At 51.8% G+C, this 70,856-nt stretch overlaps 1 long non-coding RNA gene across 1 annotated transcript; it reads left to right on the forward strand.

The window, feature by feature from the left end:
* The first annotated feature begins 24,679 nt into the window (after nt 1-24,679).
* On the forward strand, nt 24,680-34,163 carry LOC118640499. Its single transcript, XR_004961397.1, has 3 exons — nt 24,680-24,744; nt 33,820-33,910; nt 34,090-34,163. It is a non-coding gene; the product is annotated as an uncharacterized LOC118640499 (long non-coding RNA).
* The last annotated feature ends 36,693 nt before the right edge of the window (nt 34,164-70,856 follow it).

Here is a 70,856-nt window from a genome sequence, read left to right on the forward strand (position 1 = left end):
GTATTTTTATTTTTTTAAATCCTCCCCGGAGGAGAGCTTTCCATTTATCTTCAGATAGAGTGGGAGGGAGGGAGGGAGAGACATCGACGTGAGAGAGACACATCAGCCTGCCTCCTGCACAACTGCAACCCAGGTACGTGCCCTTGACGGGAATTGAACCAGGGATTCTTGGGTCTCATGACTCTTGGGTCCGTGGGCCGATGCTCTAACACCGAGTCAAAGCAGCCAGGACAATTTGTGCCTTTTAAATCGTAGCAACAGTAGTATGTTGTTGTTATTAGTAATATTACTTTACTATTTCTCTGTACTGGCCTTCTAGAAGAGTGGAATTCTGCAGCCCCGGGAAGCATTTGGCAATGTCTGGTGCTGTATGATTATTTTAACGGGGGTGAGGGTGCACTGGCATGCAGTGGGTAGAGGCCAGGGATGCTATGCAACATTCACAAGGCACAGGATAGAGCCCTGCCCCAAACAAAGGGCGATCCAACCCAGTGGTGCCCGGGTTGAGAAGCCTGCCCCAGCTATCTGAAAGGGATGGGGGCTTGAAGGCCAGAGCTGGTGAGTGGTGACAGGGTGATGGTTTTGGTTCCTGCACTGGAGGGGGCCCGGGGGCAGCACACGGCCCCATCTCGGGTCTCAGCCGCCAGAGAGGAAGGACTTTGCACCTCTTTGCATAGGGGTCCCTGTGCTAACCTGCGGGTGGTGGCAACGCTGGGCTTTGTCCTCAGGGGTGCTGTGAGGATGAAAGGCTAAAGAAAGCCAAGACGATTGCATCAGGCCCCGCGGGAGGGCTGTCTTTCTCCACGGTTGTGCTGTGGGCACCTGGGAGCCGCTTTCTCTGCTCATGAGCTCACCCTTTATAAATGACAGCCGCCAACGTCGGGAAGTGTGACACCGACTTGGCAAGCGGATCACTTACTCGGCTTTCCTCCTGGAGCCTCGTGTCTTAACTGATTTATCTTAAAAATAAAAGAAACCTAACACGGCTAGGCCAGCTCTGTTGTGTGAGAAAAGAAGAAGGCGTGTCCGAACTCGTCTGGCACAGCACTTGCTTGGTCAAGGTTACCGCGGTGGTTTACTTTGGCTGCAGTTGAGCGAGTGGACACTAGGTGGTGCCACGTTCTCACACGAGGGGAAGCTCTGCCCTCCGCGGAAGTTATGAATGTCAGTCTTGGAGAACATGCACCCCAGAGTGAAAAACAAAGTAACAGGAAAGATTTAGTTCTTAAAATAAGGCGGCAGCCCAGTGAAGCAAATACTGCCCTGGCAGGTACATTTTCTCGCTCGGACGGATGGAAAAGGGCATTTACTGCCTGCAGGCATCTGGCTACAGATGTCAAATGATAAAAATACACAATGAAATGAAACCACGCAGCAGGCCTGGCCTGGGAAGAGAATGAGAGCCAGCCGGGCTCGGCCACAGGTCTGGGATCTGGCACTGACGGTCCTCTGTAATGTCTGTTGCACAAATGGGCAGTGGTCATGCGGAGACCCTTTTCATTGTCTGGTTGGCTTTCCCTGAACTCGGAGAGGCCCCGCTCCACACCTAGGTGGTGTCACCCCCTTTCCGAGCCTCAGTTTCTCACCACTTTGGACAGAGATCACTGTCGTTACCCACCTTAGAAGGTAAGGAGAGTGTGGATCCAAGGAGGCAGTTATGGGGGTAGGAGGGAGGTGAGTGTTGTCATGGTGAGGAGCTGTCTCCATGGGGACTCTTAACCCAATGGTAAAGGGGATTCACTGGCCCCATGCAAGTTCCCAATCATCTTGCCACTTGTTCCCAGACTCTGTGGACACCACTGTCAGGCCCGGGGGGTCAGTGCTGTGCAAAGGAGGGAGGTAGAGGGGGAGGGGTGGCTTTGACTGGATAGTTCTGCATCCCAGTCCTGCCACCAGCTAGCTCTCTGACCTTGGGAATGTCCTTTCACGTAGGCCTCAGCGCTGTCATCTGTAAAATACTGGTAAAACGGGCAGGGAGGTCACAGGAGGCCCAGACTGCTCCAAACGAGTCCACATCAACGGGAAACTGAGGTTTGCCGACGGAGTGGATGGACAGACCCACGTGAAGGCAGAGGAGGTGTGCAACCCAGAACAGGGGCCCGGAATGGAGGTGGGCAGGTGCCATTCCCACCGTTTTAGTCTCTTTTTCATTTTGCTTGTGGTTGTCTGGACTTGGTCCCTACCCACATGTAACAAATCGTGACACTTTGTTCTCCTGTTTATTGACTTGTAATAATGTTATGATAACTATCGTGGATGAAACAGCAGGGACTAGCATTTTAGGAACATTCATGTCCCCAGTTTTATTTATTTATTTTTTTATCCTCACCTGAGGACATTTTTCCATTTTGTTGTTCAGATAGAATGGAAGGGGGAGAGAGAGAGAGAGAAACATCGATGTGAAAGGGACACATTGAGTGGCTGCCTCCTGCACGACCCAACCAGGGCCGGGGCAAACTGCAACTGAGGTACGTGCCCTTAGCGGGAACCGAACCCGGGTTTCTCGGGACCGCAGGCCGACGCTCTAACCGCTGAGCCAACCCGGCCAGGGCAATGTCCCCAGTTTTATGCTCACAAGCATCCGCCAGGTAAGTTCTATGAGGAAGTGAAAGGGAATCACTGCCAGAAGTCATCGGGCAGGTGGGCGGTGGAGTGAGGAGGCTACAGGTGGGCAGGAGACTCTACTGCCCCCCGTGAGAAGCAGAGGTGTTGCCTTCCCCCTCAGATAAAGTGTCTAGAGGCTGCTCTGGAAACAATGAGTTCCTGTCCAATCACTGATACGTCAGAGGACAACAGACACACACATACACTTCTCCACGTAGGCACAGAGCTTTATTTATTTTTTTTCCTTTTTTTTTAATCCTCACCCGAGGACACCTTTGCATGTGTCTTCAGAAAGAGTGGGAGGAAGAGGGGGAGAAACATCAATGTGAGAGAGACACATCGAGTGGTCGCCACCCACACGACCCCAACTAGGCTGGGGACAAACCACAACCAAGGTACGCGCCCTTAGCGGTAACCGAACCTGGGACTCTCCGGTCCATGGGCCGATACTCTAACCGCTGAGCCAAACTGGCCAGGGCCAGAGCTTTATTTTTATCTCGAGTTGCACACATTCATCATCTATAAATAGCCATCGACTCAACTGGGTGTCCCACAGGGTGGCTCTCCTAACGGCCAGTTAAGGAATTTGTCAACATGTATGGGGCACATGAGCCTACTGATCAAGGCCCGACTGAGTGAGACCTCATCTCCCCCCATTTGGTTTAGAACAGGCCAGACCCCAACTACTGGGCTATTAAACCAGGATCAGAGACTCTTTAGGGTTGAACACTCACCTCTCAGCAGTGACACAGTGGTGGACAGTCTCCAACACCCCCACCGGTCAGACCTCTGGGTTGAAAAGGGTTCTTTAGTTAACTCCGAGCTCCATCTTGCTGGTATCTCACCTCCATCCAAACCTCTTCAGGTTGCCTTATGTAGAGTCAAAGATCACCTTGTCGTTCGCACCTTGTCAAGAGCGGGGCTTCCTGGACCAGGGTCTTGGTGCTTTGGAATGTAAACTACACTTGTCAACTTGCCTCCCAACAGGTCATTCTCTTGTCATCAGTTTCAGGCGGGGTATCTGGGGAAAGTAACCAATAGTTGTTGAGGGCACACTACGTTTTGGTTACAATTACGTTCTCTCTGTACATTTATCTCACTTACTACTCACAGCCACCTTGCCACGTAGCTGTCATTAGCCCTGATTTAGACTTGTCTTCCAGGATGACCTTGCTTCTAGCTCTGCATCTCAAGATGTCTGTGGGTTTCAAGCGCAGATCTGAGCTCTTCCTAGTGCCTGGTACTATTGACGCGTATGCCTTAATCAACACACATTGATTTATCTTTTCTGCAAAAAGTGCTGTCCTTTTGGTACCTAGAGCGATGCCAGGAATTATAGGCCAGGGTTCTCGCCCCCAGGGAATTACAGTACAATTATAGGAGGAAGAGCTGACACAGATGGGAACTGATGAACAACCTGAAGAGGTGAGATGCGTTTGAAGGAGAGGTGCCGGGTGGTCAGTGAGGTTCCTGGAGCAGGTGGGAAATGAGTTAGATTTGGGTGAGGCCAGGAACACCCCGAGCATGGCCACGCGCTCTGGGGGCAGCCGTTGTTCCCCCAGGGAAATGGGGGTGGGAGAGGAAGAAAGTGGGCTGGAGGGCCATTGCTAGGAGCCACAGCCCTTGGGTCCAGGCTGTTTCTGCTGACCGAGCACGTCAGAAGGGACATCTGTGGCCTTGGGACCTGTGGCTGGGTATGGAGAGAGCTGGCCACAGCAGCAGTGGCTCCTGGAAGCTCTTCTTAGCTCCGCCTACATTCTCTGGGACCCACTAGGGCCCCTCGGCCTCTGCCTTGAGGCAGCGAAGGGACAGGTTCAGCACAGACCGGCATGTGGGGGTGAGCGCTTGTGAGAAGAGGCCCCAGGAATTCACCTTCTTCCTGGGCGATGTGTGCACCCCCAGGCTGTGCTTGGCGGTGTTGGGAAAGGGGATGATGGGAAAAGATCGATTATCCTGCTCATCTGAGCATGTGGGGTTCTCAGCGTGATTGTGGTTTGAATGTTAAAGCAAACATATTTTATCCTAATTTATAGGTGAGAAGACTCATAATAATTTAGTTGTGGGTGACTGCAGTCAGAATGAAAAGGAGGCTATAAATGTGATCAATAGTATGAGGTGAATAAATCACACTGAGTGATTGATTGAGGATGGAAGATGTCAGGAGTATAGGTTAGGAATGAGACTGGGGATTTAAAGGAGAAGGAGTCAGCACGGACAGTCTTTGCTCCTCCCTGAAGCTGACTCTCTCCATAGGTGGTCTGGTTCCTAAACCCTGTCACCCGTCAAGGGCTTCGCTTCTGAAGGTACCTAGGCCTCACCCCAAACCAGTTAAACCAGACGTCCATTCCGGTGAGTGCCACTCATGGTAAGTGCCCTATGACGGTACCAGTTTTAATCTTTTATGTATATTTATACTGGACTTTTTCTATGTTTAGATACACAAATACCACTGTGTTACACTTGCCTATAGTATTCAGTACAGTAACATGCTGCTCAGGCTTGTAGCCCAGGAGCAGTAGGCCGGACAGGTAGCCTCGGGGTGCAATATGCCGGACACGTAGCCTGGGTGTGCAGTAGGCCGGACACGTAGCCTGGGTGTGCAGTAGGCCGGACACGTAGCCAGGGGTGCAGTAGGCCGGACAGGTTGCCAGGGGTGCAGTAGGCCGGACACGTAGCCGGGGTGCAGTAGGCCGGACCGTCTCGGTGGTGTGAGTGCACACTATGATGTTCGCACGACGACAGGATCGCTTAGTGCCGCGTTTCCAGAACGCATCCCCGTTGTTAAGCTTTCCTTGGCCTCCTGATCACTGGGGAGATTGTCTCGAACTGAGTCTCCAAAGTGTTTCCCTAAATGACCCGTCCCGCAGGTCGAGCAACGAGGACTCTAGAGGGGGAGTGAGGATGAGGAGGGACAAGAGACATGAGAAATGGAGACAAGACAGGGTTCTGACCAAGTCTCGTTTATTCAGGGCGAGTTCACACAATATATAGGGCAAAAAGCAGGTGAAACAGTTAATGAGTATCCCACCTGAAGCAAGTTCCAGTAAATACCCCAGGTGGAACAAATGATAAGCAAAGAATGGAGTAAACAATTATCTAGAGGAATGCAGAGACTGTACGCAGAGAGACCCCGCCCTGGGCCGGAGACGGCAGAGCAGATTGTAACAGAATGGATGCCGTGCAAACACCTAAACTTCCTCCTGGGGGTTAAGGTCTTGGTCAGGAAGAGGTTCTCCTTGTACAGCTTCTGGCATTTTGTGTCAAGTGGACACCCTTTCATTTCTTTTTCTTTTTTATGAGTTCTGAAGGCTATTTGGAAAGATGACGTAACCTCTTGCCTATAAAATGGGTCCAAAAGAATACATGATTTCTCACCAAAAAATGGGAACATAAAAGAAAAATGTGGGGTTAATTAATGTAAGAAGTTAAAATTTTATTAAGTACTTATTAAGTATTGCACTCTGTATTGTGCGAAGGGTGTGTGTGTGTGTGTGTGTGTGTGTGAGATGAATAAAAGGTGAATAAAATTTGGTCACTACATTCAAGGTGCTCCCAAGGTCGGGGGGGAAAGTGTTCGCTCTGCTGTGAGAATATAAACAGACGGTGGTAAAAACCAGGGCTGAGAGTTTGTGTGGACTTTAGAGTCTTGTCTGGATTTGAATTCCGGCTCTTGAACTTTAGAAAAGGCATTTGGTCTTTATGTACCTTGGTTTTCTCCTCTGTAGAAGGGGAATAAGACTCATGTCTAATTCACGGGGTTGTTGTGAGGGTTAGATGAATGATGTTGAATAATCCCTGGCAAATAGGAAGCAGCTGCTGAATGAGAAATTATTGTTGCCAGACTACAATCGAAGCATGACTACATTTTTCATTTCCGGTGACATTCAGATTTTCTGGACTGGCCACCCAACAATGATGGAGGTAGATACCCCCTGCTTCAGGCGTGGGGAGGTTGGCTGTCCGTTTCCCCAGTCATTTCTAGCCCCGCCGGTCACATGGGCATGACAGCATCCTTGGCTATGTTTTTGCCCTGTCTGAGCCTTGATTTTATCGTTTGTTAAATGGGAAGACTATTGGCTGGTGTGAGGTTAAGATCCCCACACAGGACTTCTCAGTATAAGCGCCTGAGAGATGGTTCTTCATTCTGCAAAAGTGACTGTTCTGCTCGAGCATTGCCCAGAGTAGAGGAACGAAGTGGGGGGCGGGAGGGGAGACGTGGAGAGTAAGGAGAGGGGGATTTTGAGGTCGAACCTCGGTAACGTTAACCCTTATTTTCAAGGCTCTTTCCCCAATCCCTCCAGCTCTCCAAGTCAATCCGACTGTGTTCAGCGTCGGACTCAGTGGCGGGATTAAGTGTGCCTGCCACAGGGTGCAGGGACAACGGTGAAGGTGAGCCGCCTGACCTTCTCATCTGCATGGAGGGATCAACTGTCCTTAAGTCTTATTCACAGACGGAAGTGTAAAGCCGTCAGGCAGGTCTCTGGGCAGGGCTTTATGTGGGCAAAGTGTCCAGAGTGGCTCTTCACCCCTGATAGATGGTTCTGGACAGAGTGAGTGTGCATATTAATTTCCTTCCTCTGCAAAATGAGATCTACCTGCAGGCAGATTGGCTCATGTCACAACAAGCCAGGGTCCATGGCTGATGAGTGGAAGTGAGGATGACAGAAGGATACATTTGGGGGTGGGGCTGCAGCCTCCGGGAGGCCATATACTTTCCCCACGCGGTTGGCCCTCTGGCCGAACTCCTCCGATGCTAAGTGCCGGCCAGGCATGGTGTCCTCAGCCGGCTTCCTTGCAAGGTGTGAGGAGTCAATGAGACGGCTGGAAATTCCTCCGCAGCTACACGCTGGCTCAGAACTCCCTGCTTAGAGTCCATTTGTATGTGAGGCAGCACATCAGACAAAACCCTAAAGGATGCTTCTCCCTTCACGTCTCTGCTTGAACGTCCAGTCCCATTTCCCCGCAGAGGAGCAGGTGCTGGGAACTCAGCAGTGAGGGCGGGGCCGTGGGTGCCGCTGGGTGGTCCCCACTAGGGAGCATTAGGGTTGGGACAAGCAGTCAGTCCGGCAGTGGTTTGGGGAAAGAAAGCTGAGTTTGGCTTCTCTTTTTTGGTGATGGTTTCCCTAAATGGAAACAGTGGCCATTTACAGATTCCAGAACAAGGAGGGCACCGTAGTGTGACATTGAATCGCTACATTTTCTTTAATCGAAAGCGTTGTTTCCTAGGTGATAAGCATGACAAGGTGCGCAGGGAGGAAGGAGTTTTCCTGCACACGCTGCTCCTGGCTAGTGTGTCATCAAACGACGTGACACAGGTTAACAAGAGGAAATAATCAGATTTCATTACATACGTGTGTCTGGGAACTCCACACACTTGGTTTTGTGTGGAGGCGCAGGATTTAGCATCTCATCCACAGTCTCTCTTGCCAGAGTGACCGTCGGGGGAGGGTGAGGAGGTCTCTGTCCAGCCTTCCTCAGAGCCAGGTGCTGGCATCTGAATCTGAATGGGGTATGAGCGTCACCGTCCAGACCAGGCAGCGTGGGGGTGACGGCAGGATCTCCCCTGTTCCTGAGCCCTTTGCGGGGCTGCGGCCTTCCTGCTGGGGCCCAAGGCCCAGGCTGCGGGCTGCGATGATGCCCCGTTGTGTGGACAAAGGCTCTCTGCAGGGCTGCGGGCCTGACCACGTGCAGCGAGCCAGGCTGGAGGATGCCCAGGTGCTATCAAAAGCAAAACAAGGCAGGTCTCCCCGTCTGGCGAAATGTCCCGGCTCGTGGATTTGAAGCTGGGCAAAGTGACTTGCTGACCTCTACACTGCACCAGGGGCACGTCTGTCTGCCTTCCGTAGCCGTCCAGTCTCACCGACACTGCAGCTGGGCTGCTCTGCTGGCGAACCCGGGCCGTGCGTGGGGCTCGCTGGAGGCTCCTCCTGCCGCCCCAGGGCACACATCCCCGGGCAGCGCGCGGAGCACCGTGTGGGCTTCTTCCGCTTGTCCTAATCACCCCATGACCGTCATCAGGGTTTCTGAGGAATGTGAACAGTAGGAAAATGTTATGGAAGAGAACAGGGGACGATGGCGACAAATACCCGCCCCCAGTGGGTTTGGCTTGTGCTTTGCATGGAGGCCGTCGCTCAAGGGTTCTGCAGAAGGGCCGGGCCAGGCGGTGTTCCCGACGGCTGGGACTGCAGAGAGGCACAGACTGAGAGGCGGTCCCCGTGAGCAGGGCCATGAGCACATGAGCCTAAGAGCAAAAGGGGGCGCAGGGGAAAGTCCTGGGCTCCAAGGGCCTTGGAGAGGGGGGCAGGCGAGGCCCAGGGCCCAATGTACAACCCAGCTGGGCCCAGGGACCGGGCACATGGGCACTGGGTGTGAAGAGAGGAATTCAGAGAGCCAAGCGCGGACACAAAGGTACACTTTTCCTTCTAGCACTTTCTCAAAGCCTTAGAAGAAGTCAGGCTATGGTGGAGGAGGGTGGTCTTGAAGTTGGGAGGAGACCTGTTTGGAGCTCGACCTGAAGCAGCAGCGTTTTATCAACCGACCTCCCCCTCCCCCTCCCTCTCCCCCTCCCTGCCCCTTCCCCCTCCTCCCCCTCCCTCCTCTCCTCCTCCCCCTCCCTCCTCCCCCTCCCTCCTCCTCCTCCCTCTCCCTCCTCCCCCTCCCCCTCCCTCCCTTTCCTCTCCCCTTCCTTTCCCAGGCTGCCCCACCCTTTCTGGCCCTCTGGCATAACCCAGGGAAAAATCTGTATTTCGTTCCCACCCGTAAGCCGGCAGTTTCACGAGTTCAGAGGCCGATGTTCTCAGGGGGGCTGGGGGGCGGCGCCCCGTCCCGTTAGGAGAGGAGGTCGGGAGGACCAGAGCGCCCCAGTGAGCTGCCGTCTCTCCCAAGCTGTCGGGTTCTATTTCGGAGGACGGGGTGAGTCCAGGAGCTGGGGGGCAGCGACGGCCCTCAGGGAGGGGGTGAATGTCACAGGTGGGTTGGGAGAGCGCACCTGTGTGCACGGGTGAGACCTGCGTTCGAGATCCCGTCCAGCTTTCGTCCCGCTCCCTGGGGGAGGGTGAGAAGTTGGATTTAACAGCAGAATTCCAGGTCACAGAGGGCGCTGGGTTTGGGGCCAGCTGTCCCTGCGTGAAGGGATGGCCGTGGTGGAGGCCACCTGGCTGTCTGAACGGCAGGAATGGGCCCAGGTGTCCTTAGTGGCTTAGTCCCTATAATGGTTTGGCGAAGGAACGTTCCATGGCCCTTGATTAGAATAATTGAATTCTCTCTCTTGGCAGGATTGAATCTCCAGGCCAGGTGATTATCCAGGGGGCAGGTGGGAGGGGGGCTGATCATTCACATGAATCTTTTTTCTACCTCCCATTGCCTGCTTTTTCAAACACACACTCAGATTAACTGGGAAGTTGGGAAAACAGACAAAAGACAAGCAAGAAAGGAAACAGCCTGGAAGCGAACCCTCAAGAATTGAATCGTGTCCTTCATACGGTCCCCGTGTTAACGGCCATTCTCTCCTCCACCTGCAAATCATAACGAAGGGAATTATGCTCAAGGCTGGGACCTGCGTTGTGCAAAGCCGAGTCCCCTTTGGGAAGGCGTCCTGAGTCAGGAATAGGGTGTGTGCAGGGGGGACCAGCTTGGGGCGGTGGAGAGATCCTCAGCGCCCCCGGAAGTGGGGACAGGAGCCAGGGGTGCATGGGTGGGAGTGGGGGAGAGGACAGAGGCAGCAGCTCTAAGCCCAGAGTGGGGCCCTTGAGCACGTGGGGCTCCTTGCCCTTGGCTCTCTGCTTCCATTCATTTCTGCCATTTTGTAAAAATGCTTTTAAAAGCACAATTTCTAATTTTGAAGTCCTTTATGTTTTTTAGGGCTGGGTAGACCCTGGTGGTCTTGTCCTTGTGATATTTCTGGATGCAGGAATAAAGGATCTATGCAAGGGAGCTTATTTTATTTAAAATAACAACTGGGAAATATTCAAGGAACAGCCTGGCCAGTGTGGCTCAGAGCGTTGACCCATGCTCCAAGAGGTCACCGGTTCGATTCCCGGTCAGGGCACATGCCCAGGTTGTGGGCCTGATCCCCAGTGCGGGGCGTGCAGGAGGCGGCTGGTTGATGTTCTCTCATTGATGTTTCTCTCTCTCTCTCTCTCTCTCTCTCTTCCCTTCTCCCTTCTTCTCTCTCAAATAAATAAAGAAAAATTTTTAAAAATTCAAGGAACATTTTATATTAATATCAAATCTTTTGCCTATGTCTCTGTTTCCTAAAATGTCCGTGATGCCACCATAAAGTACTAGGCATCACCACCTTTGTCCATCAGTCGACAAGCGACTTAAGTGGTTTTGATGCTTGTAGATCCAGTCTCTCCCCTAGGACATGGCATACTCTTGGGGGCGGGAGGACCTTATCGTTGTTCGTTCCTGCTACGCCTGGGTGCTTCGTATTTGTTATTTCATGGAGTCCCTCCACCCGCGACACAGGTAGGTGTCTCTCCCTGTTATGCAGGTGAAGCTCAGAGTCTGGGCGACCCGTCCAGTTTAATCAGAGTTAGCGGCAGGACTTAAGGGTCAAGGCCGGGACTTGAGCCTAGGCCAGACGGCCTTGGAAGGCTTTCTTCTGTCCATTATGCCTTGCCATCTTTCTGTGGCTTTGGTTCCTATTTTAAAGGTCACAAGCACAAAATATTCCATCTTTGCAGGTCAGGTGTGCCAAAATTCCGGGTTTGGCATTGGCCCCTTGGACTCTGAAAGCCTTCAAGGTGAAGCCTATGATTTGCATTGATTCCCCCTTACCTCCCACAGCTGTGGGCTAAGTCGGGTTGGTGGGGCAGGTGGTACATCAGGTAGCTAATTGATTTTCTTCTTATGAATATTCATTTGAGGTTACTTCTCCATCTGCTCTCCTTCTGCGATTTCAACATGGCCACTGAGCGCCGACCAGGAGCATGCCTGTCCCTCGCCTTCTAGGTCACACCTGTCACCACTGGAGGAGCAGGACTGAGCCAGTTCCCGCGGGAAGGCCTGAGCCGAGCACGGGGTACACCGTCGGGACTGGGGGCTTTCCGGACCGCATATCCTGCTTGCATTGAGCCCTTTGGAGCCGCCTGGAGAACTGACTCTCAGCACGGCCATCTGCACCGAAACGCGGGGCTGGGAGGCGGTCATGCCCCAGCTATGGGGACTGAGCCCCGGGCAGCTCCTAAGACAGCTCGCAGGTCACCGATGACAGTCTGTGGTGGAGGAAGAAGCATCAAGTGCACAGGGCACATTCGTTTTGCTGGATCTGGCCCAAATAATATAACATTTTAGTCCCTCGTATAAAACCCAGGCTAAGCACCGAAGAGAAATGTCTCTTGGGGCCCAGAGTAACTGCCTTTTGGGGGGAGGGAAAATTTGGTGGCTCTTTTCCTGTGGTCCCAGGGCTCAAAGGCGACTGAGTCTGTTGAAGTTATCTCTTTGCTGCAGAAGAGGCAGCTAATCTGATCTCCTTCAAAAATAACTGACTATCACGTGACTCTTCCCCTGTCAGTGAAATGTGGCCATTGATTTGCCTGATGATGGCGCCCACAGATGGAGATACCTTAAATATGCCCCCTGTGTCATTAACGATGGACAAGTTGTGTTCAGTGGAGTTTTAATGTAAATACATTTTATCGGTTCAATTCTGGGACCAATGACAATGTGTGTGTGTCCCGGCACCCCCCCCCCCGCCCCCGCCCCCGCCCCCGCCCCCGCCCCCGCCCCTGCCAAGCAATTCTTGGATACCAGGTGGGTGTCCTACATTCCAACTCAGTTCTTGTGGGAGACCATTTGCATGGCATCCATCTTGTTAGAGTCTGCTCTGCTGTCTCCGGCCCCAGGGCGGGGTCTCTCTGCATACAGTGCCTGCATTCCTCTAGATAACTGTTTACTCCATTCTTTGCTTATTTGTTCCACTTGGGGTATTTACTGGAATTTGCTTCAGGTGGGATACTCATTAACTGTTTCACCTGTTTTTCCCCTATATCGTATGTGAATGCCCCCTGAATAAACGAGACTTGATCAGAATCCTGTCTTGTCTCCATTTCTCGTGTCTCTTGTCCCTCCTCATCCTCACTCCCCCTCTAGAGTCCTTGTTGATCGACCTGAGGGCCGGGTCAAATTCTGACGACCTGGAGGTGGTGTCAGGTCCCACAGGCTAAGGACTCAGCCCCCAAACACTGCCCCCCACTTCAGTAGCCAATCACATGCAAGCCCAGGTTATTACCTGTACTTCTGACCAACTGGGTATAAATCAGAGGTTCCCACGACCCCCTCCTCGGGGAGTTCCAGAAGTTACCTCATTAACATAAACTTGCTATGTGATTGGCCAGACATCCACTTCACCTTTATGGCTCTACAGCAATTTCAGGAACCGAGGACAGGAGACCAAATACTAGAACCAAAGACACTCCCATAGCTCTTAAGCACTCAGGAAATTCCAAGGGGTTTGGGAACTGTGAGCCAGGAACAGTGGACACAGCTCAGAGTATGTATTTATTATAAATCATAGTATCACAATAGGGTACAGAGTCTTTGAAAATTGCTAGTCTTTGTGAGACAGCATAGTGACCTGGGCTCAGGACCCCAAGGACACCAGATGGCCAGAGCCACACTGGACTGAAAAAAAAAAAATGTCACCACCCCGCCACTTCCTACTCAAAAACTCAGAGGTAGCTGATTTTATCTCCTTTCTAACTGCCTGCTTAACCTGTTGATCCACATGCACAATTGATCAAGGTCTGACTGCTATGTGGCCTTCCTGGGGTGGCCATGATGGGCAATCTTGCCCCTACATTGCAGCTGGAACATAGTTACCAGGCAACACAGCTGGAAAAGGAAGTCACCTGACCCTGAAGTGAAAAATTCTGAAAGGCAGCCTTTCCAAAAAGCCCACCTGCTTTGTCCGCAGCTTATACGGGCAGCCGAGCAGAGCCGCCCGGAGCCGGTTCACAGGACCTTCCTTCCCTCTGCTGCCTCCCTGTGCGCAAGCATGAGCTCAGTAAAATCTGTCTGGCTGCCCGGCTGGTGTGGCTCAGCGGGCTGAGCGTCATTCCATGGACTGAGAGGTCCCTGTTTGATCCCGGTCAGGGCACATGCCTCGGTTGTGGGCTCCATCCCCAGTAGGGGGCGTGCAGGAGGCAGCCAGTGGATGTTTCTTTTCTTGAAACATTTTTTCTGTATTGATTTTAGAGAGAAAGGAAGGGAGAGGGAGAGAGAGATAGAAACATCGATGAGAGAGAACATTGATTGGCTCCCTCTTGCATGCCCCCCACTGGGGATTTGGTCCACAACCTGGGCATGTGCCCTGACTGGGAATCAAACTGGTGACCTCTAGGTGCATGGGTCGACGCTCAACCGCTGAGCCACACTGGCTGGGCAAGATGTTTCTATTTCTTTCTCCCTTCCTCTCTCTAGAAATTAATAAACATATTTAAAAAAAAATCTGTCTGGAAATTTCTCTGGGGCTTCCTCTCGATTTCTTTCTTGGGGAACCCAAGACCCCCATTGCATGTATAGGAATACTCTCAGTATTGAGATAATTAGTAAAATTCTGACCACGATGAATAACGTGTAGCTTATTTTAGGTTCCTCAATCAACATTCATTTATTCCTCATTTACATTTCACCCTTTTATTTAAAAAAGATTAAAAAAAAATCCTAACCTGATGATATGTTTATTGATTTTTAGAGAGAGAGAGAAACATCCATGTGAGAGAAACATCAATTGGTTGCCTCCTGTATGGACCCCTACGGGGGAATCACACTCTCAACCTAGGTATGTTCCCTGAATGGGAATTGAACCCACAACCTTTTTGGTGTATGGGATGATGCTCCAATCACCCGAGCCACCTGGCTGGGGCACCCTTTTTTAACCCAGTGAGTGCCCGGCACAGGGTAAACAATCACTTAGATTTTAGAACTATCTAAAAGAGAGCATTGAGTGTGAGTTGTAGACACTGTGACGGGCACAGCACACAGGTGCTGGAGTGGGGTGCACCTTAGTGAGGGGACAGGCAAGGACGCAGAGCAGTGGATACTTCTGAGAGGGGACACAGGGACGGCACCTCTCCCAGACCCGCGTGCTCAGAGAATCTGAAGGAGAAATGGATGTTTCTGCAAAGGGGAGGGTGGCGGAGGGAGCAGCATGGGCCTGAAGGTGAGAAGGGGGCGGTGCATCCCAGAGGGCTCCTGCTGCCCTGCAGAGACCTCTGCCCTGTTTTAACGGGACTGCTGGGTAGCCCCCGCCCTTTCATTTATAGGCGCCATTTGTGTGAAGTTTGGGTCTACAACAGCGGTTCCCAGCTGGATGTTGCCACTCCCGCGTCCCCTCATCCCCAGGGCAATGTCCTGGAGACTTTTTGGGCATCACACCTGTAGGGAGGGCGGTCCCTGCAGGCATCTAGTGAGTCGAGGCCAGGGATGCTGCTAAACATCTGAATGCACAGGATAGCCTCCCCAACAGAGAACTGTCCAGCCTGAACTGTCGATAATGCTGCTGCTGAGAAACGCTGGTCTCACTAAATCTCTGCTGACGTCTGGAGACCCATGATGAAGCACTTTCCGTGGGCAGCGGAGGTGCGCCCCCTGGCGGACGGGAGCGGGATATTGAGGCACCAACCAGGAGCCTTTCTCAGGCTCACCCCAGCAGATGCTGGAGGAAGGATTTCCTTTTGGCCCATTGAATTCCCAGGGACTAATGTAGAGCCATTGGCTGATAACTTGGAAATGGATCGAAGTAGAAGCTGTTACCTTGCAATGCATCTTAACCAATAATCAGCCAGAAGAGTTGGTGTAAAGTGGAGATGTTATCACTCTGGGTGGTGGTGACAAAGGAGGGAACACGTGTAGAGTGTTGAGCACGGAACACCCCCAAGTGCACCTTCTTACTGTTCTTATCACTGTGTGGCAGCTTCTCTAACGTGTCAGCTTGGCTGAGCCTACAGCCCCCAGTTTGAACAAAATCAGACTCTAAGCGAGGCCTTGCAGTGAGGGTATTTTGTTACTGCCCCTAATCAGGTGACTTGAAGTAAGGAAATTGTGCTGGGTCATGTGGGCGGGCCTGCCTGAATCAGGTGAAAGCATTAAAGGCAGGGGAAGGAAGGCTTTCTGCCCTGGGTTCCCGCCTGGCAAAGGTGTGTCCTCTCTGCCCTCCGCCTGCGGACAATGGGTGTGCTCAGCCAGCCCCCAGGACTGCACAGGTAATTTCTTTAGTAAATCTCTTCACACAGCTGCTCCCTCCTGGTTCTGTCTCCCTGGCTGCACCTTGACGGACACAGTTAGTATTCACAGTATTTTATGTCCTCAAGGTAGGAGGTATTTTAAGGTGCTTGGAACATATTTAAGAACAGTTTCTGCTTAAAGCCCTGTGCTTTCTGACCTGTGAGTGTAGAGTGATCGTCACAGACTCTCCGAATAAAATGAGAGGCGTTTTATCTGTCTTGCAGGAGCTGAGATAGATTGGATATGGAATTGGTCTGGCCAGTGAAGTGGACATGACCTCTACCTTCTGTACACCTGCAATCTAAAAATATGTTTCAGAGAAAACATTTTTTATGTGTAGTTCAGCTTCTAAGGAGGGTGGGTCTCAAGGTGAAGCACTTATTTGTTGGGCTGAGAGATGACGTGGCAGGTGCAAGTTAGATGAGCCTTCTGAACACCTGGAGATGGAGAACACCTGGGGATGGAGAACACCTGGGGATAGAGACCCCTGAGGAAGGGTTGGGGGAGGGAGGGAGCTGAGTCCAGGGCTGTGCTGGGAGAACCTCACGGGAAAGAACAGAAAAGTACTCAAGGGCTTTTATTTTTTTCTTTATTAATTTTAGCGAGGAAGAGAGAGATAGAAACATCGATGAGAGAGAACATCCATCGGCCGCCTCCTGCATGCTCCACACATACCTTATTCCTTGATCTAAAGCAGGGACTTAATATGAAGCTAAGGATCTTCAAGTGTTTTCGAGTAGAGAACCATCCACTGTGAAAAACTTTGAGGAAGAAACAGTAAGAACAATCCAGTCTGTCTGGCTTCCTGTACATCTAGGTTGAAGGCGATGCCCTAAATTAAGAAAAACTCCTAAGGAAATAAACCCAGCACAACCATGAACTTGATAGCAAATCTCACTCTAACAGAAGTTATTTATTTTTAATATGTTTTAATTGATTTTTTTTTTTTTTTTTTTTTTTTTTTGCGGGGGAGAGAGAAACATTGATGTGAGAGAGAAACATAGATCAGCTGCCTCCTGCACGCCCCCTACTGGGGACCGAGCCCAAAACCTGGGCATGTGCCTTCACCGGGAATCGAATCGGGTCCTCTCAGTCCATGGGACCACACTCAATCCACTGAGCCACAGAATTTAGAGGCAACCCTTAGAGCCTGAAATAGAGAGGTTAAGGACAAATACAGGGCAAGTCTTCATAGAGTCTTATTTTATGGAAGTTTTATTCTCTAAAGTGTAGCATAGGCTGAGATCATAAAAAAGTTCAAGACCTTGGATGAGTGAATGCGCGATGGATTCATAATGGGCTATTAAGGGAATCAAGGGCTATTTGCGATAAATCACATTATCATCAAGTTTTGACATCATGGAAGATTCAAAATGCCTCAATGACACTACAAAAGGGGGGCACTGGAAGAGATGGATCATGGGACCCCAGATGACAATGGTGTAATGCTCTTTCCCTTAGTGGCTGTCCTAAACAGCACGTGTTATATATCTCATATGTTTTTATTTGTACAAACACCCCCCTCCCCCCTTCTCTCTTTATTCTCCCCATTCCCACCCTGGAAGAAAGGGTTATAAGCAGCAGAGAGCTATGACTAACCACAAACAGCAAACAGCGGATCTGTTACATGTCTCACAAGCCTTCTCCAACCATCATACTTCACCCAGATGTCCTCTGTCTGTCTGCCCTCCTTGCTCCCTTTCCTTAGACCTTGATTCCATGCAGCTGACTTTTTTTTTTTTTTTTTTAAATCACCAGTGTTTGCTGATTTATTCCTTTTGGAACTCTGGAACTGAGTCCTGAGCTCGTCATGGTGGGAGTTTCTGTCACATATGTAAGCATGAGAGTCAGCCAGAGTGAAAGACATTAGCTCATCATTGGATATGGCCCTTGGGTGAATTGATTTATGAGTGGAAGTCTCTCAGGCTGAGTACAGCAGAGCGTGGAGAAGAGTCCTCTAGAAAAGGACTATAGAAAGTCCAGCTGAGTGGGCAAAGGGCTGTCATGGTTTTTTTAAAATCAAGGTTTTCCTTTCACAGAGAAATGTAAGGTTCGCATGCTTTTGTTTGTAAGTGGTCTGCTTCCCCGTCCTAAGCGGAATGGAAAACCAGTCATTTAGCTAGCTCCTCTTTCCAGTTCGCTCCCCTGAACCACCCAGGTGATCACGTGTGTGCCTCAGGAGATACTTTTTAAAAAAAAAATCCTCACCTGAAACATTTTCCCATTCATTTTCAGACAGAGTGGGAGGGAGAGATGCAGAGAGAAACATTGGTGTGAGAGAGACACATCGATTGGTTGCCTCCCGCATGACCCCGACCAGGGCCCGGGGCCCAACTACAACCGAGAACATGAGCCCTTGACCAGGTCGAACCGGAGACTCTTTGGTCCTCGGGCCGATGCTCCAACTGCTGAGCCAAACGGGCCAGGGCCCTTAGGCTATACTTCTGTCAGTATTTTAAGGATTATTGACATGGTTTTCCATGTCACTTGGCTCTGATCAAGGGTTATGTTCTTATAGGGACAGGCCACAGGACTGTCAAGGGGTGAGTGTGAAGGTGATCTTGAGGAGGTACCCCGAGACCTCCTTGGATTCTTCTCTAGCCTGTTCCTGGTCCCTCTCTGCCTGGAGGGTTTGGGTGTGGTGATCCTCACCAGCCTTCAGAAATACATGTATCAACACCCAACACCCTACTGAACACTACCTGTTGTCAGAGTAGCCTGTGGCCTTGGTCGGATTGGGGGTGTCTTATTACTTCTGCCCTGTTATTAATGGACTCATTAAATTCTGATGCCTTCGTTTCAAGTGTGGAATGGAACTTGGGACCTGTGGGCATTGGCTGTATCTAGTAATAAGATACCAGGTGTCTGCCTTTCCAGGCCACGTGGAAGAGTCCTTTGATGGGGAGGAGGAGGGGTGACTTCTGACTCTCTAATATTATTTGATTCTAAGAGTCAAATGACAACTTATGATTTTTATGTGTGATCTCTAGCAGAGTTGTTGTTGTCATCGTGTGTTGAGTAACATAGAAAATGTCTTTAATTTCCCTTCTTCCTGCAGTCTTGTGCCCAGCTGATTGCTATACCAACTAACATTCTCCTCTTCTTAAATGATGCCCTCCCCTCAACTCGTGTCATTTTATTCATAGAATTGAAGAAAAATTACAAAATGAATACAGGCTCACTGTACTGTGTGAGACAATGCAATGATGTACATCTATAAAACGTTAGCAATTCCTACTACTCAGCCCCTCAGATGCTAGCCTCATGAGATGGCCAGTATTAAAACCTGGTGTACATACTCTCTGCCATTTTTTTTTAATGCTCATATAAGCCCACACAAATATACCTGATGTGTACAGGTTCTTTTTTCTCCTAAACAGGAGCTCTGCTTATCTAATATCCTCTACCTTGTATACCCCACCCCCGCCATCTCTAACCCCCTCCCCCCCCAATAATGCACCACGAGCATCCTTCTGAATGAGGAGATGTCTCTAACCTTGCTCTGCTCAGTACAGTAGCCACCAGCCACACGTGGCTACTGAGCACTTGAAATGTGGCTAATTCAGATTTGTAGGGCTCAGTATGAACATGAAAAAGAGGGAAAAAATATCTCATTAAAGAGGTTATGCTGGTTACATACTGAAATGACAATATTTTGGGTATATTGAGTTAACCTATATTATTAAAATCGATTTCACCCATTTTCTTTGACTTTGAAAACTCGTGGCTACCAGAAGACTTAAAATTGCTTGCATTATGTATGTAGTGGACCACACTGCCCTAACCCATTCTTTTTAAGAGGTCTTTATATTTCAAAGAACTTCATGTAAACTTCAGGAAGTTGGTGACCTAGTTCTGTGCAAAAGTATTTTGTTTGAAGTTCTTTCCATGGAGAACTCTTTATCTAACCATTACTGTTTAGAAATGTGACCATTTTTCTTGAAGATGACACAAAAGCAGTCATAACTAAGGCAAAATACACATTTCTAATAGAATACTGAGCTACCAGCAAAATCACTGAACTACGCCTGTTGTCCCAGCAACACCCCCCCCCCCCCCCACACACACACATCCCAGTCCTACTCTTTTTGAAGAGCCATCATATAGGCAAATACATGTATAGTTACATCTACTCAGTGGTGTAGCTGGAGGCACTGGTGGCAATGGGTAGAGCTTGGAGGGCTTCAGGGAGGCGTTCATTTGATGTAGAGTTTGCTCAATGAGAGGCAGGTGATCTTGTAATTTGGAGGCGTATTCTAGGAGGGACGAAACATTTTGGAATCAGAAGATCTGTGTTGCAATGTGGACTGAGCCTCTTAAGAGCTGTGAGACCTTGGATAAGTCACTTAACTTCCCTGGGCCTTGGATTTCTCATTGGTGAAATGAGGTGAAATGACTCCCTGTATAGTACTCTTCCTTCCATGCCATGATTTTCCTCCAAGTTCGTGGGAGGAGCTGATGATTGAAGTGAATAAATCATCATTAAATTATTTAGTGCCTCCTATTAAAAATTAAGTCCAGACTGGACTGGTTTGGGCAGCAGTTAGAGAGTTGGTTTGCAGACCAAAGTCTCAGGTTCGATTCCGATCAAGGGCATGTACCTCGGTTACGGTTCTTCCCTGGGCCTGGTCGGGGTCGTGCAGGAGGCAACCAGTAAATGTGTCCCTCTCTCCCTCTCTCCCACACTATGGAAAAATATCCTTGGGTGAGGATTTAAAAAATAACAAATAAATAAAAAGTCCATTTTATAAATATGCAACAGTAATGAAATCATAAATATACCCATTATCTTTACTTCTAGTTACCTGCACTGTGTTCCCAGTTCTCTAGTTTTTCTTTATTTTGTGGTTATGATACAGAGGACTCTGATTTGCATTGCTGTACCCTTGGTGGTGGAGACAGGTCCAGGTTTTCAGTTCTACCCTTAATTTGATTCCGTTCTTTAAAATACACCACCACTCTGTTTTCCAACACTGTCAAGCTTCCTCGTGCATTTCAGTGAATACATCCTCTCAAGAAGAAAACTGCTGTAGGAGTGAAAAATCTGGGGGCTGTGTATCTCGAACATAAAGTTTGGCTGTATTATAAGGAAATAGTTATAAGCAGAAACTTTAAAACACGGCTTTACTCTACTAATGACTATTACAGAAGGTCTCACATTTATTGGCAGAATCTTCTCAGGAGAACTTCTGGCTGCCCCTGAGCAGTGGTCCTGGCTCCTGGGCCCAGGGCTTAGCCGTGGCTCTGATGCTGTGGTGGAGATGCCCCTGAGCAGTGGTCCTGGCTCCTGGGCCCAGGGCTTAGCCGTGGCTCTGATGCTGTGGTGGAGATGCCCCTGAGCAGTGGTCCCGGCTCCTGGGCCCAGGGCTTAGCCGTGGCTCTGATGCTGTGGTGGAGATGCCCCTGAGCAGTGGTCCCGGCTCCTGGGCCCAGGGCTTAGCCGTGGCTCTGATGCTGTGGTGGAGATGCCCCTGAGCAGTGGTCCCGGCTCCTGGGCCCAGGGCTTAGCCGTGGCTCTGATGCTGTGGTGGAGATGCCCCTGAGCAGTGGTCCCGGCTCCTGGGCCCAGGGCTTAGCCGTGGCTCTGATGCTGTGGTGGAGATGCCCCTGAGCAGTGGTCCCGGCTCCTGGGCCCAGGGCTTAGCCGTGGCTCTGATGCTGTGGTGGAGATGCCCCTGAGCAGTGGTCCCGGCTCCTGGGCCCAGGGCTTAGCCGTGGCTCTGATGCTGTGGTGGAGATGCCCCTGTGCAGTGGTCCCGGCTCCTGGGCCCAGGGCTTAGCCGTGGCTCTGATGCTGTGGTGGAGATGCCCCTGTGCAGTGGTCCCGACTCCTGGGCCCAGGGCTTAGCCGTGGCTCTGATGCTGTGGTGGAGATGACCCTGTGCAGTGGTCCTGACTCCTGGGCCCAGGGCTTAGCCGTGGCTCTGATGCTGTGGTGGAGATGCCCCTGTGCAGTGGTCCCGGCTCCTGGGCCCAGGGCTTAGCCGTGCCTCTGATGCTGTGGTGGAGATGCCCCTGAGCAGTGGTCCCGGCTCCTGGGCCCAGGGCTTAGCCGTGGCTCTGATGCTGTGGTGGAGATGCCCCTGAGCAGTGGTCCTGGCTCCTGGGCCCAGGGCTTAGCCGTGGCTCTGATGCTGTGGTGGAGATGCCCCTGTGCAGTGGTCCCGGCTCCTGGGCCCAGGGCTTAGCCGTGGCTCTGATGCTGTGGTGGAGATGCCCCTGAGCAGTGGTCCCGGCTCCTGGGCCCAGGGCTTAGCCGTGGCTCTGATGCTGTGGTGGAGATGCCCCTGAGCAGTGGTCCCGGCTCCTGGGCCCAGGGCTTAGCCGTGGCTCTGATGCTGTGGTGGAGATGCCCCTGAGCAGTGGTCCCGGCTCCTGGGCCCAGGGCTTAGCCGTGGCTCTGATGCTGTGGTGGAGATGCCTCTGAGCAGTGGTCCCGGCTCCTGGGCCCAGGGCTTAGCCGTGGCTCTGATGCTGTGGTGGAGATGCCCCTGAGCAGTGGTCCCGCCTCCTGGGCCCAGGGCTTAGCCGTGGCTCTGATGCTGTGGTGGAGATGCCCCTGAGCAGTGGTCCTGCCTCCTGGGCCCAGGGCTTAGCCGTGGCTCTGATGCTGTGGTGGAGATGCCCCTGAGCAGTGGTCCTGCCTCCTGGGCCCAGGGCTTAGCCGTGGCTCTGATGCTGTGGTGGAGATGACCCTGAGCAGTGGTCCTGCCTCCTGGGCCCAGGGCTTAGCCGTGGCTCTGATGCTGTGGTGGAGATGCCCCTGAGCAGTGGTCCCGGCTCCTGGGCCCAGGGCTTAGCCGTGGCTCTGATGCTGTGGTGGAGATGCCCCTGTGCAGTGGTCCCGGCTCCTGGGCCCAGGGCTTAGCCGTGGCTCTGATGCTGTGGTGGAGATGCCCCTGAGCAGTGGTCCTGGCTCCTGGGCCCAGGGCTTAGCCGTGGCTCTGATGCTGTGGTGGAGATGCCCCTGAGCAGTGGTCCCGGCTCCTGGGCCCAGGGCTTAGCCGTGGCTCTGATGCTGTGGTGGAGATGCCCCTGAGCAGTGGTCCCGGCTCCTGGGCCCAGGGCTTAGCCGTGGCTCTGATGCTGTGGTGGAGATGCCCCTGTACAGTGGTCCCGGCTCCTGGGCCCAGGGCTTAGCCGTGGCTCTGATGCTGTGGTGGAGATGCCCCTGAGCAGTGGTCCCGGCTCCTGGGCCCAGGGCTTAGCCGTGGCTCTGATGCTGGGGTGGAGATGCCCCTGAGCAGTGGTCCCGGCTCCTGGGCCCAGGGCTTAGCCGTGGCTCTGATGCTGTGGTGGAGATGCCCCTGAGCAGTGGTCCCGGCTCCTGGGCCCAGGGCTTAGCCGTGGCTCTGATGCTGTGGTGGAGATGCCCCTGAGCAGTGGTCCCGGCTCCTGGGCCCAGGGCTTAGCCGTGGCTCTGATGCTGTGGTGGAGATGCCCCTGAGCAGTGGTCCCGGCTCCTGGGCCCAGGGCTTAGCCGTGGCTCTGATGCTGTGGTGGAGATGCCCCTGAGCAGTGGTCCCGGCTCCTGGGCCCAGGGCTTAGCCGTGCTCTGATGCTGTGGTGGAGATGCCCCTGAGCAGTGGTCCCGGCTCCTGGGCCCAGGGCTTAGCCGTGGCTCTGATGCTGTGGTGGAGATGCCCCTGAGCAGTGGTCCCGGCTCCTGGGCCCAGGCTTAGCCGTGGCTCTGATGCTGTGGTGGAGATGCCCCTGTGCAGTGGTCCCGGCTCCTGGGCCCAGGGCTTAGCCGTGGCTCTGATGCTGTGGTGGAGATGCCCCCTGAGCAGTGGTCCCGGCTCCTGGGCCCAGGGCTTAGCCGTGGCTCTGATGCTGTGGTGGAGATGCCCCTGAGCAGTGGTCCTGGCTCCTGGGCCCAGGGCTTAGCCGTGCCTCTGATGCTGTGGTGGAGATGCCCCTGAGCAGTGGTCCTGGCTCCTGGGCCCAGGGCTTAGCCGTGGCTCTGATGCTGTGATGGAGATGCCCCTGTGCAGTGGTCCTGGCTCCTGGGCCCAGGGCTTAGCCGTGGCTCTGATGCTGTGGTGGAGATGCCCCTGTGCAGTGGTCCTGGCTCCTGGGCCCAGGGCTTAGCCGTGGCTCTGATGCTGTGGTGGAGATGCCCCTGAGCAGTGGTCCCGGCTCCTGGGCCCAGGGCTTAGCCGTGGCTCTGTGATGCTGTGGTGGAGATGCCCCTGAGCAGTGGTCCTGGCTCCTGGGCCCAGGGCTTAGCCGTGGCTCTGATGCTGTGGTGGAGATGCCCCTGAGCAGTGGTCCTGGCTCCTGGGCCCAGAGCTGAGCTGCGGATCTTTGTGATAATGTGACAGGGATACTCCATCGCCAACAAACAATATCAGCCTAGTCATTCCTGCATTGGGTTTGGCTGACTGTCCAGGGTTAGTGACCTTGTTGCAAAATCTCCGTCAGTCCCTGGACAGGGTTGGATGACTTCTACCAAGCAAGCTGGGCAGATTTTAAGCTTCAGATTAAGATTCTCAAGAGAAATGAAAAAGGAGGAGGGTGGGACATCAGAAATTCTGGATGGGGCAGTAAGCATGTGTGTGTGTCTCCAGAAATGCTCGGTTACCCTCGGCTGCCAGGGAAAGGTCACCCTACTCTTTAAGGTCATCCCCCAAAGACCTCAAGTCCTCCGGGAGGAAATCGATCTCTTGTAACTCCGATCGTCCTGGTGCTGACTGTACTTTTCCAGAGTTTCACATTATTCATTTCCAGAAAATAATTTTAGTTGATTGCCGCGTGATCTTTTTGAACGAGGCATTTTAAGAAGTAGGAGAAAATGGGTTGGCTCACCATCAAAATATATCCCTTTCAGATGCTCCTGAGGACAGCGCAACTGCCAATTTGGGACGGAAACTTGTTGGAATTTCTGCCTCTGGTGGATTTTAATGGTAGGTGAGACAGCTATCTTTCCTGGTTCATTTAGTTGGATGCCTGCCTGGAACAGGGGTATCAGTTGACCTTCCTTCCAGTTGGGCCTTTTATGATTAGGTGATAGATTCATGAGACTACGCTAGGCTGAGGATTTTATCCATCTGCTTTATTATTTGACCCAATGTCTCTTAATCTTGTCTCAGCAGATTTTAAATTTTTTGAAGGCTGGGGTGCTACCTTGTTTGTGTGTGTGTGTGTGTTCTCCATGGAAGAGTACGAGGGTGGGGGTGACTTGTGGAGAAGGTTCTGGAGAAGACAGCGTACAGGGAGACAGGAGCAAGGTCCTAGGTGGGAGGCTGACCATTAATGAGGAGAAGGGTACCACATCGTCTGAGGTTGAAGGGAAGGCATCCACACTGACATGCATGTGAATAAATTAATAGATAGCACGAGAAAAGATGAGGGGATCACATCTCATAACCTCCGTCTCATTAATAAAGAATGAGGCGAGATCAACCATTGAAAGAAAGGGATCTAAGGGATAGAAACGAATGGTAAACATTTGGAACGGTCATTGTGGAGAATGGAAGTGGGTTCCGACCGAGGACAGGTCAAAGGCCATGGGTATGGAGTGGGGCCAACCCTGAGGGCTGCCTGGTTTTTGTCCCCAGTGTGTAGCCGGTGGGTGTAGCGCTGGAGAAAGGATTGGAGCACACACTCAGAGATTCTCCTCAGCAATGTGGTGGAAAGAGAGTCCAAGTTGGCACACAGAACTGTTCAGACAGGCCACTCGGAGATGTAGTCTTGGTAGGGAAGGGCGTGTATTGCTGGTGGCGAGGGGAGAGGAAACCACAGGACTGGAGTGCTCTGAGGCCAGGGAGCTAGTGTAGTTGGAGTAGGAAGAGAGCTTAGAGGACAGGAGGATATGGCCAGAGCAGAATATTGGAGTTCAAGTCTCTTGGAGGGATGACAAAGCCAAGGAGGTAGCCATGAGAATGGGTGGTCCAAATGCAGGGGAGTAACTGAGGAGAGTTAGGGAGATCCGTGAGCTCCAAGAGGACATGGTTGGATGGATCAGCACATGGGTGGTCTACGTTCATGGTCAGCCAGGGGAAGGAGTAGAGCAGGGAAGAGGGTGGGCTTTTTCCCGGTAGAGGGAAGTAGTATGTTAAATAGATCCTTTCTATAAGGTGCCTATTCTCATAAAGTGAATGATAATCTGGAGATGCAGAGCTGCTTGAACAACATGGTCTATAGCTTGATAATCTTGACCACTTACAGTAGCCCCTATTTTATTTTTAATGGATATTTTTGTTCACTCAGACTTCTGAGGCTATGATTCACATCCTCGCATTTAAAACATCTTGTGAAACCATTTAATATAAGGAAAGAGATGAAATGTTCCCCGGGACCTGTCCTCACGTCCTGTCTGACTTACCCCTGTTTCCAGATTAATTTTTAGTTATGGGACTTGTTCATTATTTATTCCACGTGGCTAACGTGGGGGAAAAAGAAAGACACGGAACTGGCAAAGCAGAGGAGAATGAACACTGGGAGATAAATAATATACACAAGAGACTTGTGCCTTGGTAAGATGCCGATGAACCTGGCCTGGTGGCTCAGCTGATGGAGTGTCGTCCCATGTACCAAAGGTTGTAGGTTCGGTCCTTGGTCCAGGCACTATGGGAGGCAACCGATCAGTGTTACTCTCTTTCTCTTTCTTCCTCTCTCTCTAAAATCAATAAAAACATATCCTTGGGGGAGGATAAAAGAAAAGGTGCAGCCCCGGCTCGTTTGGCTCAGCGATTAGAGCGTCGGCCCAAGGACCAAAGAGTCGTGGGTTCGATTCCGGTCAAGGCCACGTACCTCGGTTGTGGTTTGGTCCCCGGCCCTGGTTGGGTTGTGCGGGAGGCAGCCAATCTATGTGGCTCTCTGACATTGATGCTTCTCTCCTCTCCCCCCTCTATCTGAAGATAAATGGAAAAATATCCTCAGGTGAGGATTAAAAAAAATAAAAGAAAATGGCAAATGGGAGGGCATCACAAATATGGACAAATGTTCACCTGTTAATGGAGCTTAAGAAAAGAGAAAGGTACTCAAAAGACAACCAAAATGTCCACAAGGAAAAAATGTGTAAAGGAAGCCAGCTCGATTTCCACTAAGCCCCTCGGGTCGTACATCGATCCAAGGAGATTCAGCTGACACTCTGGACTTGGAACCCACATCCCTTCTCCACCTCGAGTTCGCTGTGAGTGGGGTTGGATGTGGTGCAGCATCAAGAGCCCAGGCTTTGGACCAGAAACGCGCTGGACCCGTGTCCTGGCTCTGTCACACTGCGGGTGAGCAGCGTGACCTGGAGCGTGTGTCCGAGCTTCTCCGAGTCTCCGTTTCAGCCTCCGGAGGAGAAGCAGCTAAAACTCAAGCCAAAGGGTGGCTGCGAGGATGGGAGAGGGTGTGTGGGGTACTCAGAGTGATATCTAATACACGGGGGCGGCCGGGAGATGGTAGCTGTTAGCTAGTACTATTAGTACTATTACTGCCACTCCTACGCTGTTACTAAGGCTCCCGGCACTCTAGTCAGTAAATGAACCTGTACAGTGGAGGGGAGGCCTCCGGCGGGTGTTTGGGGGGCGTATGCTGCACTCCCAATACATTCCTGCCTCATAAAATAATGCAGAAGGCAAAGGTTACCTCTGCGGTGCTGCGGGCAGGGTCATACTTCCTCCCGGAGGACCACAGACACTTGTCAGTGACGTGTGTGTGTGTGTGTGTGTGTGTGTGGGGGGGGGGGGGGTCTGGGAGACTGGCAGCTGATGACGAGGCCGGAAGCAGACCCTTCTAAATGCACCCTCCAGAAGTCTAGCATCTTAAGTTAACTTCGAGAATAACCCAACCCCAGTAGCAATGCATTAATACTCCTGGGACCCAGCCCCCCACCCCAAGGGAAGATAGTGACTCTTTGGGCAGTACCCCAGCTCCTTTGAGCCAGCGCTTGGAAAAGGAGTGTTGTCGGAATGGTTGGCGTGAGGACCCCACCCGGGGAAGGGAGATTAGTGCCGAGCCTCCTTGTAGGAGCCCGTGTGTCCTACCCACTCCAGGAGGGGCCAGGTTGCGATGTGGAGCGCGCGGATGGGGCCGCGTGGACAAGATGATAAACATCTCTGGCTACTTGGGCACACGTAGAAAATATTTGGAAGAGGACATGAGCTGGTGTTTCATAGTATTTTAGGAAACATTTTCATATAAATTTATCCTTTGTAGGTCCCAGATTGTTATTCCTTTCTGCCTTTTATTAAAAAAATTTTTTTTCTTTATTGACTTTAGAGAGAGAGGAAGGGAGAGGGAGAGAGAGGTAGAAGCATCGATGAGAGAGAACATGGATTGGCTGCCTCCTGCATGCCCCTCATTGGGGGTCGGGCCCACAACCTCGGCATGTGCCCTGACCGGAATCGAACCAGCACCCTCTTGAATGGATCCATGCTCAACCACTGAGCCACACCGGCTGGGCCCTTTCTGCCTTGTAGACAGCAGGAAGTGGGCTAATGCTCAGGTCAGGTCACGGCGAAGGCAGAGTTGCAGTGACCTCTGCAGAATGTTCTCCCTGCAGGGAAGGTCCAGGTTTGGTTTGGGGATTTCCTGCAGTTGAAGTATTCCGTGTCTTAGCCAACTGCTGGCGTGTTTTATTTCTGTGTTCTCTGTTGTACTGCAGCACTGGAAAGGTTTAGCTTCGACTTTTTTGGGGAGGGGCAGCTTCCTGATCGGGTCTGCACCCTCACTGGGCAGAAACGCAGACCCCAGATACTTCTGGCATCGCATCGTTAAACTGCCAGGGCACAGATGAAGGCTGTCGCAGGGCCAATGGAGCGAACCTCTGATTCTCCTGTGCCCTTGGGCAGGAGATGAGGAGCCCATGGAGTTGGTTTATGGTACCCAGACCTTGGGGTTTGCCCTCCTCTCTCACTGTAATATTGTTTTATTAAGGAATAATTTGGAACCAATTTAAATGTCCATCAAATGGAGATGGGTTAAATACACTGTGATAGATCATTAAAGATAATAAGGTAAAACTATATTGCTGATATGGAGAAATATACAATTAATAGCTAATTGGAAAAGGGATATATATTTTACTATGGTTTCACTTTTATGAAGAAAAGATCTATTTATTCATCCATACATCATCTATCTTAATAGTCTTACAGATGAGTAAAATGCTCTGGAATGATATTCTTAAAATAAGGATTCACAAGAAAATTTTAACAGTGGTTAAGCCTAGTGAATAGTGTGAGGATTGGAGGGGGAGGGGGACTTTAACTTATCATTTTACATTTTTCCATATTTTTTTGAAATTTTAACCATAATTCTTATTCTCTTTGTGCCTTGGCTTCATCAGTTACAAAATGGGGATAATAATAAGTGGGTGGAGTCTTGGTTCATGACACCCAGACTTTGGGGTTTACCCTGGTCTCTCATTGTAATATTGTTTTTGTTAAGAAATTCATTGGAGCCCTTGGTCAGTGTAGCTCAGTGGTTAGAGCATCTGTCCATGAACTAGAGGGTCTCAGATTTGATTCCTGGTCAAAGGCACGTGTACCTGGGCTGCAGGTTCGATCCTCAGCCCTGGTTGGGCTCATGAGGGAGGCAACCAATCAATGTTTCTCTCTCTTCCCCCCCCTTTGTTCCCTCCCACTCTCTCTAAAAATCAATGAAAAAAATATCCTCAGGTGAGGATTAAAACAAGAAAGAAAAAGCCACCTAAACATCCGTCGAGAGTGGATGGGTTAATGATGGGTTGATATCGCACAGCATTGTCGAGGGGCCTGGGTGATGAAATGCATCTGAGGTGCTTAGGATGAAAGGTAGCACATACAAATGCCCAGTAGATGTTAGCTGGTTAAATTAGTTTCAGCATTATCAGTAAAGAGGCATTACTGCGTACATCTGGGTTCTGCCGGAACTCTACGCCCATAAATAGAGCAAACTCAGGGCTTCAGGTGTCGTTCTGTCCTTACTGGAGGAAAGGAACTGGCTCAGTGGTTCTGCCCCTCCCCCCTCACCACTGCAGGTGCCACCTGCTCTGTGTCTTCACGAGGCTGGAGATATTGTGAAGGTCAAGTGACATGTTCACATGAGGTGGAGGAGTAGCTGGGTGTGGCATAGTAAAGAATATGTCTGAGCCCGACCAGGGTGGCTCCGTGGTTGAGCATCCACCCATGCACCAAGAAGTCGCTGGTTCGATTCCCAGTTAGGACACATGCCCATGTTGTGGGCCCGATCCCCAGTGGGGAGCATGCAGGAGGCGGCCAATCCGTGTTCTCTCTCATCAATGTTTCTATCTCTCCCTTCTGCTCCCTCTAAAGAAAAAATATTTAAAAAATTATGCCTGGTATTTGTCCCTGGTTTCCTCAAAACCCTTGGAATTTCTTGAGTGACAGCGGTGTCTTTGTTATGCTAATGAGACGAGTCCTCGTAGGCCCTTAGGTGGTTTCAAGATGCGGGCTGGTCACCAGAAAGACCAAATGTGTGATTAGGAGGTTGGAACTCCGGACCCACTCGCCCTCAGAGGAGGGAGTGGACTGGAGATCGAGTTCAGTCCTGTGGCCAGTGATTTAATCAGTCACCCCTAAGTAATGAGATGCCACAGAAACTCTGCCCTGAAGCTGGGTGGAGCCTCCTGGTTGGTGGGCATGTTGATGCGTTGGGAGGATGATGTCCTGACCCCACCGGGGAAGGACACGGAAGTTTTGTGCTCCTCCAGTCCCACGTGGATCCTTGGTAACGAACTGTAATTGTAAGTTAGCTCTGTCTCGAGTTCTGGGAGTTGTTCTAGCGAATTACTGAGCCCAGGGAGTCATGGGAACCCTGAAATTTGTAACCAGCTTGTCAGATGTGTGGGTGGCCTGGGAACCCCGAAACAAAGCTAGAGCAGGGACAGTCTTGTAGGGTTTGGGGCTGAGCCCTTATACCCGTGGGGTCTGGTTAGTGTCAGGATCGACTGATGACAGTGTACCCTGGTGGGGTGGAAACAGCACAGAGCCACCTGGTTTAACTAATCCTCGCCAAGATCCCCTCAACCAGAGCTCCGCATCGCACTGTAGTTGTCATGGGCAGAGTAACCCAAACCAGAGGCTGGAATGATCTGGGGTCACCATGTGCCCCTTTCCCCCCACTGTTCCCATCCCCTGCCCTTTGATCCTCATGAAAAGTCATCAGTAAAAATGACGGTGAAACCACTAAGCGCCACTTTTCATTGGCACCCAGGACTTTTTCTACTTGTAGATCGAATGCACTCCTCCTTGGTGTAAAATTGCAGTCCCTGGTTTTCTTTTTCCCCCCGACTTGCCTCCAACAGAGACCCCCAAGCGCACATTTGCCGAGTAGCTGTGTTATGTACAAGCCCTCCCCAGTCTGTGAGACATTGAGCTCACACAAGAGCGGCCGCTCAGCGTTTAAATGGGCCTCACGCATTGTAGAACACGTTCCTCTTCCTCACTGCTCAGATTTTTAAGGAATACAAATAGCCTTTCATTTCAAAGCTGGGAAAAACAACCACCAAGGTGCCAATAGTCTTGCCTGCTATTAGGTGGTTGGTAGAGCCAGACATCGAGCTCTGTAACCACGGATGGAACAGCACCTGCCAGAGCCCTTGCTCACCTGGGTCCTGATGGGGCGACTTTTGTTTATTGACTTGACCTGTTTGTTTCTGTTTGAACTTGATTCCCCGTCTGCCCACCAGCCACCATTTCCCATTCGCAGCAGCATAGTTCAGTATTTCCTCTGTCAAAACAGACTGTGCGGACCTGGGAAGTGCAGACCCGCCTCCTGTCAGCATAATGAAACCAAGTAGGAAAAGCAACTATGTTCGCCAGTGTCTATAACATGCAGGCACCTGAGGTCAAGTAGGTGCAGGCATCCAGATGCCCCTGTGTCTGCATGACTCCCCGGGGACCAGGATGGGGACAATGGCAAAGCACACCTGTGAAGACCACACAGAAGCAAAAGAATCTTAGTGGGGGAAAGGTCTCATGAACCCCCTCTACAATCTCCCTTATAAAAAGTCACCCAGTCTGTGGGCACAGTCGATAGGGTGAAGCGCCCTGGCTGGTGTGGTTCAGCGCTTAGAGCGTCAGCCTGCGGACCAGAGAGTCCCAGGTTCGGTTCCCACTAAGGGCACGTACCTCGGTTGCAGTTTGTCCCTGGCCCCTTTGGGGTCATGTGGGTGGCAACCAGCAATGTGTCTCTCTCCCTCCCACTCGATCTGAAGATAAATGGAAAAAAAAAAAAAAAAGTCCTCGGGTGAGGATTAAAAAAAAAAAAAGATACGGTGAAGCGTCCCATGGACTTGGGGGGCCCTCCCTCAGTTAGATGAGCCGCTCGAATTGTCACGTGGCTCTTTGTACGCGGAGCTGTGTCTTGCAGCCGGCGTCCCGTTTCTGCGCTGGCCCACGCAGGGGTGGTGTGTAGCAGCCCTTCTCCGGGAAGGGAGGGGGAGCGACAGGTTTTCCGTGGCGCCCGCTGCCCTAGTCTCCTAAGGTTGTCGTGATGCCATGAGCTGGGTGGTTCAAAACGAGAGATGTCTTCTTAGGAAGTTCTGCAGTTTCAAAATTATATTCAAGTCCCTGGAAGTCAGTGTGTCAGCAGCCTGGGCTGCTTCTGAGGGGCAGTCCGCTCCCTGTGTGTCTCCAGCTGCTGGTGCTGGCGGGGGGGGGGGGGGGGGGGGTTCCGTGGGCTCCTGGCTTGTAGCTGCGTCTCTCTCTCCCGTCTTCGCTTTCATCTCCACGTGGCCTCCTCCCTGCGTCCCTGTCTTCCCACGGCCATCCTTCCATCCTTCCCTCTGTGTCTCTCCTCTTCTTAAAAGGACACCAGTCATATTGGATTCGGCCCCCCTGCTCCAGTACTACCCGCCGTAATCAGTCTACCAGCACAAGCTCTGTTTCAGATCGGGTCCCACTGCAGTATCGGAGATGAGGACTCCAGGGTGTCTCCTGAGACACAGGTCAGCCTGTAACAGTACTGAGTCCCTTGCACTGTTCTCGGTAGAACAACGTTCCAGGCCCCTGGCCACACTGTTCACCTCCAGCCACAGGGTCCAGGTGGTTCATCCCTTCACAGCTGTGGTTTGAGTGAGATCAGAGTGCAGAGCAGGGAATTATGTTTCATTCTCTCTTTTTTGAGTCTCGGATGAAAACATTTCTAGTAGGAGGCATCCGTTTCAAAATTGTATCTTCAGGCAAAGGAAATGTTTTAAAGTCCCGTTTTTCTGTTCCTAGGAAAGTGCTTACATTTCCCAGGTAACTGAAACCTCCCCCTGTCAAAGGCTGATCCCTCCCCTGCCCCGCCCCTGGCTTGCTCAGGACCCCAGGGCAGGGACCACCACTCTCCTGTTTGCAAAATGGTTATTCCAGAGAAGACAGAAAACCGAACCATCCTCAGGGGGCAAAAGGAGCCACAGAGGGCAATCTGTTGGAGGTGATGTCTGAATGGGAGGGCGTGAAACCCCAGAGTCTTTGTGTTGGCGGGGTGGGCTGTTTAGCATTGATTTGTGGCCAAGAGGATTGATTCGTTGAATCCTTCTTACAGAGGGATCATCCCCGTACTGGGTTGTGAGACCCCCAAAGCAGGAGCTCAAGGGAGTGGGGCTGCTGTCCTGTAGCTGTTCTGGGCTGTCCGCACCCGTGACCCTTCCCGCAGAGGTGTGCAACCCTTCGGAAGCCTTCCCTGTTTTTATCCTATTTGGGGACCCTGACCAGGTCGTTGGTCTCTCTGTCATGTCCTAAGCCTCCGTCTGTAGGAAAGGGGTCTTCTGCTGAGGATTGGTGGTGGAGGCCTGGGAAGAGGGCTACAGAGAGCAGGTCAAGACCACCCGGGGGTCACTCCCATGCTTGGGCAGCGGAGCTCGGTGTCCGGGGTCAGTGTTCCCAACGTTGCAACCCCGCGCCGGAACCCTCAAATCCTCAAATGTGTTTGTGTAGCTTTTCAGAAGCATTCCAATTCTTGCCGGATATTTTTTCCTGGTTTGTGGTGGGAAGGAGAGTGATTCTGGACTGGGCCTTCGTTAGATGTCAATAACGCTCTGGTTTCTCCGCCTTTTCCCAGGTTACCGTCGGTGATAGCTGGCGAGTCTAAGCCGATCCGGGGGATGCCACTGTGATTTAGGGGAACACGATGTGTTTGGAAAGACCTAGAGGTGATCTGCACACAGAGGTGGAGGTGGCCATGGTCATGATGGTGGCAAGGGGGTGGGAGCTTGGCTATTGTATCAAGACTTTAGAAATAGTAACTGCCCCCCCTTAATTACCCACCTGTTCTCTCGGCCTGTCTGCGTCCCTGTGGAGTTGTTGTAAGTATTCATGTTTCTCTTTGTAGGGAGTACAATGGGACGAAAGCTGTTTTCTGTCAATGTTTATGGGAAAAGGAGAAATCGGAGGAGAGTTTGGGAGGTAATATATTTCACGGGGCTAACGGGGTAAATTTATTTTGATCATTGGAACGATTGTTTTTCCTTATTAACTTGAACCTAATGAGACGGATCCAGTGCCATTTAATCAGAGCGTTTATTGAGTGCCTCGTGTGTGTGAAGCTTGAGCAGTTGGCGTGGGTGGATCCATCAGAAAGAACGAAACGCGCACCATTAATAAGAGATGATAAAAGTGCCATTTGCGGCCAGAGGAATGAGAGAGAGTTTACGAACGTTTCGGCTGGATCCCCGTGAAAGTAGGGGCCTGAACACTTACGGGGGTGCCACCCCAGGGAAGCAAGAACGAGGCAAAAAGGGCAGCAAGGCGAGAGCCAGTGCACGGTGGCGCTTTGCCCAGGTGATTACAGCGTCGCAGAAAACCAGATGGCCGCTCGGTCACGTGGCCTCTCTCTAGGGACAGTGCAAGGACAGTGAGCTGTGCATCGCCGAGACGGAGGAGGGAGCATCTACGTGCTGGCTCTCGCCTCTCCCCTCTGTCCCGTTCGTCAGAGTCTGCTCCATAGACACCGCGTCCGGCACGATTTGGGGTTGTGTTATCCAGCCCCGCAGGAGGTGGCGGGGAGGCCAGAGCCGCAGGGGCCCAGTCTGTCCCGTGCACAGACATGGTCAGCTGGAGGCCACGGGTGCCTCCGGTCTGTGGTGGCAGCAGTGGCGACTTGGGCTTTATGGCTGTAGAAACGACGAGCTGTCACTAGGGCCATTCTGGCCTGGAAGTAAGACAAACCACGAGGCTGGGGGTGAGGACACAGCAGGGCTGAGCGGATCTGGGTGGGCCACACGTGTACCGCCAGGGTTGGGAAAGCTTCCGGGAGGAGACAGTCCACGGGGGGGCGGGTACAAGGGTGTGTAGGATTTCGACAGGCAGCGATCGAAGGGATGTCGGTAGTGAGGCTGAATGAAGCACTTGGAGGTGGGGAAGCGGGGCTGGTCAAGGGCACAGCGCGGACTCTGAGGCGTGTAGTGGAGAAGGGGGAGGCAGGTTGGAGGTGTAGGTGGAGCTGGGTCAGGGAGGGCTTTAGAGCGATTGCTCCTACTGGCGTGGGACAATGGCACTTGTTCCTGGCACCCCTGCTGCTCCACGGAAGGGGTGCTCCTCCAGGCCTGTGGACTGGCTGGGCAGCTTTGCTCTGGACATTTCATCCCGGGCCCCAGGTTGAAGGGCAGGAGCCCTCTGGGGAAGCTCTTCTCACGGCAGAAGCTCACGAGGGCTTGACCGACCACCCAAGCTCACCTCCAGCTGCTGCTGGGTCATCTCTACTAACATACCGCCGGCCCAGGGAGCCACATGCCCAAGGCCAGAGTCAGTGGGGCAGGAAATACACACTCCTCCTATGAGACCCTGGCACGGATGTGGATACATCGTTTTCCTCCAAGGAAATAAAGAGTTATGGTCAATAATTTTCTTTTTTTCGATATTTTGTTCAGATAGAGTGAGAGGGAGAGAGAGAGAGAGAAACATCGACGTGAAAGCGACACATCGAGTGGTTGCCACCCACACGACCCAACCAGGGCTGGGGACAAACTGCAACCAAGGTACGTGCCCTTAGCGGGAACCGAACCCGGACTGCGGGCCGAGGATCTAGCTGCTGAGCCAAACTGGCCAGGGCTGGTCAATAATTTGATGGAGCAGAGCGAAGGTGAGAAGCTTGTCAGTTCGGGGGAAGGAAGGTGTTTTCTTCATCGTGCCCGTGCCTCTGGTGCCACGCTCAGTGCCCACGCCGCATGCACGGCCGGAGGAGGGCTCCTCTGAGGCGATTGCGTTTGGGGCTTGCCCCCACCCCCCCCCCCGCGTTTTCTCCAGATGAGGCGTCAGGATATGTAGGACTTGCATCCGGTCAGGTTAGAGCACGCATTTCAAATAACCTTTCCGAAGCTTTGCTTTTCTGCGCCCTTTTCTTACGCAAGAACTAATTAAAACCTCGTTTTGATTGCCTTGTCAAACCACCCTTCTCTGCCTGACCGTGACTCCCAGACACACTGTCCGTCAGCCCCGTCCTAGGTGGTCACTCCCCACCGCTGTTCTGTTGCGGTCGCTGTTTCCCCAGATCCTGTCTCTGGGAGGGGCGTCTTCTCGGGGCTCAGATGCCTCCATCTACTGCTCACCCTTCTGGCTTGGCCAAACGTCTCTCTCTCCAACCAACCCTGGGACCCTTCCAGCCCTCGCCGACGCCTCCTTTTCCTGAACACCTGTTTACACCTGTGGATGTTTTAAATCTTTACCGCTCGGTGATGGTCCATGTGGGTGAGTCTCTGACAAGAGGTCATTTCTGCCTTGGCATCCATTTGGTCTGGCCAAGTGGCCTGCGGGGACCTTGAACCGACCCTTGCCCCCTCATACAGGTGCATGCCCTATATGACAAGCCAGTGTAGCCTGGCTGGAGTGGCTCAGGTGGTTGAGCATCGTCCCGTGCACTGAAAGGTTGCCGGTTCGATTCCCAGTCAGGGCAGATACCTGGGTTGTGTGTTTGATCCTGGCTGGGGAGCATACGGAAGGAACTGATCAGTGTTTCTCTTTCACATCAATGCTTCTCTTTCTCTCCCTCTCTCCCTTTCCCCTCCCTCCCTCCCTCCCTCCCTCTAAGCATGTCCTTGGGTGAGGATTAAAATAGGACACAAACCAAGCCAGTGCAGTTGCTGATATGTCTTCCCCAACAGCCCAGTGATCAACAGCCTCCCAGCGCCTTTCCCTTGAGGCCCCGCTGGAGTTTAACAAAACTCTGCCCTTTTCAGTTTGAAGGGACGAATGTGTCCATAGCACAGGAAGCCCAAAGCTCTCCACCCACGGACCCTAATAAAGATGCGTGCCCCAGATCCTGCCTCTTTCTCTGTCTGTACTCCAGCTTGACTTGCCCGGGCAGCCCCTCGAGGGGTGCCCTGTACTTGCTCCAAGACCTCTGAGTAATAAACTTTATTTCAGTCTCCTTTGTGGTCTGTCATTGAGCTACAGGTCACCACCAGACACCCTGAGCTCCACTTAAGACATATTAATTTAACCACAGCCCCATTGACCCAATCAGTCTGTGAACATTTTCAAGGCAGAGCCCGAATCTTTTGCTTCTTGAGTTTCTCATCATGTTTAGCATGGTGCTTGATACAAAGTAGATGAAAGTGATTGATCTTACATGTACTGTATACATATTGACAGACTTGGCTATGGATTATGTGTATATTAAAAAGCAGACTCCTTGAGGGCAGCACATACGGGGCTTCAGTTCTCCTGACTTGGCACTTGAATCAATAATTGGTGAACTTTACTTTTAAAGTATGTTTTTATTGATTTCTCGTAGAGAGTGAGAAAGGGAGAGAGAGATAGAAACATCGATGTGAAAGAGAAACACCAATCAGCTGCCTCCTGTACACCCCCCACTAGGGATCGAGCCTGCAACCCGGGCATGTGCCCTGACCTGGAATCAAACTGGGACCTCTCAGTCCGTGCGATGACACTCAATCCACCGAGCCACACTGGCCAGGTGATAATTGGTGAACTTTTGATAGATGACCAGCCCATCTCATCATCGTGCTTTATCATTTAGATGCCCCAGGATTAAGAGGCTGATGGGGGACAACAAAATCATTTTTATTTATTTATTTATTTATTTATTTATTTATTTATTTAATCCTCATCCGAGGACATTTTTCCATTTTTTGTACAGATAGAGTAGGAGGGAGAGAGAGGAAGAGAGAGAGAGGGAAACATCGATGTGAAAGGGACACATCGAGTGGCTGCCACCCGCACGACCAACCAGGGCCGGGGACAAACTGCAACCGAGGTACATGCCCTTAGCGGGAACCGAACCCGGGTCTCTCCGGACCGCAGGCGGACGCTCTAACCGCTGAGCCAAACTGGCCAGGGCAACAAAATCATTTTTAAAGAGCCAGCTAGGGTCTTGGTGCTTGGAGCCTGCAGGAGTCTCCCCACTGTGGGCCCTCACCATGCAGAGGACACCCGCTGTCCTCTGGGCTGTGTGTTATCTCTTGCCCATTATGCAAATGAGCTATGAAAATAATAGGCTGTGTTTTATTCATCCCTCTGCAGCCATGCAAACAGTGAACATATGGTCCTATCTGTGCCTGGGATGAAAAGGAGAGGTTGACATTGTCCTTTCCGGCGGGGAAGACCCAGTGTTTCTCTTGCCGCCTCCTAAGGGACATTGTTGTGGAGAGCGCAGGGCACCCTTAGGGAAGCTGGCATTTCAAAGGAGCCTGGCTTTTGGGTTATGCTGCTTAGAAGTTTGAATAAAAGCATCACTCTGCCTCCTCCCTGTACTACTTCCTACAACCCGCAGTTTTGTTGATCTGGAGGATGACGGGTCAAAGTTGTAAGAATCTAATGTTATCTTCTGCACTCCTCTGTGGACCCTCTTCTTCTCTCCATGGCTCCCTGCTTTCTCAGGACACCCAGGATATTCCCCCCACACCTCTCCAGGACCCTGCTCCAACATCCATTTGGAATGGGAGGGTTGTGTGTTCCCCAAGCTGCTCCTCTACCTTCTTTCCAACCTCACAGCCATCCAACCTGAGCTCCATTCTCCAGAGCCTGCTCTCCCGAGGCTGACTGATCCAGTGCCACGTCATGGTTCTAAATCTTCACGATACGCTCCGTAAGCAGAGCCTCCTGGTGAGGTGCAAGAGAGTTGCAAGATAGTCCTGACATATCTTCTTCCAGTACTCCCAACACTTCCCGACTTAGTGGGAGGCTGTGCAGAAATGCAGCTGGAAGGGTCAGGGTGAGTTCAGGGAACTAGTGAATCGAAGACAGAATTATTCTATAGCCCAGGGGCAAAGCAGCTAAGGCTTGTACGGAAGTTGCTAGAAGCATCATCCAAATGGTAGATGCTAGAAGTAGATCAGAAAGGAGTCAAAGATTGGAAATTGGGAGACAAAGTCAAAAAGTCTTGAGGACTCTCGGCTGGTTCTACTGAATTCGACCGCTTCTGCACGGGCTGGGTTTTCTCCCATGACTTAAAGGAGTGGTCTTCACGTCGGACATGTAAGTTCATGACGGTGTACAAAAACTTTCCAAAACTTTTAGGGGAATTTGTACCCACATCCTCCAGGCGTAAACATATTCTCTCCTAAAATTTCTTCCTCTTAAAATAAGCCTCTAGTGCATCTCTCCCGCCTTTCTGTTTACAACAGCCCTGTCTCACTGTACAGATAAATGGGCACCTCTCACCCGCGCTGCGTCTTACCTTGGCGCACCGTCCTGGGTATGAAAACCTGCAGCGCTTCGAACCAAGCTCTCAAAACGACGGTTCTGGGAAAGCAAGAGGCTGTCCGGGCCGGGCAGCTGGAACTTGTCGGGCCAGCTGGTTTCCCATGTTTCTGCTCTCAGAATTGAAGAACTCACTTGAGTTTTCAGTTCCAAGACCATTAAAATACATTTTGGTCATAATTCTTATATGAGCTTTGACATTAAAACTCAGAACCTCAAAGAACAGAGTGACCTTCTGTAACTAACGCCTTCCATTCTCATCACCGTATATGTGTGTGAACAAAGTTTCTTTTGTCTGTAAAAACAGAGAAATATAATGGACGTTTACAGGATAACTTTCAAAAAGAAAAAACCCCAAACCCAACCGCCCCCCACCACGTATGTACATATATTTATAAATGCTGAAATGAATTTGCTGATAGATGCAAAGTTGATGGTTATCTTATAGGACAATGAAATCTAATGTTTGGAATCATGTTTTCTAAAGAGCAGAAATCAATTGTATCTCTGGACAGAATTAGTTTACATTTCTATGGACAAGAATCATTTTTATTATTTGAAGTGTGCTGCAATTTGCAGAGTTGTGAAGTAAACTGTCTAAACCCAAGGCATATACCCCTACAGAATCAGATAACCTTCCTCATGGGAGTGGAGGTCTTTCTAGACAGCATTGACTTTTCATGGAAACAACACCCAGTTTCTTTGGCCCATGTCGAAGTCTTTTCCAGTTTACTTACCAGATCCTAAACTTGCCCAGGGATGGAGAGGCTCAGAAGCAGGAGGTAAGAACAGTGCGTCTTGGGTGGCTAAGGAAGGGGACTCTGCTGATGAGTGTAGACACCGCTCCTTCTGGCCAAAGCTGGGGCTTCACGGGTGGGTGAGAAGCATGAGACACTCTTGTCTCTTTAATGTCTGAGGAGCTGGTCTGGCTGTGTGGAGTTTACTTTGCTTGAATTTCCATCAGATTGTATTTATTTATTTATTATTATTATTTTTAAAATTTTAAATGAATGAAATGTACCCCAAGAGATGAGAAAGCAAGGATGATCCCGGGTAGACACCCGGAGGTAATTTTTTTTTTTTTTAATCCTCACCTGAGGACATTTTTGCCTTTTATCTTGAGATACAGAGCGGGAGGGAGAGAAGGAGGAAGAGAGAGAGAGAGAGAGAGAAACATCGATGTGAGAGAGACACATCAAATGGCTGCCACCCAGACAACCCAACCCGGGCCGGGGACAAACTGCAACCGAGGTACGTGCCCTTAGCGGGAACCGAACCCGGGCCTCTCTGGTCCCCAGGCCGACGCTCTAACTGCTGAGCCAGACCGGCCAGGGCTCCATCAGATTTTAAAGTCAATGCTTTCACCAAAGCCGAGCGCAGAAGGGTGGGTTGGAGCCCCAGTGGGTCCTAACAGAGGCAGCTTGAAGGGATGCTACGTCGGGGCTGGAACAGACGGCCTCTAAGTCCTCTCACAGCTGAGGGGTTTCAGAGCGGGAAGTCCCCTTAATGGAAGATGACTCCTCTCATCCAATCACCTCGTTGTACCGATGAGAGAACTTCAGCCCAGGGAGGTTGAAGTGACTTTCCTCAGGTCACATGGCTAGTTTGTGGCCAGCCAGGGCACTGTGTGTAAATACGGCACTAGAACGATGACGAGACCCGTGAAACCGTCTGTCCACTGCGTCGCTTTGATTTACCAGAGTCCCCTGTGTCCACATCAGCAAGGTTCTGTTAATAGGGGCTGTTACCTAGGAGGAGGAACCGCTGCACGAGGGGAGACTGGGCACAACTAATGCCCGTTCCGGTGAGGCTGCTCCTCGGTGAAATGAGCAGAGCCAGTGGGCAGCTCGGAACTCTTTTCTCCTGGCAAGTCCCTGAGACCCTGCTCCTGTGCTTGAGAACGCTGGACTTAGACCTTTCTCTGGCCCACCTACTGGGACAAGGGGCCACTTGGTTTGCAGTTGGCAGACTGAGCCCTACCTCTGCCACTTACTTGTCACCGTGGGCGCCTCTCTCTAAGCTCAGTCGATGCATTGGTAAAAGGGGAGTGATGTTGTCTGCCCCATCTCCCTCCAGGGGCCCTCATCCTAACCAAGGAACAGAGAGACGATCCGAGGACGGCTTTCCTCTCTTGTCTTAGGGATGGTGCGTGGAGCGCCCCGCGCGTGGTCTGACGTGCGGGGAGGTGTCTGCCCTGCAGCATCAGAGCGTCTCTCCTGGATGCCCAGTGGAGACGGGCCACCAAACCAGCTGTGCAACAGCACACGGCATGCTCAACACGTACGCAGTGAGTTTCCTTTGCCTCCACCTCTTCCCTTTGTTACGTCTGTATCCAGATCCCTCTCCTGGGAGCAGGGCCGAGCCTGACGGTCCCTGGAGTCGAAGGAGGTGGTAAGACTCAGGCTCATGGGGCGGGCTGGGTGGTGTGCAGGGATGGGCTCTTTGCTCCTCCTCCTTCTAATCAAAACCTCAGCTGAGTCACAGTGGCTTTGTCCTCAAGTTCACTCCCCACCCCCCACCCCCCACCCTCCGTGAAGAACTTGGGCAGTAAAAATAGCTGGGTTTGAGATTGGCTGGCAAGTCAAGTAAGGGTCCTAGGTAGGGCTGGGTGACCTCTGGCTCACACACATCCTGGCAGGAAGCCTCCCGACAGGCCTGGCGTAGGCATGATCCCAGGGCAGGTGACCTGAAATAAGGGTTCGTCATTAGACTGCCTTCGTGGTGTCCGGCTCTGTGCTGGGCTCTCCACGTCTAATCGAATCCTGGGGATAAGTTGGACACAGCCATCAAACAGTCACTTTGTACATGAAGGAAACTGAGGGTCAGGATAGTGAAGAGTTTGCTCTAGTGACACAACTAGTTCACCGCTGGGGCCGTGTAGGCCACCACCCTGGGGACAGCATTCCCACCGTGGACTCAGCGTTGTCTCCGGAGCCGACAGTGTGAGGCGCTCCGGGGTAGTGCTCCGGCCTGCGTGGGAGGGCCGAGGCGGAGGGCATGTCCGTCGGACCCTGCGTTCTGTTCTGAGCAGCTATGACACGTCTGTCCCTTCTCCACGAAGCGTGGGGTGATGAAGTGGGAGCGGGTGGCACTCACTCCCTGTATCGGTCCCTGTGTGAGCGGTGTGGAGCCTCCCGAGCTGGGCCACTGGGGGTCAGGTCTGAGCTCAGCAGGGGGTTTGCAAGGCAGACTAGTGGTTCAGAGCCTGGACAGGGCGTGTGTGCAGGTGTGTGTGTGTGTGTCTCTGTGTAACTGTGCTTCCATTTGCCAGGGTTGTGACTATTTTTTTTATCCTCACCAGAGGACATTTTCCCATTTTTTTGTTCAGGTAGAGTGGGAGGGAGAGAGAGAGAGAGAGAGAGAGAGAGAGAGAAAGAGAGAGAGAGAGAGAGAAACATCGATGTGAAAGAAACACATCGAGTGGCTGCCACCCGCACGACCGACCAGGGCCGGGGACAAACTGCAACCGAGGTACGCGCCCTTAGCGGGAACCGAACCCGGGTCTCTCAGGACCGCAGGTCGATGCTCTAACCGCTGAGCCAAACCGGCCAGGGCAAGGGTTGTGACTCTTAAGGACAGAGCTCAGAAAACCCTAGGACATGGTTTCGGCCAGGACCGGGGCCTCCCAGTGAACTGTCTTCCTATCTCCATTCTCCAGGTCCCTGACTCCGATGTGTGCATGTGTGTGTCTAGTGAGCTGCGTGTGCGTGTGTGTGTGTGTCTAGTGAGCTGCGTGTGCGCGTGTGTGTCTAGTGAGCTGAGTGTGCGCGTGGGTGTCTAGTGAGCTGCGTGTGCGTGTGTGTGTCTAGTGAGCTGCGTGTGCGTGTGTGTCTAGTGAGCTGCGTGTGCGCGTGGGTGTCTAGTGAGCTGCGTGTGCGTGGGTGTCTAGTGAGCTGCGTGTGCGTGTGTGTCTAGTGAGCTGCGTGTGCACATGTGTGTCTAGTGAGCTGCGTGTGCGTGTGTGTCTAGTGAGCTGCGTGTGCACGTGTGTGTCTAGTGAGCTGCGTGTGCGCGTGTCTAGTGAGCTGCATGTGCGCGAGTGTGTCTAGTGAGCTGCGTGTGCGCGTGTGTGTCTAGTGAGCTGCGTGTGCGTGTGTGTCTAGTGAGCTGCGTGTGCGCGTGGGTGTCTAGTGAGCTGCGTGTGCGCGTGGGTGTCTAGTGAGCTGCGTGTGCGTGTGTGTCTAGTGAGCTGCGTGTGCATGTGTGTCTAGTGAGCTGCGTGTGCACGTGTGTGTCTAGTGAGCTGCGTGTGCATGTGTGTCTAGTGAGCTGCGTGTGCACGTGTGTGTCTAGTGAGCTGCGTGTGCGCGTGTCTAGTGAGCTGCGTGTGCGCGAGTGTGTCTAGTGAGCTGCGTGTGCACGTGTGTCTAGTGAGCTGCGTGTGCGCGTGGGTGTCTAGTGAGCTGCGTGTGCGTGTGTGTGTCTAGTGAGCTGCGTGTGCGCGTGTGTGTCTAGTGAGCTGCGTGCGCGTGTGTGTCTAGTGAGCTGCGTGTGCGCGTGTGTGTCTAGTGAGCTGCGTGCGCGCGTGTGTGTCTACTGAGCTGCGTGTGCGCGTGTGTGTCTAGTGAGCTGCGTGCGCGCGTGTGTCTACTGAGCTGTGTGTGCATGTGTGTGTCTAGTGAGCTGCGTGTGCGCGTGTGTCTAGTGAGCTGCGTGTGCGCGTGTGTGTCTAGTGAGCTGCGTGTGCATGTGTGTGTACTGGAAGAACGTTCTCCACACACAGTGGGTGGACTGTGGGAGAAGTGCAGGGGAGTGAGCGAGAGGCCCCTGTCCATGGTCGCCTCCCTCGGGCTGGCCACGTGGGTGCACCCTGCTTTTCCGAGTGACCGTGTGGAGCTGAGAACAAGGAACAGGGTGGGGAGGCAGAGACGTGGGTGGTGGCCGAGCCACACTGGGAAACGTGCTGAACCCGTGTGGATGCTAGTCCCCTCAGCAAAAAGAAGAGCAAGGTGGTGCTCATTTCACTGGATGGACAGGAGGGTCCAGCTTCGACCAGTCGGCCTGTGACAGAGCAGCCCAGAGGCCACGCTTTGGTGGGGGCGCAGCCTCCGTTCTTTGCGCAGTTTTCTTATTTGAAAGAATACTTTTAGCCAGAGCCCCCTTTCTCATCAAGTCTCCGCTGTCATACAAACGCCAGAACTGATGCACTACACTAAAGACGCCTCCTCGCCTAGAAATTAACCTCTCATTATGCACCGTTCTAATTACAAGCTTCTGGTTAATGCGGTTCAAAAAGAGACCGTGCCTTGCCATCCATTGCCCGTGCTCACGAAAGGTCTCTCCCCTTCCCATTCCTCACGTTTAGAGCGGATTTGGTGTGGGGGTTACGGAAGCAAAGGCCCTGAGAACAGTATGCTGTCACCTTAGTGCACCGGGCGACACGCCAATGCTGTGGTCTCACGCTGGGCACACTGCTCTGTGCTCTGGGGCTGGCTCCTCGCCGGCTCTCCAGAGCCGTTGGTTTTAATCCACCTGCCCTTGCTCCCCTGCAGTCGGAAGGAAAGTTGTTTCACGGGGAGCCGGCATGGGGGCTGCGAGTGAGCATCCTTCGGTTCAGGCTGAGTTGTGCAAAGTGCAATAAGGAATTCTCGTCTCCCCACCTGGAAAAGGACACAGGTCCTCGTGATCGCCCCGAGTTAACAGGCAAGTGCCTGGTTTGCTCTTTGCCTGAAGGTAGTTCGCAGGTGGACACGCTGTCCTTCTGGACTAGGGTGGCTGCTGGCCGAGGGGGACTGTGTGACCCGAATCCAGTTAGTGTATTCTCGTCTCTCCTCGTCTCTCCTTCCTGGACATTTTAACAAACCTGGCAGTTTTGTATCACTGTGGAATTATTTAGCAGCCATCCCACTGGAGGGCAGGAGGACAGGGTGGACAAGATCTCGGTGCCCATTCCCTCGAGTGGGTGCCCTCTGTACTGAAGCCTGCAGATGGATAAGAAGGTCGCCATCCTGACTGCTACAGAGAACCAGCTAAAGAAAGGTCCTCTTGAGACTTCTCTCTCAAGCCTCTTAAGAATCAGCTTAGCGTCAACCTGAAATCACATCCCTTCACTTCGGAACTGAGTGTGCGTCCTTCCCTTAGAGAAGCGTGGGAAAAGCTTCTGCTGGGGGTGGGTGGGGGGCTTTCTGTCCTGAGTGATTACCTCTGCTCCTTGGGGTTTAGATGTCTCTTGCCTGACCCCAGCAGAATATCAATAATTCACAGTTTCCACAAACACAGTGACTCTGGGCAGTCATGGCCTCTGTTTGAGGCTGTAGGTGGGGTCAAGAAGGCACGTGGTCCAGCCCCTCAGGTGGGAAGTTCTCAGCAGATGGGTAGGGGAAGAGGAATCAAAGCAGGACAGAGACAGCCCTGCTCCTGTAAGATGTGTAGTGTGGCTTTGGGATGAGGCAGAGGGTTGGTCTTTTACTCGATAGAGGATAATTCTCCCAAGAAGGGAGCAGAGTTTATCAGCCACGATTCTCAGCAGCGGAGAGATGGGTGCAAAACCCGGAAAGACCTCGAGGTGAGGGGCTGGGCGAGGCACTGCTAGCGTCTCCCAGTTTTTCTGAGGTCAAATCACTGTCTTCTTTCCTCTGTTTTGTTTTGTTGTTGTTGTTTTTGCTCCCAGGGCAAGTTTTATTTTTGGGGTAATAGAAATAACAGGGCTGGGGCATATAGATGTAGCCCGAAATCTAATTCTCATCCCTTGGAAACTGGCCACCTTGGAGAAACAGTCAACTATCGAAGCCTCAGTTTGCCTGTCTGGAACATGGGTATGATAACACTCCTCGCGGGGCTGTGGTAAGGACGGAACGGTGACATTTGTGGATTGCTTATTGCTGTGCCTTCCCTTTCTCCTCTCACCTGTCCCTCATGTAGCCACACAGACCACCTCTTCTTTCTCTAGCTACACCCTTCACGCTGCTCCCTTAGCCCTCTGCTCTCCTTGTCCGTGATCCCTTCTTCTGCTCACGTGACAGTCCTGCGGCACCTGCATTGCCCTCACCGCTGTCCTCTGGGTGGGTTCCAGCTCCTCACCTCCCTTCTTACAGAGTGGTGCCCGGGGGTGGACGTGGCCTCCCCCATGGGCGGTCCAGCGGGGCGAAGGGCAGCAGGGCTGGGTTGCTCTCCTGGCCGAACACTAAACTCTTCAAGATGCTGAGGTTGCAGTGGCGTTTATGACAACCCTAGAGGCTGCCTTGACACACAGCAGGAGGATTTGGTCTCTGGGGGTGGGGTGGGGTGCCAGAACACTGGCTCGGCTCCCTCCATGTCTACGGAGATCTCCTGGCTCCTCCGCCAGGCAGCTCAGGTTTGGTATCGACCTGCCGGTGTCCATTTCAGACCAGCTCTCATCCTTCACGTACCCGCGGGTGGCAGCCCAGGTTGTGGAGTCGAAACGCTACCAGGAAGACGCTATGGTGATGAGTCAATGGAGTCCCTGGGAGCTCTTAAAGCTATGCAGTACGATATGCCTCTTCGAGTCTCCGGGATGGGATGCATGGTTATCACAGGCTTCCCAGGTACCTTACTGAGCCATTGTCCCCCCGGAGATTCATTCTGGAAACGAGCGCTTTCCTACCGAGGTGCGTATCTGCCTGTGGATGGACCAGATGTTCTACAAAGTCCCGAGACATCCGGACCTTTGCAGTGGCTCCAGAGCCTTCGCTCTCTCCCAGGACAAGTAGCATGTCTAGTTCTACAATCTTCGTGATTTATGTTCGCTCACCCCCTTTCCTTCATCCCCATCACCACCTTACAGATGGCTTGAGCCTGGGTGGGCTGGCCTAATGTGCAGGCTGCTCTTTCTCCTGCTGCCAACCCCCTCCAGGTCCTCCAGGGGGCACTATCTCTTCTCAGAGAACCAATCCGTGAAAAAGGCAGCGTTTCTAAGCAGTAAATCTCTGCTTTGTGTGTGTGGGCATGCATGTGTGCCTGTGTGTTTCTGAAGCCTGTGCTCGGTGTGTACGGCTGTGTGTCTGCAGAGAGGAGACCAGAGCTGGCAGCATTAAAGGCTTTTAATTTCTGATGAACCAAGACCACAGGAGGGAAGGACAGGCTCAGGGAAGCAAGGAGAGCATGGACTGCTGGGAGAAGAGGATCGAGCCGAGGGAAGGAGCGCTGGGCAGGAAGGGCTCCCAGGTTGGTTCAGGGCCTGGGCCTGGCAGGCGGTGGGGTGAGATTCAGATTCTGAAGTGGCTGTGGGCTGTCAGAATGCGCTGCCCCTCCCCCTCACTCGGCACAGTCTGATCTCTCTGCTGCTTTTCGGGAGGTGGAAGGGACGCTGGCCTTCCCAGGGTGCAGAGTTCTCACGCCCTGGCCACTCAGCCGCTGAGGTTTGTCTTTCCCACACTGTATTTCCTCTGTCCTGTCTGGAGCACACGGTCGGGTGAGAACCCTGGAGAAGCTTCTGCGTCAAGTCGAACTCCCCCAACAGTTTTCTGCGAAGCTGTGAATGAATGAAAACGAAACTTCCAACCAACAACCAGTGAACTCACGAACCAGCCCCCAAAGAACCCAGATGTGGGGCGATGGAAAAATCACTGGGATGAAATCCAGGTTCTCAGCGCGGGCATGAATGAAACTGGGTGTGGCAGAGTCAGCCGGGGGACGAAGTTAATTAAGACGAAGGTGCCTATGGGACCAGGGTCTCTCATCAGACCGCGGATTGCTAATGAGCATGGACCACCCTTGTTCTGCAGAGGAACAATATGGATAATTGAAATCCACCGAGAGTTTCTCAACCTTATTTTAGCCTCTGCCGCCCATCCCCCCACAGAGAATGTGATCAAAGGCCGGCACCAGAAGGATCTAGAAGTCATGGGTTTGGGTGTTTCGTTGGCTCCAGGGGAGGTATCGAGGGCCAATTAAAAATGTATGTAGTTTGAAAAGAGTCTGTACTCATCTGACTGACTCTGCTTAATGCTTCACACCATGGCTAAGTCACATTGGACCATAGGTACAGTGGCTTTGCCTTAGTTGAACAGAATTTCAGCCTTGGGTCCTCACGTGGGGACAGTCATGAGAGGCCGCACCCTGAGCACATTACCTATGAAGGGCCATGCACACTCAACCTTTTTCTTCCCATTTCTACCCAGTTTTTGACCCTTGGGTGATGGCAAAATTGTCCCCAAGGCAAGGGTAAGACGACATGTTTAAAGGAAGGAGTCTTTGGCTTAGGGAGGCTGTTTTGATCCTAGCTTTGATTCAACCAGAGCTTTTGCAGACCTAAAATGATGCTCCTAATAGTTTATTCGTTTGAGCCTTATCTCCTCTAATGTCTTTTGTTTTTGCTCAGAAAAAGTGCTAACGGACACACGTGGTCACCAGCAAGATGCTCACTTACTGTGACCCCGAGTATGTGCCAGGAATTGCACCATGCGACGGTGGCAGGAGTAGCGATGAATGAGAAGCAAAAAGAAAAAGAAGAATGCCAGGCAGGCCTGAAAATGGCTGGGTTGATCCGACATTAAATTAAACTGTATTAACCCCTCATGGAGGGGGGAGCTGCTACTTAGCTCTGTGCAATTGTGGCCCCATGAGAAGGCAGGTCCAGTGTTGCCAAGTCTTCCCGTTATTTTAGAGAAACTGGAACAATGTCCACAAGTTGAAAATCCCCTCAGGGTTCATTGGCTCATTCAGCAAATATTTTCCAAACACCTGCCCTATACTGGTCACTGGGTTCAGTGGCAAACAGAGCCCATACCCTCCCTTTCCAGAAGATTTTGGAAGGACAGTTGATATATTTATGAATACTGTCAACAAAAGGTCACTGCCATCAATCTAATGTCAACAGGAGTCCCCAGTGTGAGGAGCGGTGACAGGAGACACTTTATTCAGGTTAATAGTTTGCAAACTTGGAAGACGCAGCCTCTGGAGGAAATAGAAGTTGAGACAAAGGGGAGGCAGCCCTGATTGTTCCAATTTTATGCAAATGAGGAATTCAAATGGCACAGTCTGATTGGTTCAAAGAGCACCGTCCTGATCGGTCATACTTTTGTGTTATGGATCTGCTCTAATTGTTCAGTAAATATGCAAATGAGAGTATAACTGGGCAGATCTGATTGGACGGGGTAGGTCTTAGCCTATTGGTCGAAAGACAATACCAGGAACTCCTTTATTAAGGGCTGACCCAGACTGCAGGAGGCTGAAGACTTAGACTCTGGTTATGAATTTATGTCCAGTTAACCATGATGAGTCTTTTGGCAGATCTATACCTTCTTGAGGTCCACAATACATAAACAATCAATCAAATTTATACTTGCGGATAGGGATACCTGCTGTGAAGGAACTGGAAGAGGGTGATGGGCTGGAGAGTGTGGACGGGTGACCTCTCTGGAAAGGTCAGTGGCCTGTCTGATGAGGAGGCCATCATGTACAGATCGGGAGGGAAGAGCGTTTCAGATAGTGGGACAAGTAGGGGAAGTCCCAAGGCTCGTTGTGTTCAGGGATCGAACGATGGTGGGGTGGGTGGGGTGCAGAAAGCAAGGTGGGAAATGCAAGGAGGTTTCTGAGTTAGAAAAGTCACCTTTTTTTTTTTGAATTTTTTTATTTATTTATTTTTTGTTACAGATATTTTACCTTTTTACCCCATTGGCACCCCCCACCCCACCCCCCCTCCACCCTGTCCCCGGCTTAGTTGTCCATGTCCATTGGTCATGCATACATGCATATAAGTTCTGTGGTTTATCTCTTCCCACCCCCCCACCCCCCATCCCCTCTTCTGAGGGATGTCAGTCTGTGCCCTACTTCCATGTGTCTGGGTCTACTGTATTCCTCAGACTGTTATGTTCATTATATTCCGTATATAAGTGAGATCATGTGGTATTTGTCTTTTTCTGCTTGGCTTCTTTCACTTAGGATAATACTTTCCAGGTCCCTCCATGTCGTCTCAAAGGATAAGAGATCTTTCTTTCTTACCGCTGCATAGTACTCCATCGTGTATATGTACCACAGCTTTTTTATCTATTCGTCTACTGGTGGACACTTGGGCTGTTTCCAAATCTTAGCTATTGTAAATAGTGCTGCTATGAACATGGGGGTACATATATTCTTCCTGATTGGTGTTTCAGGCTTCTTAGGGTATATTCCCAGCAGTGGGATCACTGGGTCAAATGGAAGTTCAATTTTTAATTTTTTGAGGTAGCACCATATTGTTTTCCATAGCGGCTGCACCAGTCTGCATTCCCACCAGCAGTGTACTAGAGTCCCCTCTTCTCCACACCCTCGCCAACACTTGTTGTTTGATGATTTGTTGATGGCGGCCATTCTGAGAAAAGTCACCTTTTGCCAAGAGTTTCTCATTATTTTTGGGTTCTGGTCTCGCTCAAGGGCCTCCCAGGGGCCAGAGGGACAGAGATCCAGTGCTTTCTGGGGCTGTGATTCATCTTTCCACAGCCCAGGTCCCTGCCCCGGGCATTCCATGGGTGCACTCCAGCTTCTGGGTTGATTTTGGTGGGATCTGCGTGCTAGGTTCTGCTGTGCCATCTGATGGCTGTGGAGGTTCTGACGGCCACCGCGTTGTTTCAGAGGGGACACCACGGGCCTTTGGGACAGCTCTGTTTTGCGGGCACACGTTTCTGGCTTCTATTTCAGGGCGATGCTTTTCCCTGAGATGCTCATTGTTGACGTAGTCCGATGGCCACCTGGTCTGACAACATCTGGAGCTGGTTGTGAGTGTGGAAGGCAGCTTGGGGAAGGTTGGTCAGGTGGACAGAGGGTGTCGGTGACCTCACACAGCACAGGCCCCCTCTAGTGCAGAGCAAGCCCAGGCGCTCCCCGGACTGGGGACAGCGGTGGGTTCTCTGGGCCTGTCACCCTTCATCATGCTGTCTCTATCAGAAAGCTAGGTCAAAGTCAATTAAAAAAAAATGATTATAGAAACCATATGTGTGTGCAAAGACACACTTCTTTGAATCCCCCCCAGGGCTGGTAAAATTCCTTGCCCTTTTCTTGGAGCCTTTCTGAGTTGGAAACGATGTGACTCAGAGGGAGAGAATTCCTTTTCATGAAACCAAGTCCAGCATAAGGGAATTCATTGCAGCCATGGCCTGTGGACTTTTCCAACCACAGTCCCTTTTAAACTCTGGGCATTTAGGGACTTACTGGTCACCGTAACGAGCCAGGCAGGCCCAGACTATAATACGGTCCTGAAAGTTTCCTGGCCCAAAAGAGAAGAATGTCTTAGCATTTTATCAAGATCATTTTCCTTCCCATTGGCATTGATTATAGATCTGAGCTCTCAAGGTCCCGAGTTCAAAACTAGCCATCTTAACTTTTGTCCATTGCAACCTAAACAATAGAGAGATGCCCTCTTCCCTCAGCCGGTGTTTTTGGTCAAGGAAATTCAATGTCAAATTATGTGTTAAGTTTTACTTTTTATATTAATTTAGTAACTCTGTATAGTAAAAGAAATGGCGTTTTTTTCTTATATTCATGTACTACTGCCTCTAGACTTCACTCCCAGCTTTGGTGGGAGGCCAGACTTCTCCCTAGACCAGGTGACAGAGAGCTCCATGGAAGAAGGGGATTATGTGGCTAAATAGTAAGCATCTCTGTTCCCAAGCTCTGGTTTGTGGGCTTGACACGTCGAAAAGCCAAAACCCCAAACAGTTTTGAGTAAGGAAAAGATTATTGATCAAGAAGGCGCCAAAGCTGGGAGACCTAATGTTGTCTCGCATCCATCTCGCTCACTGGACTATGTTAAAGGTTTTGAGGGGTTGGGGGAGCAGCTGTGCAGAAGCCCTGGTGGGGCAAGTTTTAGCTGGAGGGCCTTGGAACTTGGCCATTTGCGGCTAAGGGGCTTCAGTAGCAGATCTTCCTGGACAACAGACCCCATGGTTCTGAAAGGGTTCCGGGGTTAAAATTCCAGCTGTGTCCTGGTTTTATTGGTTCTGGGGGTGGGGGTGGGGAGAAGGGTGAGACTTTGGTTCCAGGTGCAGCAGGAGGTCAAAGTTGTCTCCTCTGCACATGCTTTAGCTGCATGACTTGCACTTTTGGTCTGTTGTCTCTCAAAAGCAACTTAGTATCTCATTAAACAGGACAGGACCATTTTGAGCTGGTTCTGCAGCTGTATCTCTACAGACATGCTCCCTGCTGCATCTGGTTTGGAGGCAGGGGCTCTCTTTTGGTCGAGGGAGGGCAGGAAATTTGTTTGACTTTCTTTTTTTTTTTTATCCTCACCCGAGGACATTTTTCGATATTTTGTTCAGATAGAGTGGGAGGGGGGGAGAGAGAGAGAGAGAGAGAGAGAGAGAGAGAGAGAGAGAGAGACATAGACGTGAAGGGACACATCGAGTGGCTGCCACCCGCACGACCAACCAGGGCCGGGGACAAACTACAACCAAGGTACGTGCCTTTAGTGGGAACCGAACCCGGGTCTCTCTGTACCGCAGGCCGACGCTCCAACCGCTGAGCCAAACCGGCCAGGGCTGTTTGACTTTCTCTTCATCATGCCTTCCAACAAGTACTCTAACTCCCCCCTTAAAATAAAGCAAGAGAACCAACTGATGTCGATGCTAAGAGGAAAGTAGTGTGAAGGACAGGTACAGCTGAGGTGAGTTTCTTGTTGGTAATTCCTTTCTGCTTTTATTTAAAATGGTAAGAAATCGCTTTGCATCAAGAAAACCTCACTAGTAGATAGTATCGATTATTTTTTAAATACTGAAAAGTTATTGTTGAAATTAAACAGCCTGTTACAAATAAAAATTTACGGAGTCATGTAACAGTGAGGAATGAAGGTAGAGTTACCTGGGCAGTAGGCTTTGAGCCTTTTTAAAACAACAACAACAGCAAAGTACTGTATGAGTATATGATTAATATATATTGAACATTTTAAATACAAACTAGCATTTATTGGTAGGCATTGTACAATTGAGGTGATCAATTCCCTCTCCTTCTGGAAATGCTGGCCTTAATTCCCTTGGGAAAACACCCTTCGTCCTTTGCCAACCTTGTGGTTTCATCGAATGCATCCAATCTGGCTCCAGGGCTATACCATGATTGGTTTAAGCCAACAGGCAGTTTGCCATCTCCCAGCCACAGTGATTGGTTTGGACATGGTGGTGCAATCCAGTCACAGCCAATGAAAATCAAGATCACATTTGATAAAACTTCTGGGAAAGTGACCTTGTCTCACCCTGGCTGGTTTGGCTCAGGGGTTAGAGCGTCTGCCTGCGGTCCAGAGAGACCCAGGTTCGATTCCCGCTAAGGGCACGTACCTCGGTTGCAGTTTATCCCCGGCCCTGGTTGGTCGTGTGGGTGGCAGCCACTTGATGTGTCTCTTTCATGTTGATGTTTCTCTTTCTCTCTCCCTCCCTCCCTCCCTCCCTCTCTCTCCCTCTCTCTCCCTCCCACTCTATCTAAACAAAAAATGGAAAAATGTCCTCGGGTGAGGATAAAAAAAAAAAAAAATATGTTTTATTGATTTTAGAGAGGAGAAGTTCTGGAAAGGGAGGGGGTGAGAAAAACATGGATGAAAGAGAAACATCCACTGGCTGCCTCCTGCACGCCCCCTACTGGAGATCGAACCTGCGACCAGGTGTCCTCACTGGGAATCTTACCAGCAATTTTTTGTTCATTGGGATGATGTTCAATCAACTGAGCCAGGGTGACACTCTGTTTGTTTTTTTTTTTTTTTTTTAGTGCCAATCATCTCCTGATCTGTGGGCCTCACCATACCTGAATGATAATAAAATCTACATTTTAAAACCTGGCCTTGAATTTTAGATATCCATAGAAGGTACCCTGTGGATGCCAGAGAAGGCCGTTTTCATGCCTCTTCTGCGGAGGGAGCAGAGAATGCCTGGTGCTACATTCTCTTTTGCTTTTGTGCCAAGGGTGCTAGTGAGCATCCAGGCCAGGTGTCCTGCAAAGGTCGCACAGCAATAGGTCGTGCTGGTTGGGGTCCTGTGCTGTTTGTAGGATCTGTTGCATCTTATCTTCCGCATTTCAGTGGAGGTGGTGGAATGTGTGGAAAGTTCTAAATATGTGCAAATAATGATCCACGAGTCTGAGTTTTTAAAAAATCCTAGCAGCCCTCTGAGGGCACAAGCATGAGAGAAAGGCATTGCATCTATTCGCATCACAATTTTTATTTAATTATTATTTATTTATGTATCCTTACCTGAGGACATTTTCCCACTTTTGTTCAGTTAGAGTGGGAGAGAGGAAGAGAGAGAGAAAGAGAAAGAGAAAGAGAGAGAGAAACATTGATGTGAAAGGGACACATCAAGTGGTTGCCTCCCACATGACCCCAACCAGGGCCAGGGATGAATCGCAACCGAGGTATGTGCCCTTGACCGGAATGGAACCTGTGACTCATTGGTCTGTGGGCCGATGCTCTAACCGCCGAGCCAAACTGGCCAGGGCTCATATCACAATTTTTAAAACATCAGCTTTCATCTAAGAATTTCTCGTAATTAGTAAATTGTTTTGGAGCCAGAATAGTGCCGTCATTCATGAGCTCCCCACCCCCCCCCCCAGAAAAAAGCCTGCAGTGTTTCCAAATCCCCCAGTTCGTTCTGCTGGTGACTGGTCCCTGTATCGTTGCGAGGGCTGGCACGAGGCACAGGTCAGTCAAGCAGCATCGGCGTGAGGAACTCGGGTTTTCCATTCGGGGTTCTGAACCTGTGGTCGCCCACTCTGCAGAGCGCAGAGCTGGAGTTCATCCCGTCTCTCATTCATTCATTTGTAAGGGGATGCTTAGTGGATGGGGATTGAGTGTTAAATTTTTTAAAGCTGGAAGACGACTGTTTTCTGGATTGCAGGTAGTTTCTGAATTATCTTTGTGTAAAGCCTTTTGTGACAGTCCGGGCGCTTGGTTTGTTAACCTAGAAACAAAAGGCCAATGTGAGAGGCAACAAGTATTTATTCGTGAGCCAAAGTAACAGCTATTGGGAACCACTGGTTCAGGCAGAAACCCAAAGTGTTCCCATTAGGAGGTGAAGGCAAGTGGCAATTATGAGAAAGGGCAAAGGAACAATTACATCAGTGGGAAGAAGGCATTTCTCTGGGTGCGTATAGGTTAAAGAAGGCATTTCTACAGGTGCAGATAAGCTAACACAGTGATGCTAATTCTGGAGAAGGTCTTTGATTTTCAGTCTCCTAGATAATGTCTGCTTTCTTGTTATCTTTGCAAACAAACGGTTGTTTGGGTTACAGTGCTGCTTTCGACCAATCCAAAGGCTAGTTTGCCCGGCTTGAACATTCTGAAAGTTCGAGGGGTAACAGGGCAGCGCCTTTGGGATGGCAGCTGAGACTCCATTTTACAGTCGCCCTGTTTATGTTATTTTTCACAGTTGCAAGAGAAAGACTAGCTTAGGCTGAACACGAATTTTTTTGGCAGGATCATGGAAATGTAGCATTTCACAGAACTGATAGGGGAGCTGAAGAACTCAGCTTGGAAAAGGGGCAGAACCTGACAAGTAAAGACCAGCAGTGTAGGAAGTGGGACCATCACTTCGGACATTGCTGTCGTTGCTGGACTCGGCTGCTGCGGACACAGCTCTCTCCACTGGGCAGAGACCCTTTCGTTGGACCTCTTCGAGCCCCTGGCTCACTGCCTTGCATACTGGGTTACAGTGGGCACGGGATTTGTGGTCTTGTGATTTATAACTAGAAGTAATATCTGGTCTTTCTGGTGTTCTTGGCACAGAGGTCTTAAAACCTTTAGCATTTCCAAAGTGATGGGAGTGCTAAAGGTGTGTTTTATTGTGTTAATGAAGTGACTTTGGAAAGTCCTTAGGTCGCCTGAGGATGGAGCTGGTTGCCAGAAACTCGAAGCCCCACTCTCTACCTCCAGGGAGGGGGAGGGGTGAAGGTTGAATCAAACAGTGGCCAGTGATGGAGTCAGTCGAGCCTGTGTAATGACCCCAAAGGAGGGTTCAAAGAGTTTCCAGGTGGGTGACCATATGGGTAGGTGCTGGGGAGGATGCGCTCAGAGAAGGGACGCTCAGTGCCCTCTCCCCACACCTGGTGCTCTGCATCTCTTCCATGTGGCTGTCCCTGCGCTGTAACTTTCATAACACACCGGTGATCAGTAAGCAAAACGTTTCCCGCATTCTGTGAGCTGCTCTAGCGAGTTCATCAAACCCAAGAAGGGATCATAGGAACCTCTCATCTATTGCTGGTGGGTCAGAAGCCAGGCGACATGTCCTTTCAAAGGGTGTCTGAAGGGTGGGGGGCGCAGTGTTGTAGGACTGAGTCCTACAACTGAACTGAACTGAGTTAACTGCTTGGTGGTGCTGGAAAAACCACCTATCAGAGGACTACACAGGCGTGGGCAAAAGTAGGCTTACAGTTGTTCGTATGGAAAAATACCAACCAATTAATTATGCAAGAATAACAGTTTTGCGTACTCACAACTGTAAACCTACTTTTGCCCACCTTGCATATTTGTCATTGGTCCAGAGCACGCGCAACATTCCACGGGGCCGCACCGGTGTCACAGAGTGTGGTCTGCACCGACACTGAGCGTTCCGTGGGCCACTGCGCCTTCCGTAACTGCCTTTGGGTGATGCGGTGCCTTATGGTACATTGAACTCCACGGACATCGGCCAGATGCCTGATTTCTTCTCCTGTGAAGTGAACCCCTTGGTCAGAACACATGTCCTCGAGGGTGCCATTCTGTGGAGCCCGCAGTAGGTCCAGTGATGGACATCCTGGTAGAATCATGTTGGCTGATGCAGAGAGAGCAAGTTCACATTCAGAAACCAGTGTCTGTCCTCATGAGGACAGATGGATGCCTCTCCATGACGACAGGGGGTCCAATATAAATATTGCCTCCAGTCTCGTGCCACCCTGGGGCACAGGGCTCCACCGAGATTCTGAGTAGGGGCTGCTGGTGAGTGGAAGGAGCTTGCGTTTCTGGTTTTTTTTCCATCTAATGGGAGCATCTGTCTCCATCAGCGGGTAGTGATGCTGCTGACTGGAACGGAACACTCTGCAGAGGAGGGGACTGGCCCCGTGGAGAGAGGTTGGGACTCAGGAGTGGAGTCCTTCACGCAGGTGAGTGGGGCTGAACTCCAGTGTACAAGTGAAGTGCTGGCTGCCATAGGACCAGGAGTGGTCCCTTTCCAACGGGAGACAGGACAGCAGGCGGATACAGATGTTTCTCATTTGTTCCTGGTTTTTTTTTTTTTTTTTCAGTGAAATGAAGCATGATGTTAAGAGCTAAACATGGGCAAGGGGAAGGGAGCTAATGGAGGTGATAACAGTTATTGAGGAGAGGGAAAAAGGTGTAAAATAGTCTCTCAAAGAGTGGGGAAGCAGATTTACCATGGGGACGTTGTGTGACTCTGGGCAGTTCACATGGTCATGAGTTTTTGTCCAGCTATGTCTACATGTGCAGTGCGGGCTTGGGGTGGGAGGTGTCCTGGCTAAGCCACAGCATCCCTGGGGGGGCTGCAAACCCAGGTGGGGAAAATAGTCACTGATGGAGGCTCAGCAGAATGACCCTTCCGGCCCGGCTGTGGCCACTGCCCTAAAGTACTGCTACAACTACATATGGCTGCCAGTGGACACTGTCACCACGGGGTCACATGTGGCCGCCACAGGGCTAAGCTCTCTGACCTTTGAAAGTCTCTGTACTAATTGCTCATAATTTAAAGTATTGGCTGGGGCTGGACCAGGACTGCCACTCACTACTCGCCCAAATAGGACCTTCATGTAAATTCCCTGCCGGGATATTGTTGTAATAAACACGCAGAGCAAGGCTGACTTACGATGTACGTGGCACACCCTAGACACGAACAAGGCAGCAGGCCCCTCCGTATGTCACCCAGTGGAAGCCTGTGGGGAAACAGGCACGGATGTGAGGCACATAGAGGCCAGGGAACCCTGAGAACATCCACGGTAGGAGCAGGTGAAGGCCACTGTGTGGTTCCTTGGTCTCAGTCGTCGGTAGCGGATGTGTCTGCTCTTAGCAGAGCGTTGGGCAGCCGGAGTTGGGCTGCACAGTGGAGTTGAAGTTCTATGCAATGAGCTGCAACAGGTCAGTTAAGAGATGCAAAGAGGTGATTGGCGGATGATCGGTAGAGGAGTTACACGGCCACCAGGACAGATTTGTGGAACAAGTCATTCTTCCTTGGGAATGCCCAGAAATTACTTAATCAGAGGAGATATGCAAAAATAAGAGATTTCCTAAAATCCATGGGATGTGGGCTTGGATTATTTTTATTAAAGCTTCCAAGAAAAATGTCATGCCCAGCCAGTGTGGCTCAGTGGACTGAGTGCCGTCCCAGGGACTGAGAGGTCCCGGTTCCGTTCCCGGTCAGGGCACAGGCCCGGATTGTGGGCTCGTCCCCAGGAGGGGGCGTGCAGGAGGCAGCTGATGGATGTTTCTCTCTGACATCTATGTTTCTCTCTCTAAAAAATCAATTAAAACATATTTAAAAAAATAAAGAAAAATGTCACTTTGAAGGCCAGAGAGCTTGGGGACAGAGAGGTGGCACATTCACTAAACACTCACTCCTACTGACCTTTCATCATGCGCAGGCGCTCTTTCTGAGCACATGACACTGAATGAGACACAGTTCTCCTCCCTCAGCTCTGTTGAGGAAACTGGTCCAGAAATGTACCAATTACAGTTCATTGCAGTATGTTTTATAATCAATACCTCGCGTGGGCTCTCAGGTTATCGAGTCAGGGCAAGGGCGGTAAGGCCTCTGATGCTAAGCTGTACAGATGGGGAGGAGTCAGATTCCTTCGTCTCCTGCAGCCCCGGGTCCCCGGTGGATCCCCCGCAGCCCTGGTTCCCGTGGTGCATGTCCCACAGCCCCGGGTCCCCGGTTTATGTCCCGCAGCCCCTGGTTCCCATGGTGGATGTCCTGCAGCCCCGGGTCCCCGGTGGATGCCCTGCAGCCCTGGGTCCCGCAGTGGATGCCCCGCAGCCCCGGGTCCTGAGGTGGATGTCCTGCAGCCCCGGGTCCCGTGGTGGATGTCCCGCAGCCCCTGGTTCCCGTGGTGGATGCCCCGCAGCCCTGGGTCCCGCGGTGGATGCCCCGCAGCCCCGGGTCCTGAGGTGGATGTCCCGCAGCCCCTGGTTCCCGCGGTGGATGCCCCGCAGCCCCTGGTCCCGTGGTGGATGTCCCGCAGCCCCTGGTTCCCGCGGTGGATGCCCCGCAGCCCCGGGTCCCGCGGTGGATGTCCCGCAGCCCCGGGTCCCGCGGTGGATGCCCTGCAGCCCCTGGTTCCCGTGGTGGATGTCCTGCAGCCCCGGGTCCTGTGGTGGATGTCCCGCAGCCCCGGGTCCCCGGTGGATGTCCTGCAGCCCTGGGTCCCCGGTGGATGTCCCGCAGCCCCGGTTCCCGTGGTGGATGTCCCGCAGCCCCGGGTCCTGCAGTGGATCCCCTGCAGCCCTGGATCCCGTGGTGGATGCCCCGCAGCGTTCTCTGGGCCGCATGGGCTGGTGCAGTGCAGCCACATTAACATTCCGGTCACCCGAGCTCCTCCCCTGGCTGCGATCCACGGCTCTCTGCAGCTCCGGTGTTGTTGTCACACGCTGGCAGGGCCTCCGCCGGGCTGCAAGTGGACTTTCTGCCCCTAAAGTCGGAGGTAGAGCCCATCTGGGAAGCTCCTTTGCCTTCTGGAAGTCTTGGGGGGCAAAGGCCAGAGTTCGGTTTCAGTGCAGCGATTACTGAGACCGGTGGAGACCCCTGCAAAGGAACCTTCTCTAAGGCTGTCATTTCATGGGTCTCATTATGCAACAAATGCTTTTCATATTCAATCTTATTTCATCCTCAGCATCACTGCAGGAGATGCGTGAGAACAACGAAGCCCAGACCGCTGCACCACACTGTCCATGGTGACAATATGGGTAATTAAAGCAGAACCAAAATGGACACTTGTCTCTTTCTGACCCGAATCCTACCACAGCGTTTCTCAGCCAGAGGCAGTTTCTCCCCTAAGGCACATTTGTCAAGAATGGAGACATTTCTGATTGTCACCCTCAAAACCGTGAGAGTGCTAACGGCAGCCAGAGGGTGGAAGCGGGGGACACGGCTCAGCAGCCTGCGCGCCCGGGACGCTCCACTGTCAGGAGCTGAATTGTCTCCGAAAAGATGTAGCAGCGCCTCAGAATGTGCCTTGATTTGGAAATAGGTTTGAGGCATGTGTGACCAGCCCCAATATCAGTGTTGGCGCACGTGGGCTCCTCATCCAGTGTGACTGGTGTTCTTATAAGGAGAAGGCCAAGTGAGACACAGAGACCCAGGGAGGACCCCGGGAAAATGGGAATGGATTGGGGTGATGTGCGCCCCATGTGTCAACAAGCCAAGGAACACCAGGGATTGCCAGTCGTCACCAGGGGTCATGGAACAGGTGCGCCCTCACAGCCCTTAGGAGGTGCCCACCCTGCTGACACCTTTTTTAAAAAATTTATTTATTTTATTTTATTATTATTATTATTTTTTATCCTCACTCGAGGACATTTTTCCATTTTTTGTTCAGGTAGAGTGGGAGGGAGAGAGAGGAACAGAGAGAGAGAGAAACATCGATGTGAAAGGGACACATCGAGTGGCTGCCACCCACACAACCGACCAGGGCCGGGGACAAACTGCAACCGAGGTACGTGCCCTTAGCAGGAACTGAACCCGGGTCTCTCTGGTCCGCAGGCTGATGCTCTAACCGCTGAGCCAAACCGGCCAGGGCCCTGCTGACACCTCGATCTTGGACTCCTGACCTGCAGAGCTGTGAGAGAAGGCGTTTCTGTCGTTTGGAGCTGCCTGGTTTGCGGTGGTGTGATAGGCAGCCCTAGCAAAGCAATGCACCCACAACCAAGAACTACCCTGTCAAAATGTCCAAAGTGCCCCCGCTGGGAAACCTTAAGAGAACACAGCGCTTCCTACTCGTCATAAGCATCCTGACCCCTTCTCCTCTTCCCCGGGGCCACCGGACACTCAGGGGAGGCTGCTCCACTCATTTATGTCGGCATCTGGGACCCGGGAGAACAGGCTGTTTCAGAGTAAGAACCCGTCTTCACATGTTCAACACAGTCCACCTGGCAGCGTCATTGGCCTTGATCTGCGTCGGCTGTGAGGTCTGGCGGGGGTGCTGCTGATGGGCGGCGGGACCCCGTCTTCCCCAGCCCCGCGAACAGCTCTGCTTCTGGTGCGTGGCTGGGTGGTCTGAGTTTCCTCGACAGTGTCACGTTCTGTTTTATTAATCTCTGTTTTCCTCACGCAGCACAGGGCTGCACTTCTCCCTAAAGCAGAGAGAGAACAGGGAGGGAAAACATTCTCCAGACTGCAGGCAGCACCGAGGTGGGGTGGGGAGACCCGTGTTCCTCGCAGCAGATGAAACCAGACCTCAGTGCCACTCCTGAGTCATCATCTAGGGACGCGTTATTGCCACGAGCCCCTGCACCGAGTCTGGGCGCTCAGCGCCTTCTCTGGGCAGCGTTTCTCCTGAGTCAGTGGCCCAAGGCACCGAACCACGGCCCGAGGTTCTCCGGCTACGTGAGCTGTGGGTGCATTAAACGTCTCCTTGTCACCTCCACATGGGGACAATCTAAGTCCCGATGATTAGTGCCCAGTTGCTAACTGAGTTAGACAGCCGTTCCCTGCATATTACAGCATTTCCTCAAAGTAGTTATGGGCTTCTGATGGCAGGGAATCCCAGGTGGCTGAGTGGTGCCCTGTGCTTAGGGGTTATTAACCTACCTGAGCCCAGACGGTTTTCTGTAGCGTTGAGGAGGCTCATACCTGCTGGCCTACGGTCTCCCTACCTGTCCTCGGAAAGGGCTTTGTCAGGAGGGCAGTCGCTGGAGATACAGATATTCTTGCAAAGTCTTGCTTATGGGACTTTTGTGTTTTCTCCTCATGTTTCAACATCTGTTCACAGAAGGCAGCAAACCCCGCCCTCTCCCCCCACAGGGGAAGAAAACAGGCACGTGGACTCTCTTTACCCTTTGCTAGCTCTGCACCCCACTTCCTACCCCGCCAGGAAGGCTTGCCCGCCCTGGCCAGTTCGGCTCAGCCGTTAGAGCATTGGCCCGAGGACCAAAGAGTCGCAGGTTTGATTCCGGTCAAGGGCACATATCTCGGTTGTGGTTTGGTCCCTGGCTCTGGTTGGAGTCGTGTGGGAGGCAACCAGTCGGGGTGTGTCTCTCACATCGATGTCTCTCTCTCTCTCTCTCTCTCTCCTTCCCACTCTATCTGAAGATAAATGGAAAAATACCCAGCACATTGGTTGGGTCTCTTGAGACAATGGGCCAGCCCCTTCCAAGTGGCTGCAGGCTCTGAAGGAATTCTGCGTACTCCTCACTCTCGGGGTGCAGGCTTCAGCAGGGGGGAGTCGCGCTGCCATCGGCAGAAGGTGGGTGGTCCCACCTGGCTCTTCTGTTCTGACCCACATTCTCTTTTTTTTTTTTTATCCTCACCCGAGGACATTTTTTCATTTTTTGTTCAGGTAGAGTAGGAGGGGGAGAGAGGAAGAGAGAGAGAGAGAAACACCGATGTGAAAGGGACACATTGGGGGGCTGCCACCCGCATGACCCAGCCAGGGCCGGGGACAAACTGCAACCGAAGTACGTGCCCTTAGCGGGAACCAAACCTGGGTCTCTCTGGACCTCAGGCCACCGCTCTAACCGCTGAGCCAAACCGGCCAGGGCTGACCCACATTCTTTAATGCAGTTTTATCCAAGAAGCCCTGCACTGTGGGATCTTGTGTCTTCTCACTTATGAATCAAAGTGTTTCGTTCTCCACTGAGATGTCGTTCCTCAAGAGGATTCTCTCTGCTGAGAATTCCCAAGGGAGAAGGTGAGAAGTGGTTTCAGGTCATGAAAAGTCCTCCTCAAACCCTAACATTGCCCAGAACCTAAGCGGCTTCTAAACTTCTGCGACCTCTGGGAAACATTCTCTGTGTTGTTGGAGTTTGGACTTCCGGCCGCCTTCAGTTATAGTCACTTCCTATTGTTTTTTTTTTTTTTTTTTTGGTACGTGCCCCTAGCGGGAACCGAACCCGGGACTCCCTGGTCCGCAGGCCGATGCTCCAACCGCTGAGCCAAACTGGCCAAGGCCCTATTGCTTTTTAATGTTGCAACAATGACCACAGACAGCCTTGGTGGTAGCTTTCCAATGAGCTCAGTGTCCCCGAAACAGTCTCTGGCTCCGGACAGCGGACTTGCCCTCCCCAAGTTTCCCAAAGTCATGTGGTTTGGGAAGTCAGCTCTCAGCTGTCACTTCCATCTGCTGCTGGTCTTTGTCGTGCCAGGGTTAGAGGCCACAGGTATTTACTGAAGGACCACCTGCCCAGGTTCATGAAGAAGACAACTGTGCGGGCAACCTGGCCAGTGTAGACTTCACCCAGCGTAGACAGCTCATCTGGACCCTTGGAAGAAGTGGGCAGTATTCCTTCCTTCGCCGTTCTTTCCCTTGGACGGGTCAGTCAGTCATTCTTCCCTGACAAATTTCATTAGCACTCTGTACTCAGTGTGCAATAAAATGGTGACATTGGAATCTCCTCTGGCCGCCGAGAGAGTTGAACGTGGCCGTGGCTGGGTCAAAGTCATTTTGTTAAAATGAATTCACGGAGGAGGATGACAAGGGAGGGGGAAGACCCTTTGAACGTCGTCCTCAATCTTTAATTTCTGAACTCTCTCCGCCTCGAGAGAACGCCTCCACCCTGGAGCTCCCGATTCCTCGGCTCACTACTGCAGCTTCTCCCCACGTGTGAAGGGGGTGAGGTACCTGTGGTCCCCTCTGTGCTGTCTGTCACCCTCGTCCTGTCTCATCAGGTTCCCGCTGACACCTCCCTCTGTCCTTTTCCACCTCACAGAAAAACCTCGCATGTCAGTTATTTACCCCAGTGACAAATTGCTTCTCTTGGGGACAACTGTATTTCCATTTCGGTTCCAATTGTGGATTGACTGACCTTGTGTCTTGTTAAAGAAGTTCTGTTACCTGTGAGGGAACTTATTATTTGGGGGAGATGAGGGGGACTTTCTTGGAGTTCCTGACATTTCAAGATGAAGACAGCATCTCTACCCGCCAACACCTCCTCACTCTCTCCGTAAGGACAGTCTGTCCTTTTCCCAGAGCATCTCCAGGCCCACTCGGGACGTCTGACCCGGGCTGCTCATTCCCTAAGGCGGTGTTGGCTCCATCTGGGTGTCCCTGGTTCCAACCCCAGCAGCCCCAAGCGTTTTATAGGATGCCCGCATCGCCATGGGAACAGCCCAAAGGCTCCTGGGTGGGTGTGAGCTGAGGTGAACCCACACTTGCCTTCCCCTGCTTGGGGCTTTGTGGCCATAATGTCCCACCGTGGGACCCTGCCGGCTGCCCTGCCCGGGCCAAGCAGCTGTGAAATCCCTGAGCACATCGAGCTCCGGGCTCCGGGGAGACCAGATTTACCGGCAGGAGGAAGGTGAGTCAGAGCCCAGGGGCTCGGTGTGAGCTGCCCCCGCCCCAGGCACAGGTCTCTGGCCGCAGGGGGAGGCAAGAGGACACTGGCTGGGATGACGGAGGAGGACTCTACTGCAGCTGATGGACGAGTGAGTGTGGGTAGGTAGTGACGCATTTGGGGCTTCCTCGCGATGAAGCAGCCCCAGGTGTGGGGAAGGAGCGCTCCTTACTGGGACTCTAACAGGGAGCGCATCCCTGAGCCCCGGTCCGTCAGCCCTCTAAGCTCCTGAGGGGGCCAGGCCAGGGCATTGCCTCCGAGGAAGGTCTACGGATGCGCTGCAGAGGGATCGACTGGACGTCACTGGATTTTGTTTTCACGCCACCACTCGTAAAAGCAGTGCCTTGAGCAGATGAACATGTGTGTGGCCTCTCGTGCGCTTCCAGTAACGATCATGGACGGACAGGGAGCTCAGAGAAGGCCACGGCGTGTCTGCAGGCCAGGGCTGTCTGGTGAATGACGGATGCAAAGCAGCGAGGGTGCAGGCTGGAGGGGAGGGGACGGAAGGTGCTGGAAAGGAGTGTCCCACTGATGGGTGAGACGCCAAGGAATTTGGTTGGGGCCAGTGACAGCGTCATTTCAGGGGAGAATGACCAGGGTCACTGCCCTGGAGCTGGCGAAAGGAGAGGCTCACTCCCCGACCCTGCTTGGAGACCCTGACGGTTCCTCCTGGGGCAGGTCAGGGATCTAAGTCACCTTCATTGAGCACCCTCACTCCCTGGCCCTGTGCGTCCCTTGTCCACCAGCAGTTTTCGGTGACAGACTCTCTAGGCTTTATTTTCATGCAACACCCCTCCAGCCCCCCAGCCCTGCACCCCACCTCCTTTATTTCCTCAGTTCTCGACCAACAAAACCCTTAGGATAACTGGCAGTTCGATCATTACTACTCACTAGTCTCTGGGTAGCAGAATGTTCCCCGGAGTGGCCCCATGAGGGACCCCAGATCCCAACTCACTTGTACCCTCCACACTGTTCAGGTGAGGCCCTCAGGCGGTTTCTGTCCTTGGCCTGTCACCTGGTTCCACAGTGAAATAAAATATGACCCGGCCGTCCTTTGAATTTCCAGCGCCTCAGCCCAGCGTAGTCAGCAATCGAGGGGAGGAATCTGGGTTACTTTGGGATATATTTTATGAGGCAGAATTCTCTGTGCTGGGGTCAGAGGCATTCTGAGACCCAGGGTGAGGCCTTTGGTCCCCAGACCCACAGACAAGGGCCAATAGCTGTACTAGGACACAATAAGGGCCAAGGCCCTAAGGCATCTGTGTGCTCAGTTATATTCCTCTCTGCTGGGAGGAGTCTCGGGTTGGCTCACTTCTTCTGCTTCCTCTGGAGATGAGAGGAAAGGCCCTTCGCTGGGTGGGGAGTAGGTGGCTGATTAAGAGCACGGGCTCTGGAGTCACACTGAACTGGACTGAGCTCCGGCTCGGGCTCTTGTTTGCTGTGTGACCTTGGGGAAGTTGCTTAACCTCTCTGTGGCAGATGGAAGATGACCACACATTCTTTCATACTCTTCTTCAAAAGGATGGAGTCTATTTCTCTGCTTGAATCAGGGCTGGTCTGAGACGGGTTTCACCAACAGAGTACATCCAGAAGGAGGCTAAGCCAGTGCCGGGCCCAACCTTCCAAGGACTAGCAGCTTTTGCCTTGGTGTTTGGGGGGCCCTGAGTTGCCCTGGAAGAAGTCTGAGCATCCCGCTGGCGGTAGTGGTCGCATGGCGGCAGCCCAGGCACCAGGTGTGTGAGTGAAGAAGCCGTCTTGGGCGTCTGGCCCCGTCGGGCTGTCAGATGAACTGCGACCCCAGCTGACCTCTGGTTGCCACTGCACGAGAGACTCCAACAGAGAACTGCCCAGCTGAGCCCCAGTCAACTCACATAAATGACCCCGGAGATAACAGCCTGTTACTTTAAGCCATTAGGTTTGGAGTTGGATTGTTATGCAGCAACCAGAATACCTTAAGTTTCTATTTTCTTATCAGCAAAATTAAGGTAATAATAGGGACTCTCTCCTGTGGATGCAAAAGGATGAGATGAGAGCCCATGTGTCTGTGCTTAGCAGTACCTGTGTGTCTTACCCAACTGGGCTGCCTATGACAGATGTTCAAATATATCGTTGATTTAGGGGACAGTGAATTTGAAGCCCAACACCTGGATTCTGGGGTGGAGTTTAAAGATCTGTGTGCCCCTGTGAAATTCGAATGGCTTGGATTATGTCTGAGTTGATGGTTCCATCTTAGGTTCTCAAACCCCGTCAGACAGCCTGACAGAGTAGCTTTGCAGTAATTGCTAATGAGTGGCAGTCATCAGCTTGGTTTTGGGGTTCCATCCCAGGAGATTCTGCCCAGGGAAGTCCAGGGCTTCTGGGGCGGGCTCACGTATTTGATTGTGTTGGCTTTATAGACATCTGTGGAGACCTTGGATGAATCCAAGAACATACAAGACAAGAGGACATTTTTTATTCCCGCAGGGCCTCCTGGATAGTACCTTAAGGAGGAAAGTGAGTCCGTGAGTCAGGGCATTGCAATTCAATAAACCAGTTAACCATATTACGTGATATGGTAGTGTATGCTCTCCATGGTTAAGGAAGAAAACTGCTCAGAGCATCTTATTGGCTGGCGTAAGTTTTCACCTCTGGGGCTGTTCACATTCACCTGGGGATTGCCAGTGTTTGTTAGCTATCTGGGCTTCTCAGGTAAGAACTACCTACAAGTGAAGTCAAGTTACGAGTGCATTGGGCAAGCCCGGACACTGCAAGGCATTTGACCTTGGTCCATTGTGTCATAGTTCAAAGTAGTCTTGGTTCTTTCTTCCACGTAAATACTCTTCCTGGCTGAGAACAAAAATGCAGAGCAAAAGAAGTCAAGCAGATACGAGCAGAATGTACGTTCTTGTTTCCTCTCTCACCGAAGGAAGTTTTCTCTGTCCTGGGAGGAAGAGGGCCACATGGACAGTGCTCCTGCTGTCTTAAGGCTTATTTGAGTCACAGCAGCTGATTTGTCTCCCAACCATTGCAGTACTGGCAGAAGCTCGCCCACAAGCCTGCCCCAATGAGAGGTAAAGACCCATCAGAACCATTGGTTCTGAGCAGTAGGCAACCGGAGAGCTAAGTATTCCGAGTTCATGAGGTGGTTCTGAAGTCACAGGGACAGAGTGGCTGCAGGGACCTTGCTTTTTATGTTCAATTAATTGGACCAGAGATAAGATCTATATTGTGTCTGGAGTGTAGTGATCCACAGACGGGATGAGAAATTTCTTTGCCTGTGCCACCGGGAAAAACAAATGAAACGCCCCGGGAATTCAAATGGGTCTCTCAAGTCTCATTTTTCACTCAAGCGCTGCGATGCTCTGATTTCATAGCAAGGCTTGGTCTGGGGAGCTGGCGGAGCAAGGACACGGCTAGTGATTCATGGGCTTATGCTGGCTTGTGGATAATATTGTTAAAAAGCACTCATTGAATATCAATTACATGGATGACATGGTGGGGGATGCGAGAGGGGCTACAAAGAAGCCGATGATGTGCCTGTCTTCAGAGGGTAACGTGGTTCGGAAGCAAAGCACCAAGAGATGAGTACTTAAGAGCAAATGCTAAGTTTCCTCCTCTAATGTTCTAGAGAAATCACTAAAGCAACATTAGCTAAATGGGAAATGAGGCACTGATTTATTACTCTGGGTAATAACCTCAAGTGATGCTTCTGAAAGGTTGAGTTGGGGAATATGAATCAGACCCGAGGTCATGGTGGGGACTCTCTGCTCCTACCGCAACGTGACTGGACCTAACAGGTGGCTCTCAATGCTCTTGCTGACAAGTTGAATGGACCAGGGCCACAGTGAAGTGGGCAACATTCCCATGTGTGGGTGCTGCGTGGGGACAGGAAATGGAGAAGAAACTGCCACTGGCCACAGGAAATGAGAAACAACACTTGACCTGGTTCCCAGCTTTGAGACACAGTCAGCATGCTCCCTGGTCAACACGGGCCATTGAGTGTCAGACTTCAGTCTGTCTGGTGCTAACTCTTCTTCTCCTAGAGATGAGTTATTAGAGGTGGGGTTTGGAATTGTTTCTTCTAATCATCCTTCCCATGGGCAGAGGGCTCTTGAGGGGTGGAAATCCCTTAGAAAGATGAGAAGATGGAGAGAAATCTTTCTCTTCCAGCAGTGTGTCAAGGGCGTTATAATAACAGTTTGGTGGCGATTGGTGGGAAGAGACAGCGCTAGGCAGGCGTAGGGTTGGGGCAGTCTGCAGAGGTCTTGCGGAAAGGTTTGTTCTGAGTCCATGTGATGGTGGGGGCAGGGCAATGAGAAGGAGCCAGTCTTCCTGGTGAATGAGGACAGGAGATGAAATGACATGAAGCAGTGAGCAGAGCGTGGTGGCCGGAGCACAGAGCCCGGGAGCAGTGGAGGTCACGTCACTCGGATGCACTTGGATTTGATTCTCAGTCTTGACCCTCCATCGTTTGGCGGAGCTCCCGGGCAAAGGTTCCTTGTGAAAACTGCTTGGGTAGGTGATGGCAGAACTTCTGGGATGTTATCACGACAGATGGAAGGGACTTTGAGCAGAGAGGCCGCCCCCCACCAGCGACTATGGTCACACTATTGTAAACGTCCTCATGTGGTTTACGATAAGGAAAACAATTATAGGGAAAAAGGGAACCTTCCAGCAGGATGAGCCTGGTTTCCTAACATGTTCTAATTGCTTCTGGACTCTCTCGACTTACCTCTCTCGTAAGAGGCTGGGTGGTTTTTCAGTCTCTGCTTGAACAGTTCTAGAAATCGCATGACTTTTGTTGGTTTCGTCTCTGTTTATAGAACACCCCTCCTGACCTGAAATTTCCCTTTGTCTAATTTCTAAACACTGGTCGTGGAAAATACAGAAAAAGTCCATGTCTATATAACAGCTCAGCTCTTCCGATACTTTAGGATGCTTCTCCTTAAACACCCGTCAGCCATGCGTCACAACCTCAGTTTCATGCATCTCAGTGTTTAACACCATCTCATCTTTTTATCTGCCCCCCGCCCCCCACCAGAACCCCGAGCTTCAGCAGTGTTCTGATCCATAATGAATGGTCCCCTGGCCATTCCCAAGTCCAGAGCGCCTCCATGCGCTGGCAAGTGGCACAGCTTTAGGCCTCAGGGCATTTTCCTCAGCAGCTGGTGCGACCAGGCTGTTTGGATGCTGCCCCCTTGAGTCGAGTGCAGGCAGCGTGGAGCCCTTCGGAGTCTGGGGGGGATTGTTCTAGCTGCCAAACCCATGAAAATAGCACTACTGCTGGCTGGACCAGAAGCATCGTGACTGGTTCCGTTCTGTGGCCCGGTCTAAGCCCGAAGGAAACATTGGTGTGGCAAGCACCGTGCCATAGAACCGGTGAAAGAATGCCAAATTCTCAAAGGTGAGCTGGGAGCAGTTCTTCTGTATGTGCCTACAGGCCCCTTTACACTAGGATTTTTTTTTTTTTTTTTTATCCTCACCCGAGGACATTTTTCCATTTCTTGTTCAGGTAGAGTGGGAGGGAGAGAGAGGAACAGAGAGAGAGAGAGAAACATCGACGTGAAAGGAACACATTGAGTGGCTGCCACCCGCACGACCAACCAGGGCCGGGGACAAACTGCAACCGAGATACATGCCCTTAGCGGGAACCGAACCAGGGTCTCTCCGGACCGCAGGCCGACGCTCTAACCGCTGAGCCAAACCAGCCAGGGCTACACTAGGATTTTAACATGTTGAGGCTCCTTTAGAAAGATGCATTAAAACAATCACAAATATGGGACCTTCTTTTTAATTTTTAAAAAATATATTTTTATTGATTTTTTTTGGGGGGGGGTGGAGAAACATTGATGTGAGAGAGAAGCATCGATTGGCTGCCTCCTGTACACCCCCTAACTTGGGATCGAGCCCACAACCCAGGCATGAGCCCTGACTGGGAATTGAACTGGGACCTCTCAGTCCACGGGACAATGCTCATTCCGCTGAGTCACACCGGCCGGACATGAGAGCTTCTCAATTGGCACGTGTGACGTGCTGCAGCTTCGTGCAAGCCCCGAAACTAGGGGCTGTGGCAAGCAGAA

This window comes from Molossus molossus, unplaced genomic scaffold (assembly GCF_014108415.1).
Source record: "Molossus molossus isolate mMolMol1 unplaced genomic scaffold, mMolMol1.p scaffold_m16_p_23, whole genome shotgun sequence".
Lineage (NCBI taxonomy): Eukaryota > Metazoa > Chordata > Mammalia > Chiroptera > Molossidae > Molossus > Molossus molossus.